General features: G+C 49.8%; 3 protein-coding genes across 5 annotated transcripts; all 3 read right to left on the reverse strand.

Annotated features, from left to right (window-relative positions):
* Positions 1-698: 698 nt before the first annotated feature.
* Positions 699-16,261, reverse strand: LOC137302465 (paired immunoglobulin-like type 2 receptor beta). Its single transcript, XM_067972152.1, has 7 exons — positions 16,182-16,261; positions 13,167-13,535; positions 11,088-11,261; positions 7,875-7,902; positions 5,717-5,769; positions 4,697-4,740; positions 699-1,657 (listed from the first exon to the last, which is right to left on the reverse strand). The coding sequence occupies exons 1-7, from the start codon at positions 16,222-16,224 to the stop codon at positions 1,526-1,528; spliced, it is 843 nt and encodes a 280-aa protein (XP_067828253.1). The 5' UTR covers positions 16,225-16,261; the 3' UTR covers positions 699-1,525.
* Positions 16,262-17,842: 1,581 nt separating this feature from the next.
* On the reverse strand, positions 17,843-28,242 carry LOC137302467 (paired immunoglobulin-like type 2 receptor beta). 2 transcript variants are annotated; one of them, XM_067972155.1, is made up of 4 exons: positions 27,588-28,242; positions 24,495-24,863; positions 22,664-22,849; positions 17,843-18,936 (listed from the first exon to the last, which is right to left on the reverse strand). In XM_067972155.1, exons 1-4 carry the CDS (start codon positions 27,628-27,630, stop codon positions 18,884-18,886), a joined length of 651 nt encoding a protein of 216 aa, XP_067828256.1. In that variant the 5' UTR covers positions 27,631-28,242; the 3' UTR covers positions 17,843-18,883. The 2 variants fall into 2 exon arrangements, with proteins under 2 accessions (XP_067828256.1, XP_067828257.1); XM_067972156.1 differs by having other exon boundaries at positions 17,844-18,936; positions 22,664-22,825; positions 27,588-28,237.
* Positions 28,243-29,559: 1,317 nt separating this feature from the next.
* Positions 29,560-39,229, reverse strand: LOC137302466 (paired immunoglobulin-like type 2 receptor beta). Of its 2 annotated transcripts, none has more exons than XM_067972153.1 (4): positions 38,553-39,229; positions 35,393-35,761; positions 34,030-34,215; positions 29,560-30,342 (listed from the first exon to the last, which is right to left on the reverse strand). In XM_067972153.1, exons 1-4 carry the CDS (start codon positions 38,593-38,595, stop codon positions 30,290-30,292), a joined length of 651 nt encoding a protein of 216 aa, XP_067828254.1. In that variant the 5' UTR covers positions 38,596-39,229; the 3' UTR covers positions 29,560-30,289. The 2 variants fall into 2 exon arrangements, with proteins under 2 accessions (XP_067828254.1, XP_067828255.1); XM_067972154.1 differs by having other exon boundaries at positions 29,563-30,342; positions 34,030-34,191; positions 38,553-39,197.
* Positions 39,230-52,518: the final 13,289 nt, after the last annotated feature.

Here is a 52,518-nt window from a genome sequence, read left to right on the forward strand (position 1 = left end):
CTTTAAAAGATACAGCCTGCCTCTTTAAGGGGTGCAGCCTGCCTTTAAGAGGTGCAGCCTGCCTTTAAAAGATACAGCCTGCCTCTTTAAGGGGTGCAGCCTGCCTCTTTAAGGGGTGCAGCCTGCCTTTAAGAGGTGCAGCCTGCCTTTAAAAGATACAGCCTGCCTCTTTAAGGGGTGCAGCCTGCCTCTTTAAGGGGTGCAGCCTGCCTCTTTAAGAGGTGCAGCCTGCCTTTACGGGGTGCAGCCTGCCTCTTTAAGAGGTGCGAGCAACTCATCCAAGTTTTGGGCCCTCCCTGCTGGTAAGAAGCGGAGAGAACGGAGAGACGAACGCAGCTCGGGCTCCACGCTGCACCTCAATCAGGTAAATTAAGTTGCAGCACCAATCTAATGCACTGGCTGCGTCGGTCCCACCGGCCGCGGGCTAATCGCGCACCGCGACGCCCGCGCCCGGATTGGGGGGGGAGGTTCACCAATCTAACCCCCAGCGTTTAAAACTAAACCCTTTTCCAAATCCTTCCTGTGCAAAAATGGCCAAAGAATATCAAAAATATGCTTCCAGTGCTCGGACTGATAGACAGCATTGGCTGCAGTTATCACCACACGTCTGGCTGGAATCAAAGGATCAGAAGTGGGGGGACAGAGGCTGCTTTTTTTCCTCTCCCCCCTTCTTAAAATAAGTGGGGGGGGGGGGGGGGGGGGGGAGGGAAATGGAGGCCAAACGTACCATCCTACCGCTGCTCCGGGTGGCACTGGCTTGGCAAGTGAGCCTGGTACTATCTGCTCCCAGTGCCAGGTGATATGTCACCGTACACAAACCATCAGAAGGAGAGATGAGGTTTTAGTCAATGGCGGTGGAGAAATATTTGCGAGCGCGTGGAAATGTTGCAGAGTATTGGAAGGGTGGTAGAAGTTTGGAACTCTCTTCCGCAAACGGCAATTGATACTAGCTCAATTGCTAAATTTAAACCTGAGATAGGTAGCTTTTTGGCAACCAAAGGTACTAAGGGATAGGGGCCAAAGGCAGGTATATGGAGTTAGATCACAGATCTGGCGGAGCAGGCTCGAGGGGCTGAATGGCCTACTCCTGTTCCTATCTTCCTATTTCTTCCTGTCAGTACACGGCACAGAAGGAGGCCATTCGGCCCATTGCGCCTGTGCTGGCTCTTTGGAATTGCTATCCAATTCCCCATAACCCTGTATATTTCTCCCCCCCCCCCCCCCCCTTCAAGTATTTATCCAATTCCCTTTTGAAAGTTACTATTGAATCTGCTTCCACCGCCCTTTCAGGCAGCGCGTTCCAGATCGTAACAACTCGCTGCGTAAATCTTTCCCCCTCGTCTCGCCTCTGGTTCTTTTGCCGATTAAAATCGCGCTCCCATTTCAGGATAGGTGAGATTTATAGGTCTTTATAATCGGCGACAGGTATCAAGTTATTTTCTAAGCGTTAAAAAAAAAAGTCAGATGATTTAGTCTTACGTAGACTAAGTGCCAAAACGTCAGATGTCCACAGAACAAAGGAAATCTAGTTTGTCTCAGCCTGGAATCTAACGGCTGCGTATAAAACATTGTCCTCCGAGGGTGAAGCGCTGCTCTTCGTTGGTGGGCTCTCTTTGACCTGTAAGGTTGCGTAGACAATCCCTGCCGAGTCGTCATCCTGCAAGAGAAATGGTACAGAGTATAGAAGATTAAGGGGGTCATCCAATTGACGTGTTTAAAGGAATTGCTAGGGTGGATAAGAGAGAAACTGGTGGGATGAGTCCAAAACAAGGGGGCGTAACCTTCAAATTAGAGCCAGGCCGTTCAGGGGGCGATGTCAGGAAGCACTTCTTCACACAAAGGGGAATGGGAATCTGGAACTCTCTCCCCCAGAAAAGCTGTTGAGACTGGAGGGTCAGTTGAAAAAATTCAAGGCTGAGATTGATCGATTTTTGTTAGTTAAGCGTATTAAGGGTTAGGGAACTAAGGCGGGGTTAAGACACAGATCAGCCATGATCTCACTGAATGGCGGAACAGGTTCGAGGGGCTGAATGGCCCCCTCCTGTTCCTGTGATCGTATCCCAGCACTCGGGCCGGGACCGCACCGGCCAGCGCTGACTCAGCGGGGAGGGCGCCTAATTTGCATAGGGTGCGCGCTACGGGCATCCGAGCTTCCGGGAAATCCTTACTGCCGGGTTTTGGGGACCCTCGCCGACCCGGAAACTCGGGCCTCCTTTGCAAGACTTCCCCCCCTTCAACTTCCGTGGTGGGGGGGGGGGCGCGGGCCCGCGGTCCCAGCCTGGAGCGCCCCAAGGCCGGCGTGGGGAATCTCCCGCCCCCTCCGACACGGACGGCCTTACTGGCTCCCTTGAAAAGCCCTGACGTGTCCGAGTCACGGCAGAGCTGGCGGCCGTTGCCGCGGTGGGGTGGCTGGGCACACCGGTAGCGGTCAGCCGTGGCTCAGCGGGCAGCCTCTGAGTGGGGCTCGTGGGTCATGGGCTCCAGAGGCTCGAGAGGGGCTGGAGGGAAGGCCCCACCGAGGGACCCGCTGCATTCTGATGCTCGTATTACGGCCCAAAGGCCGATTGCAGCCTGTCTCCCTTTCACTCGTGACCCATAGGAGTCGTTACTGGTCCATGTGCTTCTGGATCGCATCCTGCACCCTGAAGGAATGTTTGCCCAGCTGGGAATCGATGATATGCCATTGCCTTACCTTGCTGTCCAGCAAAAGGGAGAGAGGGGATTGCTTTCTGGAAACCTTCAATACAATCCCCATTAAAATAGAATGAAATAGAAATTTAACTGGACCAGCCATATAAATACTGTGGCTACAAGAGCAGGTCAGAGGCTGGGTATTCTGCGGCGAGTGGCTCACCTCCTGACTCCCCAAAGCCTTTCCACCATCTACAAGGCACAAGTCAGGAGTGTGATGGAATACTCTCCACTTGCTTGGATGAGTGCAGCTCCAACAACACTCAAGAAGCTCGACACCAACCAGGACAAAGCAGCCTGCTTGATTGGCACCCCATCCACCACCCTAAACATTCACTCCCTTCACCACCGGCACACAGTGGCTGCAGTGTGTACCATCCACAGGATGCACTGCAGCAACTCGCCAAGGCTTCTTCGACAGCACCTCCCAAACCCGCGACCTCTACCACCTAGAGGGACAAGAGCAGCAGGTACATGGGAACAACACCACCTGCACGTTCCCCCTCCGAGTCACACACCATCCCGACTTGGAAATATATCGGCCGTTCCTTCATCGTCGCTGGGTCAAAATCCTGGAATTCCCTTCCCAACAGCACTGTGGGAGAACCGTCACCACACGGACTGCAGCGGTTCAAGAAGGCGGCTCACCACCACCTTCTCAAGGGCAATTAGGGATGGGCAATAAATGCTGGACTCGCCAGCGACGCCCACATCCCATGAACGAATAATAAAAAAAGAATTACATCCTGTATTTCCTCTTCCTGAGGTGGCAATCCTGGCCTAAGCTTAATTTTAATGGAAGGAAAATCAGTTTGGGTCTAATGCGATCTTCCCTGTCAGAATTTTCTTTCTGCGCTCCACTTAGACGATGTTTAATGCCCAGGCGGTAAAGACAATAATCTACCCCAGAATATTCACTGTATAAACATCCCGAACCCACATCCCACAATACTAATAGTGACAGAATATTCACTGTATAAACATCCCGAACCCACATCCCACAATAATAATAGTGACAGAATGTTCACTGTATAAACATCCTGAACCCACAACAATAGAATAACGGAATGTTCACATTTGTTTATGCTCTGAACATTCTCTCACCCTATTGTTGTGGGATGTGGGTTCGGAATGTTTATACTCTGAACGTTCTCTCACCCTATTGTTGTGGGATGTGGGTTTGGAATGTTTATACTCTGAACGTTCTCTCACCCTATTGTTGTGGGATGTGGGTTTGGAATGTTTATACTCTGAACATTCTCTCACCCTATTGTTGTGGGATGTGGGTTTGGAATGTTTACACTCTGAACGTTCTCTCACCCTATTGTTGTGGGATGTGGGTTTGGAATGTTTATACTCTGAACGTTCTCTCACCCTATTGTTGTGGGATGTGGGTTTGGAATGTTTACACTCTGAACGTTCTCTCACCCTATTGTTGTGGGATGTGGGTTTGGAATGTTTACACTCTGAACATTCTCTCACCCTATTGTCGTGGGATGTGGGTTTGGAATGTTTACACTCTGAACGTTCTCTCACCCTATTGTTGTGGGATGTGGGTTTGGAATGTTTACACTCTGAACATTCTCTCACCCTATTGTCGTGGGATGTGGGTTTGGAATGTTTACACTCTGAACGTTCTCTCACCCTATTGTTGTGGGATGTGGGTTCGGAATGTTTATACTCTGAACATTCTCTCACCCTATTGTTGTGGGATGTGGGTTTGGAATGTTTATACTCTGAACATTCTCTTATCCAATGGCTCTGCGATAAGAACACTCAAAAGTCTGGAATGAGAAATGTCCATTCAGCCCAACAAAACCAGCTTCTACAGTCTATCTTATCGTGGACTCTACCCCAGCCATTTCATCTTCTGAGGGAAAGTTCTGCATAATACACCACGATCTCCACAATCAAGCAAAACTCCAGTGTATTTATTAATTCCCCATCTCTTGATTTGCTGCCCTCTACATCCGCCCCAGGTCTAGTAGCACAGGAATTGGCTTACCTTGGCAACAGCTGCATTAGTAGGATGGGATTGATTGGACGGATCTGAAATATAATAACAGACAGCACCTTAGAGGCCTGCAACATCATCCATCTTCTCGCTGTCTACACTACACTAACACATTTTCTTCCTCCATTTTCTGCCCGTTCGCTCCCCTCTACACTGCCACTACTGCAGATATTGACTTCTTGCTGGCTTGGATGCTCTACACGGCCTTGCCCAAAATGGCTGAGTGGGAGGCTAGACAGCACCTCTCTGTCCCCTGACCGCTCCCGTCGAGAAGGACAAAATCAGCAATGTCGTGGGAACATCGTCACCTCCGAGTTCCTCTCCAACTTACACACCATCCTAACATGGACCTATATCGCTGTTTCTTCGTCGTGGCTGGGTCATTATCCTGGAAATCGCCCCCTTCACCCCCCCCCCCCCCCCGATACCCTTGTGGGAGCACCATCACTGTGAGGACAGCAGCGGCTTAAGGAGTAGACCCACTGCCACCTTCTCAGGCCAACTCGGGATGGGCAATAGATGCCGGCCTTGCCAGTGACGCCCACATCCCGAGAACAAATGTTTTTAAAAATGTCAGAGTGCCAACGGGGTTAGTTGATAACATGAAACATCACGGCCGAGCCTGGATGTAAGGCTCCACACTTTGAGCAGGGATAATTGTGCAGTGTCCAAGTGTGAGAAGCCTGGTTCATTTCTCCTCTCCAACACCCTGGAGCCTCATTGCCACTTGTACTTCTACTGTGGCTCTGCCTAAAGTCAGCAGGGACTGACAGCTTGGCAGCACTGTGAAGGGTTACTTGGAGTTTGGCAAACCAGAGGGAGGAGCGTGGGGTTTGGCCCACTCGGGCATTTCTGGGGTTTGGCAGAACAGGGACATTCCAGTACTGCGCTGGCTGGTCCCCTCACCCACTGAGCCATCCGAGGCAGCATATCAAATGCAATTTTTAATTTGCGAATAAGTTACCTACAGCTCTACCAAGTATTATAACAATTTGCAAGAACTCACTGTACCTTTCTGGTCTCGATCCATGTTCTTGGACTGATAATCGTTTACTATTGGAATACTGTGGCAAAGTAAGAGCAAAGAGTGTATGAGATTATGTACAGGAGACTGTGGCACACGATGAGCTCAATTATAAACACAGGAACGATATACCCAGTAACACACGGTGTGTTATTATATAATATATACAGGAACGATATACCCAGTAACACACGGTGTGTTATTATATAATATATACAGGAGTGTTATACCCAGTAACACACGGTGTGTTATTATATAATATATACAGGAACGATATACCCAGTAACACACGGTGTGTTATTATATAATATATACAGGAGTGTTATACCCAGTAACACACGGTGTGTTATTATATAATATATACAGGAGTGTTATACCCAGTAACACACGGTGTGTTATTATATAATAAATACAGGAGTGTTATACCCAGTAACACACGGTGTGTTATTATATAATATAGACAGGAGTGTTATACCCAGTACCCACGGTGTGTAAATTATATAATATATACAGGAGTGTTATACTCGGTAACACATGGTGTGTAAATTATATAATATATACAGGTGTGTTATACTCGGTAACACACGGTGTGTTATTATATAATATATACAGGAGTGTTATACCCAGTAACACACAGTGTGTTATTATATAATATAGACAGGAGTGTTATACCCAGTACCCACGGTGTGTAAATTATATAATATATACAGGAGTGTTATACTCGGTAACACATGGTGTGTAAATTATATAATATATACAGGAGTGTTATACCCAGTAACACACGGTGTGTTATTATATAATATATACAGGAGTGTTATACCCGGTAACACACGGTGTGTTATTTTATAATATATACAGGAGTGTTATACCCAGTAACAGAAGGTGTGTTATTATATAATATATACACAGGAGTGTTATACCCGGTAACACACGGTGTGTTATTATATAATATATACAGGAACGTTATACCCAGTAACACAGGGTGTGTCATTATATAATATATACAGGAGTGTTATACCCGGTAACACACGGTGTGTTATTATATATTATATACAGGAGTGTTATACCCGGTAACACACGGTGTGTTATTATATAATATATACAGGAGTGTTATACCCAGTAACACACGGTGTGTTATTATATAATATATATACAGGAGTGTTATACTCGGTAACACACGGTGTGTTATTATATAATATATACACAGGAGTGTTATACTCGGTAACACACGGTGTGTTATTATATAATATATACAGGAGTGTTACACCCAGTAACACAAGGTGTGTTATTATATAATATATACAGGAGTGTTACACCCAGTAACACAAGGTGTGTTATTATATAATATATACAGGAGTGTTATACCCAGTAACACAAGGTGTGTTATTATATAATATATACTGGAGTGTTATACCCGGTAACACACGGTGTGTAAATTATATAATATATACAGGAGTGTTATACCCAGTAACACAAGGTGTGTTATTATATAATATACACAGGAGTGTTATACCCGGTAACACACGGTGTGTAAATTATATAATATATAGACAGGAGTGTTATACCCAGTAACACATGGTGTGTAAATTATATAATATATACAGGAGTGTTATACCCAGTAACACACGATGTGTTTTTATATAATATATACAGGAGTGTTATACCCGGTAACACACGGTGTGTTGTTATATAATATATACAGGAGTGTTCTACCCAGTAACAGAAGGTGTGTTATTATATAATGTATATACAGGAGTGTTATACCCAGTGACACACGGTGTGTTATTATATAATATATAAAGGAGTGTTCTACCCAGTAACAGAAGGTGTGTTATTATATAATGTATATACAGGAGTGTTATACCCAGTGACACACGGTGTGTTATTATATAATATATACAGGAGTGTTATACCCAGTAACACACGGTGTGTTATTATATAGTATATACAGACGTGTTATACCCAGTAACACACGGTGTGTTATTATATAATATATACAGGAGTGTTATACCCAGTAACACACGGTGTGTTATTATATAATAAATACAGGAGTGTTATACCCAGTAACACACGGTGTGTTATTATATAATATATACAGACGTGTTATACCCAGTAATACAGGGTGGATTATTAATCTGTACTTACTGTTGCACTTCCTCTTGCCTGATGTTTTCTGTGGATGAGAGACAGAGTCAGACAGTGTAAGTACAGAGACAGAGACAGAGTCAGACAGTGTAAGTACAGAGACAGAGACAGAGTTAGACAGTGTCGGTACAGAGACAGAGACAGAGTTAGACAGTGTAGGTACAGAGACAGAGACAGAGTTAGACAGTGTAGGTACAGAGACAGAGACCGAGTTAGACAGACGGTATAAGTTCAGAGACAGAGACGACAGTGCAGACCGCTGCCTGGGTTTGGAGTTCGGCTGTGGAAATTTGCAATCCCTCCTGAGTGGGGAAGGCCACTTTTGGCTTCTGTACCTGTCCTATGGGTTTTGTTGATTGCGGGGCTGACCTCACAGGACCTGATTTCTCGGCACTGGAAGCCTGTTAAGGATGGTGGGGGGAGCCAACGTCACAATATTTAACAAGGGCCAGCCCTTCTCACTGCCAGCGTGGCTGTGCCTACGAGCGGTTAGGCTGCTGTGGATCCGACACTGACAAGACTGTAATTTCAGGGGCTATATTGTCCAATGACGGATTATTGTGGCTTGAAATTACAGCTTCCAAGGATTAGCGATGACTTTGTTACGTGTTTAAATTAAAGGGTTAATACCTCTGGTAAAATGGCAGGAATGGAAATTGCCTCCCTTTGCGTTAAGTATTTACTTGCATCGTATTGGGCACATGGTAATTTCAGGTCTCAAAACCACTGGTTACTGAAGTTTCTGATAGTTTTTCATTACGAAACAAAAAAAAACTTGCATTTTTATAGCGCCTTTCATGACCTCAGGACATCCCAAAGCGCTTTACAGCCAATGAAGTAATTTTTGAAGTGCAGTCACTGTTGTAATGTAGGAAACACGGCAGCCAATTTGCGCACAGCAAGATCCCACAAACAGCAATGTGATAATGATCAGATAATCTGTTTTTAGTGATGTTAGTTGAGGGGTTAATATTGACCCAGGACACCGGGGAGAACTCCCCCTGCTCTTCTTCGAAATAGTGGGCATGGGTTCTTTTACATCCAACTGAGAGGGCAGACAGGCCCTCGGTTTAACGTCTCATCTTGAAAGACGGCACCTGCGACAGTGCAGCACTCCACTGGGAGCGTCAGCCGAGATTATGAGTTCGAGGTCTCTGGAGTGGGGCTCGAACCCGCGACTTTGTGACTCTAGAGCGCTACCCACTGAGCCGCGGCTGACATCCTGGGTCGCACTGAGGCGAGATGGGTGGGGTCTGCCCCCCCCCGCCGTGCTTCCAGCTCTGCGGCCTCTGGGGTACACCTGCAGCCTGAGGCCTAGGATGGTTTACTCACTCCCAGGGTGACTGCCTCCCGCAGGAAGTTTTCGGCTGTTTAAATATTAGCAGAGAGGCGGCCTTTCCTCTCAGCTCTGCGGCGATGTTAAAATGGCCGCGTGGGACATCACTCTACATCAGCGCAGGGAGCTGGCCCTTAGCCCGCCTCAGGCACCGGTTGCTATGGACATGAGGCGGCCCTCGGTAACTGGGGTCGCCAACCCTCCAGGACCGTCCTGGAGCCTGCAGGAATTGAAGATTAATCTCCCGGTCACTGCTTCCAGCAACACTGGGGGGAAATTATTGGGGCATTCGAAAAGAATGTGTTTGTTTTTTCATTTTCTTTGTACGCTGTCGTTTATTAATTATTAAAATATTGGAGATGGGGTGGGTTGTTTGACTGACAGTCGAGAATCATCCAACGGGGTAAAAGTGTCTGTTCGCTCTCCGGTTGGCCACGGGGAGGCAATGCCTCGCGAGGAGGGGCGTGTCGGGCGACCAATGGCGGGAGCTTTGGGGGGGCGGGGCAGTTGGAAGCGGGAGGGTCATATGACGATAGCTCCAGGAATATGTTCAACGGGCAGGAAAACATGTCAATTCAGACTGGGCAATGAATGGGCACAGAGGGACAGGATGACAGAAGGACGCTAAATAAGGGTGAGTGAGGGAAAGAATCTGGGTGGAAGCATTGGCTAAACATTGAAAAGATCCCAGTGAAATTAATTATAATGTCACAATACCGATCAAGAAACCGCCTCACTCGGTAACATGTTGAGATGGGTGCACGTTGTGGGGGTGGGGGTTTGGGTGGAGAAGTCACTGGTGATCAGGAGCAGGGGACCCTGCCGAATTTTAACCCTCCCGATCCCTGAGATCTCCTCGACGGCTGCCCAAGCTGAGATCGGCTAACTCCACGGACAGACCTGGCTCAGCGTTGTTGAGAATCAGAGGATCACGGGCTGCAGAAGGTGGCGGGGGGGGGGGGCGGGGGTGCACTCAGCCCATCATTGCTATTAGTGGCCGGGGAGCGTTTGGAGGCTGATATCATGGGGCTGAGTAAGTTACGAGGCCAGGTAGCATGACCATGGGCTGGATTCCCTTGAGTTTAGAAGATTAAGGGGTGATCTAATTGAGGTGATTAAAGGATTCGATAGGATAGCTAGAGAGAGAAACTATTCCCTCTGGTGGGGGGCTTCCAGAACAAAGGGGGCATAACCTTAAAATTAGAACCAGGCCGTTCAGGAGTGAATTGAGGATGGACTTTTTCACACAAAGGGCAGTAGAAATCTGGAACTCTCTCCACAAAAGGCCATGGATGCTGGGGGTCAATTGGAACTTTCAAGACTGAGATGGATAGATTTTTGTTGGGTGATTGGATCAAGGGACAGGGAGCAAAGACGGGTCAGTGGAGTTGAGGTACAGATCAGCCATGATCTGATTGAATGGCGGAGCGGGTCCAATGGTACGGCCCAGGGGAGGCCTCCGGCCCTGCTCCCCCCCCCCCTCCCTGTCCAGACTCAGGCCGACTGCTGCCGCAGCAACCCGAATTCCAGTCAGTTCCTGTTAACTGCGGTCAGCAAGTCTGAAACTGCACAACATCCTTTACCAACAGCTTTTGGATTCTATTGTGCAACAACTGGTGACTTCAGCAACATGATGTTAATTTGGAAAGACGCGGCAGACAGTGCTGGAAAGACACAGCATCTGGAAAGAGAGAGGGGGTGGAATTCGACTTTGACGGGCGGCGCGAAGTTCCTCTGGGGGTGAATAACGGGCGGCCGATCCGTTTGCGCCGCCTGCTGTAGTTGAATAGCAGCCCCTCTTTTCCAGAGAGAGAAAGAGACGGAGCGAGCAGAGAAAGACAGGCAGAGAGGCGGGGCAGGGGGAAGGAGTTACTCACCCCTCTTCTTCTTCCGGATGTAAACCCCAGCAATCGCCCCGAGGCCGATAACCAACGCGGCCAGCACGCAGCAGCCGATCAAGGCGAGCATCCAGCTGGCAACTTTGGCCGGTGGGGGGTGGTCCACGGTCTTGTCCCGGGCATTGGTGGGCCAGGCAGTGGGTGACGTGCGGCCTTCCAAAGTACAGAAAGAGATGGTCACTTTACTGTAATTATCCGCCCGTCCAAGTATTTATTCCCGCGATGTGTGTAATAAGTTGGATAGCCCGGTGGTGAAGGATAGAATACTAGAGCCTGGTCTTCAGTTGCTTCCAAGCCTCTATTCACAGAGCTCCCCATTAATGGGGAGCTCTGTGAATAGAGGCTTGGAAGCAACTGAAGACCAGGCTCTAGTATTCGATCATATAAATGGATACAAGAGAGTCCCCAGTTGCTACCCACCACCTGAATCCAATTAACACTCATTGATAGAAATCACATGGATACAATTAGCATGTGGGCATTGCTGGCAAGGTTGGCATTGATTGCCCATCCCTCGTCGCCCAGAGGTGGTGGTGGTGGTGGGCTGTCTCCTTGAACAACTGGTGGCAGTTTTGATGCAACAGAGTGGCCACTTCGGAGGGCAGTGACGAGTCACCCGTTTTGGGCGAGGGACTGGAGTCACATATGGGTCCAAACCGGGTGAGGGTGGCAGGTTTCCTTCCTGACAGGGACATTGGTGAACCGGTTGGGTTTTTTTAAATGACAGCCTGGCAGTCTCATGGTCACTTTTTATTGATACCAGCTTTTAAATTCAGAATTTTTAAACTGAATTCCAATTCTCAAATGGTCACAGTGGGATTTGAACTCATGTTCTCTGGATTGCTAGATCCAGTAACATAACCACTACAGTACCGTAAACCCCCCCCACCTACTATTCACCACCCTCTGCGGGGTGAAATTGGCCTTCGTTGATCAGGCGGGGACAGGTTGCGAAGACCAGGCTTGTATTCCCTCAAGTATATTAGATTACGGGGTGGTTGCATTGAGGTGTTTCAGATGATTGAAGGATTTGATGGGATAGATAGAGAGAAATCTATTTCCTCTGGTGGGGGAGTCCAGAACAAGGGGGCATAACCTTAAAATTAGAGCCAGGCTGTTCAGGGGTGATGTCAGGAAGCACTTCTTCACACAAAGGGGAGTGGAAATCTGGAACTCTCAAAGCTATTGAGGCTGGGGGTCAATTGAAAATTTCAAAACTGAAATGGTTAGATTTTTGTTAGGATAGGGTATTAAGGGTTACAGAATCAAGGCGGGTAGACGGAGTTAAGATACAGATCAGCCATGATCCAAATGAATGGCGGAACAGGCTTGAGGGGCTGAATGGCCTACTCCTGTTCCCAAGTTTCCATGTGTAACACGGACTGCTGATTTGCCAGCAGCCCGTGGGACCACCTTCAGCACCTCTGTGCCCCGTGCTCCCTGATCATAAATGATAGCCCCGATAGTGATTCAGTGTCACTGAGTCCCGAGTGCCTGAGAAATATATTCCCACCGCTCTCTTGTTCTCCCTGTGCTGCTTACATCTGAGACTGTTGTCAGTTTGCCCACATGTAGTCTTTCGTGGAGAAACGTAATATTTTTATTCAACTGCATTCATTAAGCAATATTAGGGAAAGGTTAAATGTCATGGGGTCGGGGGTCAAAGGTTATGTGGGGCAGGGCATCAGTGCACCCCTTTTAACGAAATACAACTTCAAACTCAGAGGTGAAGGATAAAGAGTAAAGATTCTGTTCTGCCCCTATTCTCTCCTTCCCCCACTATTCTACAAATCACTTTCCATTCTGTATCAGACCTCCAGAGTCTCTATTTCACTCCCCTGATTATTGGTAGCAGCCATTTTCGATCTTGGCCGAACCGCTTTCAAATTTGGAACCTGATGAGCTGAAAACGGACTTGAAGGTTTTATCTTTAAAATTATCGGCAAATTATATTAAGGTTCGGCCCGGTTACAACGTTAGAACTCAATCAAAGTGGGGGGGGGGGGGCTTAATTAAAAACTGAGAGAAAGAAACACGGGGGTCCCAAGGGGGGCTTACCTCGTACAGCGAGGGCAGTCCCTGGGATATTTTGCCACTGCTCGCTTTTACCCCCCAAAGTCTCCACACGACAGAAATACTTCCTCGAGTCACTTTGTTTCAGCTGCTTTATGCGGATGGAGCCAGTATTCTCTGTATATGGGTGGCCCAGGAATTCGACCCGGCCTCGGTAATCAGGGTGAACGAAGCCGTCTCTGGTGTTGATTATAAATTCTCCATGAAACTTATTTCTTCTCCAACGTATGGAAATCGCCGTGGGTCTGTACCTTTCCGGGTAAGTGAAGGAGCAGGGGATTGTGATCGATTCTCCTTCCTCAGCCTCCAGGTGATCAAGCTGCTTCACATGGAATTCAGCTCCATTTATCAGCACTGAGGGACAGTAAAACAACAAATAGTTATTTAGGAATACTCCACTCCCCCCTCGCCACCCCCCATCCTCTCCACTCACCCTGACCACAACCCCATTCCCCTTTTCCCCCCTCTCCCTATCTCTCCATCCTCCACTCTTATCTCTCCCTCTTCTTCCTCCTCCTCCTATCTGCCTCCTCTCCCAGTTATCAATTATCTCCCCACCTTTTCCCCTCGCTTGACCTGGGCAATGTCCTTGGTTTTGACTTTCTCTCCACTCCGTCACGGGAGACCGACTGGTTTCAACATGGTAAGGTATCTGTAGGTGGTTCTGGGAGCATAACGTGATGTGACGTAATGTTATGTGACAGAATGCGATGTGCGGTAACGTGACATGGCATAATGTGATGTGACAGCCTGGAGCTCACTCCCAGATATCTGTTATTATATATATAAACCCCCCCCCGAACACATCGATTGGATTCCAGCCTGTAACTCACTCCCGGGTATCTGTTATTCTATATATAAACCCCCCGAACCCCTCGATTAGATTCCAGCCTGTAACTCACTCCCGGGTATCTGTTATTCTATATATAAACCCCCCGAACCCCTCGATTAGATTCCAGCCTGTAACTCACTCCCGGGTATCTGTTATTCTATATATAAACCCCCCGAACCCCTCGATTAGATTCCAGCCTGTAACTCACTCCCTGGTATCAGTTATTCGATATATAAACCCCCCGAATCCCTCGATTAGATTCCAGCCTGTATCTCACTCCCGGGTATCTGTTATTCTATATATAAACCGCCCGAACCCCTCGATTAGATTCCAGCCTGTAACTCACTCCCAGGTATCTGTTATTCTATATGTAAACCCCCCGAACCCCTCGATTAGATTCCAGCCTGTAACTCACTCCCGGGTATCTTATTCTATATATAAACCCCCCGAACCCCTCGATTAGATTCCAGCCTGTAACTCACTCCCTGGTATCTTATTCTATATATAAACCCCCCGAATCCCTCGATTAGATTCCAGCCTGTATCTCACTCCCGGGTATCTGTTATTCTATATATAAACCGCCCGAACCCCTCGATTAGATTCCAGCCTGTAACTCACTCCCAGGTATCTGTTATTCTATATGTAAACCCCCCCGAACCCCTCGATTAGATTCCAGCCTGTAACTCACTCCCGGGTATCTGTTATTCTATATATAAACCCCCCGAACCCCTCGATTAGATTCCAGCCTGCAACTCACTCCCGGGTATCTGTTATTCTATATATAAACCCCCCGAACCCCTCGATTAGATTCCAGCCTGTAACTCACTCCCAGGTATCTGTTATTCTATATGTAAACCCCCCGAACCCCTCGATTGGATTCCAGCCTGTAACTCACTCCCGGGTATCTGTTATTCTATATATAAACCCCCCGAACCCCTTGATTAGATTCCAGTCTGTAACTCACTCCCGGGTATCTGTTATTCTATATATAAACCCCCCGAACCCCTTGATTGGATTCCAGCCTGTAACTCACTCCCGGGTATCTGTTATTCTATATATAAACCCCCCGAACCCCTCGATTAGATTCCAGCCTGTAACTCTGCTCTTTCTCTTCTGTCCCACCGTTTCATGGGTTGGTGGGAGACCCTTTGGCCGATCCTTGTGCCTTCCATAATGTTGCTTTGCAACAGATGGTTGGGGATGGGGAGAGTGACCGGGGGCCGGCCTTGGACTGGAACCTGGTCAAACCTCTCTCTGTACCCAAAAGGAAACCCCTCCCACCTCTCATCCATCGACAACAGGGACACACACAAGGTCACCGTGGGGTTAAACTGAGATGTCGAGCTCCGTGACTGTAGTGTACAGCCCTGCCCCCAGTCTTTATTTCTCCCACAGTCTTATAGCTTTAAGAACCACTGCTTGGCGTCACCTGACCACGATTTCCTGATCTACCCCATCTATCTTTCCTGGCCAACCTCCCAAAGTCCACCCTCCTTAAATTCCAGCTCATCCAAAACTCTGCTATCCCCCTCCAAGTCCCACTTACCCCTCACCCCTTCGCTTGGCGCCTGGTCCAACAACACGTCCAATTTAAAATTTTCATCCTGGTATTGAAATCCTTCCATGGCCTCGCCCCTCCCTTCCTCTCTACCCTCCTTCAGCCCTACAACCCTCCGTCATCTCTCCATTCCGCCAATTCTGGCCTCTTGTGCATCCCCCACACCCTTTGCCGAAACATTGGCAGACGTGCCGTTATCCATCTGGGCCCTAAGCTCGAGAATTCCCTCCCTAAACCGCTCCACCTCTCCACCTTTCTCTCCTTCTTCAAGACCCTCTTTCAACCCACCTCATTGACCCAGTTTTTGGTTGCTCCTTCTAATATCTCCTGCTTTGGCTTTGTTACCTGTTTACCCGTACGCCTCTGTGAAGCGCCTTGGGACGTTTATCTGGTGCTTTTCCTGCCGGCGTTGTTGCTGTTATTGTCCCTCCTTCTCTCTTCAACCTTGGTGGGCATCATATCGGTGCCAATTGCTTTGACAATCCTTCTACGAATTGGGAAGCCAGCAGCAGCTGTGGGACCTCCCGTCAGGCTCAGTGCCCTTAGGAGTGGCTGAGGTGGGGGGGGGGAAGGAAAGTGGAGTGAGGGAAACAAAATTGGGTTTACTCACCAATGGAGAGTTGCAGGAGGATCAGGCGGAGAGCAGAGCCCATCGCGGCTCCTCACTTCACTCTGTTGGAGGCTTCACTGCACTGAGGCTCATGAGACGGGGTGATGACACATTTATTAAACCGCTACAATTAGTAGTTCTGCTTTTCTCCTTCTATCAGTGATCTCACATCCGTCTCTAGTTAGGGAGCTTGTCTCTCCTGGAAAACCACACCCTCAACTCCGGGATCATTTTCCCTGACTTCCCGCCTGATTTCGGCCCAGGCAACAGCTTCGACTGGGCGCGGCCAAGTCAAAGTAGTGTAAACGATGGCGGGATTTCAGGCGTAAATGAGTTACGCCCATAACTGCATTACGCCCAAGTGTCCGCCATCTTTTAGGTCCGTCCATTAAACCCTTCCCCCGAACCAGTCCCCACCTACAATGCCCCCAGGACCGAAAGGCAGGTTTCTGCCAATTGTGTTAGTTCGGGGTGGTGGGGGGAGTTTCATTACGTTGCGCCGAGATTCTCAGGCACGCAGGCTCTCGTGGTCACATGAATCAAGGGCAAATCAGCTGACCAGCAGTGAATTAAAGCCTCAGCCCTGCTCTGCTGCTACAGGAATTATACGACTTTTAGAAAAAACAAACTTTAAAGGTTTTAATAATTACTGTAAAAGTTTGCAGGACACAGAGATAAGTACTGCCTTCCTGCATTACAACAGTGATTACAATTCAAAAAATATTTCATCAGCTCTAGAGTGCTCTGGGACGTCCTGTGACACTCCAGCGCAGTACTGAGGGAGCGCTGCATTGTTGGAGGTGCCGTCTTTCAGATGAGACATTAAACCGAGGCCCCGTCTGCCCTCTCACGTCAAAGATCCCATGATACTATTTCGAAGAAGAGCAGAGGAGTGATCCCTGGAGTCCTGGCCGATATTTATCCCTCCACCAACATAACTTAAAGCGGATTATCTGATCATTTATCTCATTACTGTTTGTGGGATCTTGCTGTGCGCAAATCGGCTGCCGCGTTTCCTACATTACAACAGTGACTACACTTCAAAAAGTACTTCATTGGCTGTAAAGCGCTTTGGGACGTCCTGAGGTCGTGGAAAGCATTTTCTCTCTGCAAGTCTTTCTTTCTTTATAAATGAAAGTCTTTACTTTTTTTACTCTCCAGCCCCTCTCCGACGGTGAAATTTATTCCCCCTCACCTTTTATACCACCTCACCCTCTTACCTTGAGGCTTCTTTGACTCTGTTCCAGCTGATTCCCGGCAGATTTCACCTTCGGGTTTACGTTAATAAGCTTGCGCGGAAACCTGGCCGCAATTTCACCGTGGCCAGACGGGCGCAATTTGCCGATTGCGCCCTCGGATGAAACTCCGAAATCCGTGAGCCCACGAGCCCAGTATCCGTGTCCCGATCCCAAGGGAATCTCGTTGGCTGATGGACAATCGCCTCTCTCTCTCTCCTCTGACCAGCTTCTCCCTTCTCAACCTTTTCTGTCTCTATTTTATTGACACTACAATGGTCACTGCCCCTCTGAGCTTTCCTGTCTCGTTCGTCCCAAACTCCAAATTCCCCGTCCTACCCACTCTCCCTCCTTCCTGCAGCCTCATTAACAGAGCTTGGCCGGGACTCCGCAAAGACCCAGTGGAGAACGGCCTGCGATTTAGTGCCCTCCCGCCATTGAACACCGTGGAGCAGGAACCAGCGGGAAGCCTCCTCAGGCTGAATATTTACTCGCAGATGTTTTTGAGGGGATCAAAACCCCAGCAAACCACACACCTCGATATAACTTTCCACTGAAATAGAACAGCATGCATTAAAAAATCAGACTGCAATCACCAAACACTGTGAACCGAATGTAGCCCATGAGAAGCACAATAATAATATTGTGGACACTCCTTGAATCCATGCTCCCCAGAGAGCCAGGAACTGTACTGTATGTTTCTTCATTTCGATCGTGTTTGTAGATATTTTTGCACCGTTTATTGAATAAAGTTTATTTTTGAAATTTAAAAAGAACAGTTCTGTACTTTAACATGACTGCACAGCATTGATAAACAATGAGAACAATTAACGTGATGAGATTATACCGTGTAATTAGAAACTGGATCATTGTCTTGATTTGCGGAGATAACCCGAGGATATTATACAAAGACTGATTGTACTAGTCTCTCTTGGAGAGGGAGTGGGATAACAGAGTGTCACAGTGAGGAGTGTGTTATACAGGGGCTGTTTATATGGTTCACTATTAGACGGAGTGGGATATTACAGAGTGTCACAGTGAGGAGTGTGTTATACAGGGGTTGTTTCTATAGGTCTATATTGGAGAGGGTGGGATATTACAGTGTGTAACAGTAAGGAAAGTGTGGTGTATCAGAGAGCGTTACAGTGAGGAGTGTGCTATAAAATGGCTCTTTATGTGTGACTCTATTAGAGGGGGCCCCGAGTTTAACCCAATCTGCCTGTTGGGGATGCAGTGGGATCGGGTTCAGGTCCGGGTCGGTCACATAGTTTACACCCTGCCTGATTTCACTCTCCATTCCCCCGGGTGGGTTATGTTAAAATCGGGTCTGAAAAGTGATGTCTGTGCTCTTTCGAGGATGTGACCCTGCAGTGCGACTGTGAGCGGTCCTGTGTTTTTGGAGGGCCCAGTGCACCAGTAAAAATGGCAGAGTCCTTCAGTCTCAGATTCCTTCGGGAGTTTTCACTCTCATATCCTCGTCTCTTGTTTGCTGTCTTCCCTCAACCTTCGATCAGGAGAACCTGAAATTGATGACATGGTTTGTAGAAGGAAACTATCATGTGAAAAGAACAAGAGTCAATAAAGAGTGAGGACAATGAGCGAGGACAATGAGCGAGGACAATGAGCGAAGACATTGAGCGAGGACAATGAGTGAGGACATTGAGTGAGGACAATGAGCGAGGACATTGAGTGAGGAAAATGTGCGAGAACAATGTGCGAGGACAATGTGCGAGGACATTGAGTGAGGACATTGAGTGAGGACAATGAGCGAGGACATTGAGTGAGGTCATTGAGTGAGGACAATGTGCGAGAACAATGTGCGAGGACAATGAGCGAGGACATTGAGTGAGGACAATGAGCGAGGACAATGTGCGAGAACAATGTGCGAGAACAATGTGCGAGGACAATGAGCGAGGACATTGAGCGAGGACATTGAGTGAGGAAAATGAGCGAGGACATTGAGTGAGGACAATGAGCGAGGACATTGAGTGAGGAAAATGTGCGAGAACAATGTTCGAGGACAATGAGTGAGGACAATGAGTGACGACAATGTGCGAGAACAATGAGTGAGGACAATGAGCGAGGACAATGTGCGAGGACGTTGAGTGAGGACAATGAGTGAGGACAATGAGTGAGGACAATGAGCGAGGACATTGAGCGAGGACATTGAGCGAGGACAATGAGTGAGGACAATGAGCGAGGACATTGAGCGAGGACGTTGAGTGAGGACAATGAGTGTGGACAATAAGTGAGGACAATGAGTGAGGACAATGTGCAAGGACATTGAGTGAGGACGTTGAGTGAGGACAATGAGTGAGGACAATGAGTGAGGACAATGTGCAAGAACAATGAGTGAGGACAACGTGCAAGGACATTGAGTGAGGACATTGAGTGAGGACATTGAGTGAGGACAATGTGCAAGGACGTTGAGTGAGGACAATGATGAGGTCAATGAGTGAGGTCAATGAGTGAGGACAATGAGTGAGGACAATGAGTGAGGACAATGAGTGAGGACAATGTCCAAGGATAATGAATGAGGACATTGAGTGAGGACAATGTGCGAGGATAATGGGCGAGGACATTGAGTGAGGACATTGAGTGAGGACAATGTGCAAGGACGTTGAGTGAGGACAATGATGAGGTCAATGAGTGAGGACAATGAGTGAGGACAATGAGTGAGGACAATGTCCAAGGATAATGAGTGAGGACATTGAGTGAGGACATTGAGTGAGGACAATGTGCGAGGATAATGGGCGAGGACAATGAGTGAGGACAATGAGCGAGGACAATGAGCGAGGACAATGAGCGAGGACAATGCGTGAGGACAATGAGCGAGGACAATGAGCGAGGACATTGTGCGAGGACAATGAGCGAGGACATTGAGCGAGGACAATGCGTGAGGACAATGAGCGAGGACAATGAGCGAGGACAATGAGTGAGGACAATGTGCGTGGACAATGTGCGAGGATAATGAGCGAGGATAATGAGCGAGGACATTGAGCGAGGACAATGAGTGAGGACATTGAGCGAGGACAATGTGCGAGGACAATGAGCGTGGACAATGAGTGAGGACATTGAGCGAGGGCTACAAGTGAGGACAATGCACGAGGACATTGAGTGAGGACAATGTGCGAGGATAATGAGCGAGGACACTGAGTGAGGACAATGAGCGAGGACAGTGAGTGAGGACAATGAGTGAGGATAATGAGCAAGGACAATGAGTGAGGACAATGAGCTAGGACAATGAGCTAGGACAATGAGTGAGGACAATGTGCGAGGACAATGAGCGAGGACAATGAGTGAGGACATTGAGCAAGGACAACAAGTGAGGACAATGCATGAGGACATTGAGTGAGGACAATGTGCGAGGATAATGAGCGAAGACACTGCGTGAGGACAATGAGTGAGGACATTGAGTGAGGACAATGAGTGAGGATAATGTGCAAGAACAATGAGTGAGGACAACGTGCAAGGACATTGAGTGAGGACATTGAGTGAGGACATTGAGTGAGGACAATGTGCAAGGACGTTGAGTGAGGACAATGATGAGGTCAATGAGTGAGGTCAATGAGTGAGGACAATGAGTGAGGACAATGTCCAAGGATAATGAATGAGGACATTGAGTGAGGACAATGTGCGAGGATAATGGGCGAGGACATTGAGTGAGGACATTGAGTGAGGACAATGTGCAAGGACGTTGAGTGAGGACAATGATGAGGTCAATGAGTGAGGACAATGAGTGAGGACAATGAGTGAGGACAATGAGTGAGGACAATGTCCAAGGATAATGAGTGAGGACATTGAGTGAGGACAATGTGCGAGGATAATGGGCGAGGACAATGAGTGAGGACAATGAGTGAGGACAATGAGCGAGGACAATGAGCGAGGACAATGCGTGAGGACAATGAGCGAGGACAATGAGCGAGGACAATGAGCGAGGACATTGTGCGAGGACAATGAGCGAGGACATTGAGCGAGGACAATGCGTGAGGACAATGAGCGAGGACAATGAGCGAGGACAATGAGTGAGGAAAATGTGCGTGGACAATGTGCGAGGATAATGAGCGAGGATAATGAGCGAGGACATTGAGCGAGGACAATGAGTGAGGACATTGAGCGAGGACAATGTGCGAGGACAATGAGCGTGGACAATGAGTGAGGACATTGAGCGAGGGCTACAAGTGAGGACAATGCACGAGGACATTGAGTGAGGACAATGTGCGAGGATAATGAGCGAGGACACTGAGTGAGGACAATGAGCGAGTACAGTGAGTGAGGACAATGAGTGAGGATAATGAGCAAGGACAATGAGTGAGGACAATGAGTGAGGACAATGAGCTAGGACAATGAGTGAGGACAATGTGCGAGGACAATGAGCGAGGACAATGAGTGAGGACATTGAGCAAGGACAACAAGTGAGGACAATGCATGAGGACATTGAGTGAGGACAATGTGCGAGGATAATGAGCGAAGACACTGCGTGAGGACAATGAGCGAGGACATTGAGTGAGGACAATGAGTGAGGATAATGAGCAAGGACAATGAGTGAGGACAATGAGTGAGGACAATGAGCTAGGACAATGAGCTAGGACAATGAGCTAGGACAATGAGTGAGGACAATGAGTGAGGACACTGAGTGAGGACGATGAGTGAGGACAATGAGCGAGGACAATGAGTGAGGACAATGAGTGAGGACAATGAGTTTGGACACTGAGTGAGGACAATGAGTGAGGACAATGAGCGAGGACAATGAGTGTGGACACTGACCGAGGACAATGAATGAGGATAATGTGCGAGGACAATGAGTGAGGACAATGCACAAGGACATTGAGTGAGGACATGGAGCGAGGACAATGAGTGAGGATAATGTGCGAGGACATTGAGTGAGGATAATGAGTGAGGACATTGAGCGAGGACAATGAGTGAGGATAATGAGCGAGGACAATGAGTGAGGACAATGAGTGAGGACATTGACCGAGGACAATGAATGAGGATAATGTGCGAGGACATTGAGTGAGGATCATGAGTGAGGACATTGAGCGAGGACAATGAGTGAGGACATTGAGCAAGGACACTGAGTGAAGACAATGAGTGAGGGCATTGAGTGAGGACAATGAGTGAGGACAATGAGCGAGGACAATGAGTGAGGACAATGAGTGAGGACAATGAGCGAGGACAATGAATGAGGACAATGAGTGAGGACATGGAGCGAGGACGATGATGTCAGAGAACTCAGATTACTTGTACCTTCACTCCTTTTCAGCCAATAAATTCCAATCAGCCAAGCAATTGCCAGCATGCCGAGATACAGCACGGATCTGATGATCAGGATAATGCCGTGGCCCAGTTTGTGACTGTTTCTATCAGCAGCGTCTGTTGATGGCGCAGTCACTGAGGAGATTAACAGACCTGTCGTGGGGTGAAATATCCTTTCTGTGAAATACAGGAATTAACAACAACAATGTGACAGCGAAAGCCACAAATCAAATCGAGGGAAGTGACGGACCTCCTTCACACTCGAGAAACACGAGTAACACAGTTAGTGTCAGAGACCCTGGGGAGAGGGGTGTCAGTGTCACAGATCCTGGGGAGAGGGGTGTCAGAGACCCTGGGGAGAGGAGTGTCAGTGTCACAGATCCTGGGGAGAGGGGTGTCAGAGACCCTGGGGAGAGGGGTGTCAGAGACCCTGGGGAGAGGGGTGTCAGTGTCACAGATCCTGGGGAGAGGGGTGTCAGAGACCCTGGGGAGAGGGGTGTCAGTGTCACAGATCCTGGGGAGAGGGGTGTCAGAGACCCTGGGGAGAGGGGTGTCAGAGACCCTGGGGAGAGGAGTGTCAGTGTCAGAGACCCTGGGGAGAGGAGTGTCAGTGTCACAGACCCTGGGGAGAGGGGTGTCAGTGTCACAGACCCTGGGGAGAGGGGTGTCAGAGACCCTGGGGAGAGGAGTGTCAGTGTCACAGACCCTGGGGAGAGGGGTGTCAGTGTCACAGATCCTGGGGAGAGGGGTGTCAGAGACCCTGGGGAGAGGGGTGTCAGAGACCCTGGGGAGAGGGGTGTCAGTGTCACAGACCCTGGGGAGAGGAGTGTCAGTGTCAGAGACCCTGGGGAGAGGGGTGTCAGTGTCACAGACCCTGGGGAGAGGGGTGTCAGTGTCAGAGACCCTGGGGAGAGGAGTGTCAGTGTCAGAGACCCTGGGGAGAGGAGTGTCAGTGTCAGTGACCCTGGGGAGAGGAGTGTCAGTGTCAGAGACCCTGGGGAGAGGGGTGTCAGTGTCACAGACCCTGGGGAGAGGGGTGTCAGTGGCACAGACCCTGGGGAGAGGAGTGTCAGTGTCACAGACCCTGGGGAGAGGGGTGTCAGTGTCAGAGACCCTGGGGAGAGGAGTGTCAGTGTCACAGACCCTGGGGAGAGGAGTGTCAGTGTCAGAGACCCTGGGGAGAGGGGTGTCAGTGTCACAGACCCTGGGGAGAGGGGTGTCAGTGTCAGAGACCCTGGGGAGAGGGGTGTCAGTGTCTGAGACCCTGGGGAGAGGGGTGTCAGTGTCACAGACCCTGGGGAGAGGGGTGTCAGTGTCAGAGACCCTGGGGAGAGGGGTGTCAGTGTCACAGACCCTGGGGAGAGGAGTGTCAGTTTCAGAGGTTTAATAAAAACGTAGAGAGAGAAACAAGTCGATTGAAAAGGGTGTTAACCTCGTACAGTGAGGGTGGTCCAGGGATGATTTACCTCATATCGATTCTACCCCCCAATGTCTCCACACGACAGAAATACTTCCTCGAGTCATTATCTTATTCTCTCTCCTTCCCCCACTATTCTACAAATCACTTTCCATTCTGTATCAGACCTCCAGAGTCTCTGTTTCACTCCCCTGATTATTGGTAGCAGCCATTTTCGATCTTGGCCAAACCTCTTTCAAATTTGGAACCTGATTAGCTGAAAACGGGACTCGAAGGTTTTTTCTCTAAAATTGTCGGCAAATTAAATTAAGGTTCGGCCCGGTTACAACTTTAGAACTCAATCAAAGGAGGGGCTTAATTAAAAACTCAGAGAAAGAAACACGGGGATCCCAAGGGGGGGCTTACCTCGTACGGTGAGGGCAGTCCCTGGGGTAGTTCGTGAAATCCCAATTTTATCCCCCCGTACATCCAATTTACAGAAATACGTCCTCGAGTCACTTTGTTTCAGCTGCTTTATGCGGATGGAGCCAGTATTCTCCACAATTGGGTTGCCCAGGTATTCGATCCGGCCTCGGTAGTCAGGGTGAACGAATTGCGTCCTGGCGTTGAACATAATTTCTCCGTTCGACAAAGCTGTTGTCCAAAGAATGTTCATCACCCTGGGTCTGGACCAATCTTTGTAAGTGAAGGAGCAGGGTATTGTGATCGATTCTCCTTCCTCAGCCTCCAGGTGATCAAGCTGGATCACATGGAATTCAGCTCCATTTATCAGCACTGAGGGACAGTAAAACAACAAATAGTTATTTAGGAATATTCCACTCCCCCCTCGCCACCCCCCATCCTCTCCACTCACCCTGACCACAACCCCATTCCCCTTTTCTCCCCTCTCCCTATCTCTCCATCCTCCCCTCTTATCTCTCCCTCTTCTTCCTCCTCCTCCTATCTGCCTCCTCTCCCAGTTATCAATTATCTCCCCACCTTTTCCCCTCACTTGACCTGGGCAATGTCCTTGGTTTTGACTTTCTCTCCACTCCGTCACGGGAGACCGACTGGTTTCAACATGGTAAGGTATCTGTAGGTGGTTCTGGGAGCATAACGTGATGTGACGTAATGTTATGTGACAGAATGCGATGTGCGGTAACGTGACATGGCATAATGTGATGTGACAGCCTGGAGCTCACTCCCAGATATCTGTTATTATATATATAAACCCCACCCCCCGGAACACATCGATTGGATTCCAGCCTGTAACTCACTCCCGGGTATCTGTTATTCTATATATAAACCCCCCGAACCCCTCGATTAGATTCCAGCCTGTAACTCACTCCCGGGTATCTGTTATTCTATATATGAACCCCCCGAACCCCTCGATTAGATTCCAGCCTGTAACTCACTCCCGGGTATCTGTTATTCTATATATAACCCCCACCCCGAACCCCTCGATTAGATTCCAGTCTGCAACTCACTCCCAGGTATCTGTTATTCTATATATAAACCCCCTGAAGCCCTCGATTATATTCCAGCCTGTTACTCACTCCCAGGTATCTGTTATTCTACATCTAAACCCCCTGAAGCCCTCGATTATATTCCAGCCTGTAACTCACTCCCGGGTATCTGTTATTCTATATATAAACCCCCCAAACCCCTCGATTGGATTCCAGCCTGTAACTCACTCCCGGGTATCTGTTATTCTATATATAAACCCCCCAAACCCCTCGATTGGATTCCAGTCTGTATCTCACTCCCGGGTATCTGTTATTCTATGTATAAACCCCCCGAACCCCTCGATTATATTCCAGCCTGTATCTCACTCCCGGGTATCTGTTATTCTATATATAAACCCCTCGAACCCCTCGATTGGATTCCAGCCTGTAACTCACTCCCGGGTATCTGTAATTCTATATATAAACCCCCCGAACCCCTCGATTAGATTCCAGCCTGTAACTCACTCCCGGGTATCTGTTATTCTATATATAAACCCCCCGAACCCCTCGATTAGATTCCAGCCTGTAACTCACTCCCGGGTATCTGTTATTCTATATATAAACCCCCCGAACCCCTCGATTAGATTCCAGCCTGTAACTCACTCCCGGGTATCTGTTATTCTATATATAAACCCCCCCGAACCCCTCGATTAGATTCCAGTCTGTAACTCACTCCTGGGTATCTGTTATTCTATATATAACCCCCCCCCGAACCCCTCGATTAGATTCCAGCCTGTAACTCACTCCCGGGTATCTGTTATTCTATATATAAACCCCCCGAACCCCTCGATTGGATTCCAGCCTGTAACTCACTCCTGGGTATCTGTTATTCTATATATAAACCCCCCGAACCCCTCGATTAGATTCCAGCCTGTAACTCACTCCCGGGTATCTTATTCCATATACAAACCCCCGAACCCCTCGATTGGATTCCAGCTTGTAACTCTGCTCTTTCTCTTCTGTCCCACCGTTTCATGGGTTGGTGGGAGACCCTTTGGCCGATCCTTGTGCCTTCCATAATGTTGCTTTGCAACAGATGGTTGGGGATGGGGAGAGTGACCGGGGGCCGGCCTTGGACTGGAACCTGGTCAAACCTCTCTCTGTACCCAAAAGGAAACCCCTCCCACCTCTCATCCATCGACAACAGGGACACACACAAGGTCACCGTGGGGTTAAACTGAGATGTCGAGCTCCGTGAATGTAGTGTACAGCCCTGCCCCCAGTCTTTATTTCTCCCACAGTCTTATAGCTTTAAGAACCACTGCTTGGCGTCACCTGACCACGATTTCCTGATCTACCCCATCTATCTTTCCTGGCCAACCTCCCAAAGTCCACCCTCCTTAAATTCCAGCTCATCCAAAACTCTGCTATCCCCCTCCAAGTCCCACTTACCCCTCACCCCTTCGCTTGGCGCCTGGTCCAACAACACGTCCAATTTAAAATTTTCATCCTGGTATTGAAATCCTTCCATGGCCTCGCCCCTCCCTTCCTCTCTACCCTCCTTCAGCCCTACAACCCTCCGTCATCTCTCCATTCCGCCAATTCTGGCCTCTTGTGCATCCCCCACACCCTTTGCCGAAACATTGGCAGACGTGCCGTTATCCATCTGGGCCCTAAGCTCGAGAATTCCCTCCCTAAACCGCTCCACCTCTCCACCTTTCTCTCCTTCTTCAAGACCCTCTTTCAACCCACCTCATTGACCCAGTTTTTGGTTGCTCCTTCTAATATCTCCTGCTTTGGCTTTGTTACCTGTTTACCCGTACGCCTCTGTGAAGCGCCTTGGGACGTTTATCTGGTGCTTTTCCTGCCGGCGTTGTTGCTGTTATTGTCCCTCCTTCTCTCTTCAACCTTGGTGGGCATCATATCGGTGCCAATTGCTTTGACAATCCTTCTACGAATTGGGAAGCCAGCAGCAGCTGTGGGACCTCCCGTCAGGCTCAGTGCCCTTAGGAGTGGCTGAGGTGGGGGGGGGGAAGGAAAGTGGAGTGAGGGAAACAAAATTGGGTTTACTCACCAATGGAGAGTTGCAGGAGGATCAGGCGGAGAGCAGAGCCCATCGCGGCTCCTCACTTCACTCTGTTGGAGGCTTCGCTGCACTGAGGCTCATGAGACGGGGTGATGACACATTTATTAAACCGCTACAATTAGTAGTTCTGCTTTTCTCCTTCTATCAGTGATCTCACATCCGTCTCTCGTGAGGGAGCTTGTCTCTCCTGGAAAACCACACCCTCAACTCCGGGATCATTTTCCCTGACTTCCCGCCTGATTTCGGCCCAGGCAACAGCTTCGACTGGGCGCGGCCAAGTCAAAGTAGTGTAAACGATGGCGGGATTTCAGGCGTAAATGAGTTACGCCCATAACTGCATTACGCCCAAGTGTCCGCCATCTTTTAGGTCCGTCCATTAAACCCTTCCCCCGAACCAGTCCCCACCTACAATGCCCCCAGGACCGAAAGGCAGGTTTCTGCCAATTGTGTTAGTTCGGGGTGGTGGGGGGAGTTTCATTACGTTGCGCCGAGATTCTCAGGCACGCAGGCTCTCGTGGTCACATGAATCAAGGGCAAATCAGCTGACCAGCAGTGAATTAAAGCCTCAGCCCTGCTCTGCTGCTACAGGAATTATACGACTTTTAGAAAAAACAAACTTTAAAGGTTTTAATAATTACTGTAAAAGTTTGCAGGACACAGAGATAAGTACTGCCTTCCTGCATTACAACAGTGATTACAATTCAAAAAATATTTCATCAGCTCTAGAGTGCTCTGGGACGTCCTGTGACACTCCAGCGCAGTACTGAGGGAGCGCTGCATTGTTGGAGGTGCCGTCTTTCAGATGAGACATTAAACCGAGGCCTCGTCTGCCCTCTCACGTCAAAGATCCCATGATACTATTTCGAAGAAGAGCAGAGGAGTGATCCCTGGAGTCCTGGCCGATATTTATCCCTCCACCAACATAACTTAAAGCGGATTATCTGATCATTTATCTCATTACTGTTTGTGGGATCTTGCTGTGCGCAAATCGGCTGCCGCGTTTCCTACATTACAACAGTGACTACACTTCAAAAAGTACTTCATTGGCTGTAAAGCGCTTTGGGACGTCCTGAGGTCGTGGAAAGCATTTTATCTCTGCAAGTCTTTCTTTCTTTATAAATGAAAGTCTTTACTTTTTTTACTCTCCAGCCCCTCTCCGACGGTGAAATTTATTCCCCCTCACCTTTTATACCACCTCACCCTCTTACCTTGAGGCTTCTTTGACTCTGTTCCAGCTGATTCCCGGCAGATTTCACCTTCGGGTTTACGTTAATAAGCTTGCGCGGAAACCTGGCCGCAATTTCACCACGGCCAGACGGGCGCAATTTGCCGATTGCGCCCTCGGATGAAACTCCGAAATCCGTGAGCCCACGAGCCCAGTATCCGTGTCCCGATCCCAAGGGAATCTCGTTGGCTGATGGACGATCGCCTCTCTCTCTCTCCTCTGACCAGCTTCTCCCTTCTCAACCTTTTCTGTCTCTATTTTATTGACACTACAATGGTCACTGCCCCTCTGAGCTTTCCTGTCTCGTTCGTCCCAAACTCCAAATTCCCCGTCCTACCCACTCTCCCTCCTTCCTGCAGCCTCATTAACAGAGCTTGGCCGGGACTCCGCAAAGACCCAGTGGAGAACGGCCTGCGATTTAGTGCCCTCCCGCCATTGAACACCGTGGAGCAGGAACCAGCGTGAAGCCTCCTCAGGCTGAATATTTACTCGCAGATGTTTTTGAGGGGATCAAAACCCCAGCAAACCACACACCTCGATATAACTTTCCACTGAAATAGAACAGCATGCATTAAAAAATCAGACTGCAATCACCAAACACTGTGAACCGAATGTAGCCCATGAGAAGCACAATAATAATATTGTGGACACTCCTTGAATCCATGCTCCCCAGAGAGCCAGGAACTGTACTGTATGTTTCTTCATTTCGATCGTGTTTGTAGATATTTTTGCACCGTTTATTGAATAAAGTTTATTTTTGAAATTTAAAAAGAACAGTTCTGTACTTTAACATGACTGCACAGCATTGATAAACAATGAGAACAATTAAAGTGATGAGATTATACCGTGCAATTAGAAACTGGATCATTGTCTTGATTTGCGGAGATAACCCGAGGATATTATACAAAGACTGATTGTACTAGTCTCTCTTGGAGAGGGAGTGGGATAACAGAGTGTCACAGTGAGGAGTGTGTTATACAGGGGCTGTTTATATGGATCACTATTAGAGGGAGTGGGATATTACAGAGTGTCACAGTGAGGAGTGTGTTATACAGGGGTTGTTTCTATAGGTCTATATTAGAGAGGGTGGGATATTACAGTGTGTAACAGTAAGGAAAGTGTGGTGTATCAGAGAGCGTTACAGTGAGGAGTGTGCTATAAAATGGCTCTTTATGTGTGACTCTATTAGAGGGGGCCCCGAGTTTAACCCAATCTGCCTGTTGGGGATGCAGTGGGATCGGGTTCAGGTCCGGGTCGGTCACATAGTTTACACCCTGCCTGATTTCACTCTCCATTCCCCCGGGTGGGTTATGTTAAAATCGGGTCTGAAAAGTGATGTCTGTGCTCTTTCGAGGATGTGACCCTGCAGTGCGACTGTGAGCGGTCCTGTGTTTTTGGAGGGCCCAGTGCACCAGTAAAAATGGCAGAGTCCTTCAGTCTCAGATTCCTTCGGGAGTTTTCACTCTCATATCCTCGTCTCTTGTTTGCTGTCTTCCCTCAACCTTCGATCAGGAGAACCTGAAATTGATGACATGGTTTGTAGAAGGAAACTATCATGTGAAAAGAACAAGAGTCAATAAAGAGTGAGGACAATGAGCGAGGACAATGAGCGAGGACAATGAGCGAGGACAATGAGCGAAGACATTGAGCGAGGACAATGAGTGAGGACATTGAGTGAGGAAAATGTGCGAGAACAATGTGCGAGGACAATGTGCGAGGACAATAAGCGAGGACATTGAGTGAGGACAATGAGCGAGGACATTGAGTGAGGTCATTGAGTGAGGACAATGTGCGAGAACAATGTGCGAGGACAATGAGCGAGGACATTGAGTGAGGACAATGAGCGAGGACAATGTGCGAGGACAATGTGCGAGGACAATGTGCGAGGACAATGTGCGAGGACAATGAGCGAGGACATTGAGCGAGGACATTGAGTGAGGAAAATGAGCGAGGACATTGAGTGAGGACAATGAGCGAGGACATTGAGTGAGGAAAATGTGCGAGAACAATGTGCGAGGACAATGTGCGAGGACAATGAGTGAGGACAATGAGTGACGACAATGTGCTAGAACAATGAGTGAGGACAATGAGCGAGGACAATGTGCGAGGACGTTGAGTGAGGACAATGAGTGAGGACAATGAGTGAGGACAATGAGCGAGGACATTGAGCGAGGACGTTGAGTGAGGACAATGAGTGAGGACAATGAGTGAGGACAATGAGCGAGGACATTGAGCGAGGACGTTGAGTGAGGACAATGAGTGTGGACAATGAGTGAGGACAATGAGTGAGGACAATGTGCAAGGACATTGAGTGAGGACGTTGAGTGAGGACAATGAGTGAGGACAATGAGTGAGGACAATGTGCAAGAACAATGAGTGAGGACAACGTGCAAGGACATTGAGTGAGGACATTGAGTGAGGACATTGAGTGAGGACAATGTGCAAGGACGTTGAGTGAGGACAATGATGAGGTCAATGAGTGAGGACAATGAGTGAGGACAATGAGTGAGGACAATGTCCAAGGATAATGAATGAGGACATTGAGTGAGGACAATGTGCGAGGATAATGGGCGAGGACATTGAGTGAGGACATTGAGTGAGGACAATGTGCAAGGACGTTGAGTGAGGACAATGATGAGGTCAATGAGTGAGGACAATGAGTGAGGACAATGAGTGAGGACAATGTCCAAGGATAATGAGTGAGGACATTGAGTGAGGACAATGTGCGAGGATAATGGGCGAGGACAATGAGTGAGGACAATGAGCGAGGACAATGAGCGAGGACAATGAGCGAGGACATTGTGCGAGGACAATGAGCGAGGACATTGAGCGAGGACAATGCGTGAGGACAATGAGCGAGGACAATGAGCGAGGACAATGAGCGAGGACAATGAGCGAGGACAATGAGCGAGGACAATGTGCGTGGACAATGTGCGAGGATAATGAGCGAGGATAATGAGCGAGGACATTGAGCGAGGACAATGAGTGAGGACATTGAGCGAGGACAATGTGCGAGGACAATGAGCGTGGACAATGAGTGAGGACATTGAGCGAGGGCTACAAGTGAGGACAATGCACGAGGACATTGAGTGAGGACAATGTGCGAGGATAATGAGCGAGGACACTGAGTGAGGACAATGAGCGAGGACAGTGAGTGAGGACAATGAGTGAGGATAATGAGCAAGGACAATGAGTGAGGACAATGAGTGAGGACAATGAGTGAGGACAATGAGCTAGGACAATGAGTGAGGACAATGTGCGAGGACAATGAGCGAGGACAATGAGTGAGGACATTGAGCAAGGACAACAAGTGAGGACAATGCATGAGGACATTGAGTGAGGACAATGTGCGAGGATAATGAGCGAAGACACTGCGTGAGGACAATGAGCGAGGACATTGAGTGAGGACAATGAGTGAGGATAATGTGCAAGAACAATGAGTGAGGACAACGTGCAAGGACATTGAGTGAGGACATTGAGTGAGGACATTGAGTGAGGACAATGTGCAAGGACGTTGAGTGAGGACAATGATGAGGTCAATGAGTGAGGTCAATGAGTGAGGACAATGAGTGAGGACAATGTCCAAGGATAATGAATGAGGACATTGAGTGAGGACAATGTGCGAGGATAATGGGCGAGGACATTGAGTGAGGACATTGAGTGAGGACAATGTGCAAGGACGTTGAGTGAGGACAATGATGAGGACAATGATGAGGTCAATGAGTGAGGACAATGAGTGAGGACAATGAGTGAGGACAATGTCCAAGGATAATGAGTGAGGACATTGAGTGAGGACAATGTGCGAGGATAATGGGCGAGGACAATGAGTGAGGACAATGAGTGAGGACAATGAGTGAGGACAATGAGCGAGGACAATGCGTGAGGACAATGAGCGAGGACAATGAGCGAGGACAATGAGCGAGGAAATTGTGCGAGGACAATGAGCGAGGACAATGAGCGAGGACAATGCGTGAGGACAATGAGCGAGGACAATGAGCGAGGACAATGAGTGAGGACAATGTGCGTGGACAATGTGCGAGGATAATGAGCGAGGATAATGAGCGAGGACATTGAGCGAGGACAATGAGCGAGGACATTGAGCGAGGACAATGTGCGAGGACAATGAGCGTGGACAATGAGTGAGGACATTGAGCGAGGGCTACAAGTGAGGACAATGCACGAGGACATTGAGTGAGGACAATGTGCGAGGATAATGAGCGAGGACACTGAGTGAGGACAATGAGCGAGTACAGTGAGTGAGGACAATGAGTGAGGATAATGAGCAAGGACAATGAGTGAGGACAATGAGTGAGGACAATGAGTGAGGACAATGAGTGAGGACAATGTGCGAGGACAATGAGCGAGGACAATGAGTGAGGACATTGAGCAAGGACAACAAGTGAGGACAATGCATGAGGACATTGAGTGAGGACAATGTGCGAGGATAATGAGCGAAGACACTGCGTGAGGACAATGAGCGAGGACATTGAGTGAGGACAATGAGTGAGGATAATGAGCAAGGACAATGAGTGAGGACAATGAGTGAGGACAATGAGCTAGGACAATGAGCTAGGACAATGAGCGAGGACAATGAGTGAGGACACTGAGTGAGGACACTGAGTGAGGACACTGAGTGAGGACACTGAGTGAGGACAATGAGTTTGGACACTGAGTGAGGACAATGAGTGAGGACAATGAGCGAGGACAATGAGTGTGGACACTGACCGAGGACAATGAATGAGGATAATGTGCGAGGACAATGAGTGAGGACAATGCACAAGGACATTGGGTGAGGACATGGAGCGAGGACAATGAGTGAGGATAATGTGCGAGGACATTGAGTGAGGATAATGAGTGAGGACATTGAGCGAGGACAATGAGTGAGGATAATGAGCGAGGACAATGAGTGAGGACAATGAGTGAGGACATTGACCGAGGACAATGAATGAGGATAATGTGCGAGGACATTGAGTGAGGATCATGAGTGAGGACATTGAGCGAGGACAATGAGTGAGGACATTGAGCAAGGACACTGAGTGAAGACAATGAGTGAGGGCATTGAGTGAGGACAATGAGCGAGGACAATGAGCGAGGACAATGAGTGAGGACAATGAGTGAGGACAATGAGCGAGGACAATGAATGAGGACAATGAGTGAGGACATGGAGCGAGGACGATGATGTCAGAGAACTCAGATTACTTGTACCTTCACTCCTTTTCAGCCAATAAATTCCAATCAGCCAAGCAATTGCCAGCATGCCGAGATACAGCACGGATCTGATGATCAGGATAATGCCGTGGCCCAGTTTGTGACTGTTTCTATCAGCAGCGTCTGTTGATGGCGCAGTCACTGAGGAGATTAACAGACCTGTCGTGGGGTGAAATATCCTTTCTGTGAAATACAGGAATTAACAACAACAATGTGACAGCGAAAGCCACAAATCAAATCGAGGGAAGTGACGGACCTCCTTCACACTCGAGAAACACGAGTAACACAGTTAGTGTCAGAGACCCTGGGGAGAGGGGTGTCAGTGTCACAGATCCTGGGGAGAGGGGTGTCAGAGACCCTGGGGAGAGGGGTGTCAGAGACCCTGGGGAGAGGGGTGTCAGTGTCACAGACCCTGGGGAGAGGAGTGTCAGTGTCAGAGACCCTGGGGAGAGGGGTGTCAGTGTCACAGACCCTGGGGAGAGGGGTGTCAGTGTCAGAGACCCTGGGGAGAGGAGTGTCAGTGTCAGAGACCCTGGGGAGAGGAGTGTCAGTGTCAGAGACCCTGGGGAGAGGAGTGTCAGTGTCAGAGACCCTGGGGAGAGGGGTGTCAGTGTCACAGACCCTGGGGAGAGGAGTGTCAGTGTCAGAGACCCTGGGGAGAGGAGTGTCAGTGTCAGAGACCCTGGGGAGAGGGGTGTCAGTGTCACAGACCCTGGGGAGAGGGGTGTCAGTGTCAGAGACCCTGGGGAGAGGGGTGTCAGTGTCTGAGACCCTGGGGAGAGGGGTGTCAGTGTCACAGACCCTGGGGAGAGGGGTGTCAGTGTCACAGACCCTGGGGAGAGGGGTGTCAGTGTCAGAGACCCTGGGGAGAGGGGTGTCAGTGTCACAGACCCTGGGGAGAGGAGTGTCAGTTTCAGAGGTTTAATAAAAACGTAGAGAGAGAAACAAGTCGATTGAAAAGGGTGTTAACCTCGTACAGTGAGGGTGGTCCAGGGATGATTTACCTCATATCGATTCTACCCCCCAATGTCTCCACACGACAGAAATACTTCCTCGAGTCATTATCTTATTCTCTCTCCTTCCCCCACTATTCTACAAATCACTTTCCATTCTGTATCAGACCTCCAGAGTCTCTGTTTCACTCCCCTGATTATTGGTAGCAGCCATTTTCGATCTTGGCCAAACCTCTTTCAAATTTGGAACCTGATTAGCTGAAAACGGGACTCGAAGGTTTTTTCTCTAAAATTGTCGGCAAATTAAATTAAGGTTCGGCCCGGTTACAACTTTAGAACTCAATCAAAGGAGGGGCTTAATTAAAAACTCAGAGAAAGAAACACGGGGATCCCAAGGGGGGGCTTACCTCGTACGGTGAGGGCAGTCCCTGGGGTAGTTCGTGAAATCCCAATTTTATCCCCCCGTACATCCAATTTACAGAAATACGTCCTCGAGTCACTTTGTTTCAGCTGCTTTATGCGGATGGAGCCAGTATTCTCCACAATTGGGTTGCCCAGGTATTCGATCCGGCCTCGGTAGTCAGGGTGAACGAATTGCGTCCTGGCGTTGAATATAATTTCTCCGTTCGACAAAGCTGTTGTCCAAAGAATGTTCATCACCCTGGGTCTGGACCAATCTTTGTAAGTGAAGGAGCAGGGGATTGTGATCGATTCTCCTTCCTCAGCCTCCAGGTGATCAAGCTGGATCACATGGAATTCAGCTCCATTTATCAGCACTGAGGGACAGTAAAACAACAAATAGTTATTTAGGAATATTCCACTCCCCCCTCGCCACCCCCCATCCTCTCCACTCACCCTGACCACAACCCCATTCCCCTTTTCTCCCCTCTCCCTATCTCTCCATCCTCCCCTCTTATCTCTCCCTCTTCTTCCTCCTCCTCCTATCTGCCTCCTCTCCCAGTTATCAATTATCTCCCCACCTTTTCCCCTCACTTGACCTGGGCAATGTCCTTGGTTTTGACTTTCTCTCCACTCCGTCACGGGAGACCGACTGGTTTCAACATGGTAAGGTATCTGTAGGTGGTTCTGGGAGCATAACGTGATGTGACGTAATGTTATGTGACAGAATGCGATGTGCGGTAACGTGACATGGCATAATGTGATGTGACAGCCTGGAGCTCACTCCCAGATATCTGTTATTATATATATAAACCCCACCCCCCGGAACACATCGATTGGATTCCAGCCTGTAACTCACTCCCGGGTATCTGTTATTCTATATATAAACCCCCCGAACCCCTCGATTAGATTCCAGCCTGTAACTCACTCCCGGGTATCTGTTATTCTATATATAAACCCCCCGAACCCCTCGATTATATTCCAGCCTGTAACTCACTCCCGGGTATCTGTTATTCTATATATGAACCCCCCGAACCCCTCGATTAGATTCCAGCCTGTAACTCACTCCCGGGTATCTGTTATTCTATATATAACCCCCACCCCGAACCCCTCGATTAGATTCCAGTCTGCAACTCACTCCCAGGTATCTGTTATTCTATATATAAACCCCCTGAAGCCCTCGATTATATTCCAGCCTGTTACTCACTCCCAGGTATCTGTTATTCTACATCTAAACCCCCTGAAGCCCTCGATTATATTCCAGCCTGTAACTCACTCCCGGGTATCTGTTATTCTATATATAAACCCCCCAAACCCCTCGATTGGATTCCAGCCTGTAACTCACTCCCGGGTATCTGTTATTCTATATATAAACCCCCCAAACCCCTCGATTGGATTCCAGTCTGTATCTCACTCCCGGGTATCTGTTATTCTATGTATAAACCCCCCGAACCCCTCGATTATATTCCAGCCTGTATCTCACTCCCGGGTATCTGTTATTCTATATATAAACCCCTCGAACCCCTCGATTGGATTCCAGCCTGTAACTCACTCCCGGGTATCTGTAATTCTATATATAAACCCCCCGAACCCCTCGATTAGATTCCAGCCTGTAACTCACTCCCGGGTATCTGTTATTCTATATATAAACCCCCCGAACCCCTCGATTAGATTCCAGCCTGTAACTCACTCCCGGGTATCTGTTATTCTATATATAAACCCCCCGAACCCCTCGATTAGATTCCAGCCTGTAACTCACTCCCGGGTATCTGTTATTCTATATATAAACCCCCCCGAACCCCTCGATTAGATTCCAGTCTGTAACTCACTCCTGGGTATCTGTTATTCTATATATAACCCCCCCCCGAACCCCTCGATTAGATTCCAGCCTGTAACTCACTCCCGGGTATCTGTTATTCTATATATAAACCCCCCGAACCCCTCGATTGGATTCCAGCCTGTAACTCACTCCTGGGTATCTGTTATTCTATATATAAACCCCCCGAACCCCTCGATTAGATTCCAGCCTGTAACTCACTCCCGGGTATCTTATTCCATATGTAAACCCCCGAACCCCTCGATTGGATTCCAGCTTGTAACTCTGCTCTTTCTCTTCTGTCCCACCGTTTCATGGGTTGGTGGGAGACCCTTTGGCCGATCCTTGTGCCTTCCATAATGTTGCTTTGCAACAGATGGTTGGGGATGGGGAGAGTGACCGGGGGCCGGCCTTGGACTGGAACCTGGTCAAACCTCTCTCTGTACCCAAAAGGAAACCCCTCCCCCCTCTCATCCATCGACAACAGGGACACACACAAGGTCACCGTGGGGTTAAACTGAGATGTCGAGCTCCGTGACTGTAGTGTACAGCCCTGCCCCCAGTCTTTATTTCTCCCACAGTCTTATAGCTTTAAGAACCACTGCTTGGCGTCACCTGACCACGATTTCCTGATCTACCCCATCTATCTTTCCTGGCCAACCTCCCAAAGTCCACCCTCCTTAAATTCCAGCTCATCCAAAACTCTGCTATCCCCCTCCAAGTCCCACTTACCCCTCACCCCTTCGCTTGGCGCCTGGTCCAACAACACGTCCAATTTAAAATTTTCATCCTGGTATTGAAATCCTTCCATGGCCTCGCCCCTCCCTTCCTCTCTACCCTCCTTCAGCCCTACAACCCTCCGTCATCTCTCCATTCCGCCAATTCTGGCCTCTTGTGCATCCCCCACACCCTTTGCCGAAACATTGGCAGACGTGCCGTTATCCATCTGGGCCCTAAGCTCTGGAATTCCCTCCCTAAACCGCTCCACCTCTCCACCTTTCTCTCCTTCTTCAAGACCCTCTTTCAACCCACCTCATTGACCCAGTTTTTGGTTGCTCCTTCTAATATCTCCTGCTTTGGCTTTGTTACCTGTTTACCCGTACGCCTCTGGGAAGCGCCTTGGGACGTTTATCTGGTGCTTTTCCTGCCGGCGTTGTTGCTGTTATTGTCCCTCCTTCTCTCTTCAACCTTGGTGGGCATCATATCGGTGCCAATTGCTTTGACAATCCTTCTACGAATTGGGAAGCCAGCAGCAGCTGTGGGACCTCCCGTCAGGCTCAGTGCCCTTAGGAGTGGCTGAGGTGGGGGGGGAAGGAAAGTGGAGTGAGGGAAACAAAATTGGGTTTACTCACCAATGGAGAGTTGCAGGAGGATCAGGCGGAGAGCAGAGCCCATCGCGGCTCCTCACTTCACTCTGTTGGAGGCTTCGCTGCACTGAGGCTCATGAGACGGGGTGATGACACATTTATTAAACCGCTACAATTAGTAGTTCTGCTTTTCTCCTTCTATCAGTGATCTCACATCCGTCTCTAGTTAGGGAGCTTGTCTCTCCTGGAAAACCACACCCTCAACTCCGGGATCATTTTCCCTGACTTCCCGCCTGATTTCGGCCCAGGCAACAGCTTCGACTGGGCGCGGCCAAGTCAAAGTAGTGTAAACGATGGCGGGATTTCAGGCGTAAATGAGTTACGCCCATAACTGCATTACGCCCAAGTGTCCGCCATCTTTTAGGTCCGTCCATTAAACCCTTCCCCCGAACCAGTCCCCACCTACAATGCCCCCAGGACCGAAAGGCAGGTTTCTGCCAATTGTGTTAGTTCGGGGTGGTGGGGGGAGTTTCATTACGTTGCGCCGAGATTCTCAGGCACGCAGGCTCTCGTGGTCACATGAATCAAGGGCAAATCAGCTGACCAGCGGTGAATTAAAGCCTCAGCCCTGCTCTGCTGCTACAGGAATTATATGACTTTTAGAAAAAACAAACTTTAAAGGTTTTAATAATTATTGTAAAAGTTTGCAGGACACAGAGATAAGTACTGCCTTCCTGCATTACAACAGTGATTACAATTCAAAAAATATTTCATCAGCTCTAGAGTGCTCTGGGACGTCCTGTGACACTCCAGCGCAGTACTGAGGGAGCGCTGCATTGTTGGAGGTGCCGTCTTTCAGATGAGACATTAAACCGAGGCCCCGTCTGCCCTCTCACGTCAAAGATCCCATGATACTATTTCGAAGAAGAGCAGAGGAGTGATCCCTGGAGTCCTGGCCGATATTTATCCCTCCACCAACATAACTTAAAGCGGATTATCTGATCATTTATCTCATTACTGTTTGTGGGATCTTGCTGTGCGCAAATCGGCTGCCGCGTTTCCTACATTACAACAGTGACTACACTTCAAAAAGTACTTCATTGGCTGTAAAGCGCTTTGGGACGTCCTGAGGTCGTGGAAAGCATTTTCTCTCTGCAAGTCTTTCTTTCTTAATAAATGAAAGTCTTTACTTTTTTTTACTCTCCAGCCCCTCTCCGACGGTGAAATTTATTCCCCCTCACCTTTTATACCACCTCACCCTCTTACCTTGAGGCTTCTTTGACTCTGTTCCAGCTGATTCCCGGCAGATTTCACCTTCGGGTTTACGTTAATAAGCTTGCGCGGAAACCTGGCCGCAATTTCACCACGGCCAGACGGGCGCAATTTGCCGATTGCGCCCTCGGATGAAACTCCGAAATCCGTGAGCCCACGAGCCCAGTATCCGTGTCCCGATCCCAAGGGAATCTCGTTGGCTGATGGACGATCGCCTCTCTCTCTCTCCTCTGACCAGCTTCTCCCTTCTCAACCTTTTCTGTCTCTATTTTATTGACACTACAATGGTCACTGCCCCTCTGAGCTTTCCTGTCTCGTTCGTCCCAAACTCCAAATTCCCCGTCCTACCCACTCTTCCTCCTTCCTGCAGCCTCATCAACAGAGCTTGGCCGGGACTCCGCAAAGACCCAGTGGAGAACGACCTGCGATTTCGGGCCCTCCCGCCATTGAACACCGTGGAGCAGGAACCAGCGGGAAGCCTCCTCAGGCTGAATATTTACTCGCAGATGTTTTTGAGGGGATCAAAACCCCAGCAAACCACACACCTCGATATAACTTTCCACTGAAATAGAACAGCATGCATTAAAAAATCAGACTGCAATCACCAAACACTGTGAACCGAATGTAGCCCATGAGAAGCACAATAATAATATTGTGGACACTCCTTGAATCCATGCTCCCCAGAGAGCCAGGAACTGTACTGTATGTTTCTTCATTTCGATCGTGTTTGTAGATATTTTTGCACCGTTTATTGAATAAAGTTTATTTTTGAAATTTAAAAAGAACAGTTCTGTACTTTAACATGACTGCACAGCATTGATAAACAATTAGAACAATTAAAGTGATGAGATTATACCGTGTAATTAGAAACTGGATCATTGTCTTGATTTGCGGAGATAACCTGAGGATATTATACAAAGACTGATTGTACTAGTCTCTCTTGGAGAGGGAGTGGGATAACAGAGTGTCACAGTGAGGAGTGTGTTATACAGGGGCTGTTTATATGGTTCACTATTAGAGGGAGTGGGATATTACAGAGTGTCACAGTGAGGAGTGTGTTATACAGGGGTTGTTTCTATAGGTCTATATTAGAGAGGGTGGGATATTACAGTGTGTAACAGTAAGGAAAGTGTGGTGTATCAGAGAGCGTTACAGTGAGGAGTGTGCTATAAAATGGCTCTTTATGTGTGACTCTATTAGAGGGGGCCCCGAGTTTAACCCAATCTGCCTGTTGGGGATGCAGTGGGATCGGGTTCAGGTCCGGGTCGGTCACATAGTTTACACCCTGCCTGATTTCACTCTCCATTCCCCCGGGTGGGTTATGTTAAAATCGGGTCTGAAAAGTGATGTCTGTGCTCTTTCGAGGATGTGACCCTGCAGTGCGACTGTGAGCGATCCTGTGTTTTTGGAGGGCCCAGTGCACCAGTCTCAGTCTCAGATTCCTTCGGGAGATTTCACTCTCATATCCTCGTCTCTTGTTTGCTGTCTTCCCTCAACCTTCGATCAGGAGAGCCTGAAATTGATGACATGGTTTGTAGAAGGAAACTTTCATGTGAAAAGAACGGATCTGATGATCAGGATAATGCCGTGGCCCAGTTTGTGACTGTTTCTATCAGCAGCTTCTGTCGATGGCGCAGTCACTGAGGAGATTAACAGACCTGTCACGGGTTGTGATTTCCTGTCTGTGAAATACAGGAGTAAACAACATCGATGTGTCAGCACGAATCACAAAACGAACCTGTGATGAGCTTCCTCCGCACTCAACAAACACGAGTAACACAATTAGTGTCAGAGACCACGGGGAGAGAGGAGTGTTAGTGTCAGAGACCCCGGGGAGAGAGGAGTGTCAGTGTCAGAGACCCCGGGGAGAGAGGAGTGTCAGTGTCAGAGACCCCGGGGAGAGAGGTGTGTCAGTGTCAGAGACCGCGGGGAGAGAGGAGTGTCAGTGTCAGAGACCCTGGGGAGAGAGGAGTGTCAGTGTCAGAGACCCCGGGGAGAGAGGAGTGTCAGTGTCAGAGACCCTGGGGAGAGAGGAGTGTCAGTGTCAGAGACCCTGGGGAGAGAGGAGTGTCAGTGTCAGAGACCCTGGGGAGAGAGGAGTGTCAGTGTCAGAGACCGCGGGGAGAGAGGAATGTCAGTGTCAGATACCCCGGGGAGAGAGGAGTGTCAGTGTCAGAGACCCTGGGGAGAGAGGAGTGTCAGTGTCAGAGACCCCGGGGAGAGAGGAGTGTCAGTGTCAGAGACCCCGGGGAGAGAGGAGTGTCAGTGTCAGAGACCCCGGGGAGAGAGGAGTGTCAGTGTCTGAGACCCCGGGGAGAGAGGAGTGTCAGTGTCAGAGACCCTGGGGAGAGAGGAGTGTCAGTGTCAGAGACCCCGGGGAGAGAGGAGTGTCAGTGTCAGAGACCCTGGGGAGAGAGGAGTGTCAGTGTCAGAGACCCTGGGGAGAGAGGAGTGTCAGTGTCAGAGACCGCGGGGAGAGAGGAATGTCAGTGTCAGATACCCCGGGGAGAGAGGAGTGTCAGTGTCAGAGACCCTGGGGAGAGAGGAGTGTCAGTGTCACAGACCCTGGGGAGAGAGGAGTGTCAGTGTCAGATACCCCGGGGAGAGAGGAGTGTCAGTGTCAGAGACCCTGGGGAGAGGAGTGTCAGTGTCAGAGACCCTGGGGAGAGAGGAGTGTCAGTGTCTGAGACCCCGGGGAGAGGAGGGTCAGTGTCAGAGACCCCGGGGAGAGAGGAGTGTCAGTGTCAGAGACCCCGGGGAGAGAGGAGTGTCAGTGTCAGAGACCCCGGGGAGAGAGGAGTGTCAGTGTCTGAGACCCCGGGGAGAGAGGAGTGTCAGTGTCTGAGACCCCGGGGAGAGAGGAGTGTCAGTGTCAGAGACCCCGGGGAGAGAGGAGTGTCAGTGTCTGAGACCCCGGGGACAGAGGAGTGTCAGTGTCAGAGACCCTGGGGAGAGAGGAGTGTCAGTGTCAGATACCCCGGGGAGAGAGGAGTGTCAGTGTCAGAGACCCTGGGGAGAGGAGGGTCAGTGTCAGAGACCCTGGGGAGAGGAGTGTCAGTGTCAGAGACCCCGGGGAGAGAGGAGTGTCAGTGTCTGAGACCCCGGGGAGAGGAGGGTCAGTGTCAGAGACCCTGGGGAGAGAGGAGTGTCAGTGTCAGAGTCCGCGGGGAGAGAGGAATGTCAGTGTCAGATACCCCGGGGAGAGAGGAGTGTCAGTGTCAGAGACCCCGGGGAGAGAGGAGTGTCAGTGTCAGAGACCCTGGGGAGAGAGGAGTGTCAGTGTCAGAGACCCCGGGGAGAGAGGAGTGTCAGTGTCAGAGACCCCGGGGAGAGAGGAGTGTCAGTGTCAGAGACCCCGGGGAGAGAGGAGTGTCAGTGTCTGAGACCCCGGGGAGAGAGGAGTGTCAGTGTCAGAGACCCTGGGGAGAGAGGAGTGTCAGTGTCAGAGACCCCGGGGAGAGAGGAGTGTCAGTGTCAGAGACCCTGGGGAGAGAGGAGTGTCAGTGTCACAGACCCTGGGGAGAGAGGAGTGTCAGTGTCAGAGACCGCGGGGAGAGAGGAGTGTCAGTGTCAGAGACCCTGGGGAGAGGAGTGTCAGTGTCAGAGACCCTGGGGAGAGAGGAGTGTCAGTGTCTGAGACCCCGGGGAGAAGAGGGTCAGTGTCAGAGACCCCGGGGAGAGAGGAGTGTCAGTGTCAGAGACCCCGGGGAGAGAGGAGTGTCAGTGTCAGAGACCCCGGGGAGAGAGGAGTGTCAGTTTCTGAGACCCCGGGGAGAGAGGAGTGTCAGTGTCTGAGACCCCAGGGAGAGAGGAGTGTCAGTGTCAGAGACCCCGGGGAGAGAGGAGTGTCAGTGTCTGAGACCCCGGGGAGAGAGGAGTGTCAGTGTCAGAGACCCTGGGGAGAGAGGAGTGTCAGTGTCAGATACCCCGGGGAGAGAGGAGTGTCAGTGTCAGAGACCCTGGGGAGAGGAGGGTCAGTGTCAGAGACCCTGGGGAGAGGAGTGTCAGTGTCAGAGACCCCGGGGAGAGAGGAGTGTCAGTGTCTGAGACCCCGGGGAGAGGAGGGTCAGTGTCAGAGACCCTGGGGAGAGAGGAGTGTCAGTGTCAGAGACCCTGGGGAGAGAGGAGTGTCAGTGTCAGAGACCGCGGGGAGAGAGGAATGTCAGTGTCTGAGACCCCGGGGAGAGGAGGGTCAGTGTCAGAGACCCCGGGGAGAGAGGAGTGTCAGTGTCAGAGACCCCGGGGAGAGAGGAGTGTCAGTGTCAGAGACCCTGGGGAGAGAGGAGTGTCAGTGTCAGATACCCCGGGGAGAGAGGAGTGTCAGTGTCAGAGACCCTGGGGAGAGGAGGGTCAGTGTCAGAGACCCTGGGGAGAGGAGGGTCAGTGTCAGAGACCCTGGGGAGAGGAGTGTCAGTGTCAGAGACCCCGGGGAGAGAGGAGTGTCAGTGTCTGAGACCCCGGGGAGAGGAGGGTCAGTGTCAGAGACCCCGGGGAGAGAGGAGTGTCAGTGTCAGAGACCCTGGGGAGAGAGGAGTGTCAGTGTCAGAGACCCCGGGGAGAGAGGAGTGTCAGTGTCTGAGATCCCGGGGAGAGAGGAGTGTCAGTGTCAGAGACCCCGGGGAGAGAGGAGTGTCAGTGTCTGAGACCCCGGGGAGAGAGGAGTGTCAGTGTCTGAGACCCCGGGGAGAGAGGAGTGTCAGTGTCAGAGACCCCGGGGAGAGAGGAGTGTCAGTGTCAGAGACCGCGGGGAGAGAGGAATGTCAGTGTCAGATACCCCGGGGAGAGAGGAGTGTCAGTGTCAGAGACCCTGGGGAGAGAGGAGTGTCAGTGTCACAGACCCTGGGGAGAGAGGGGTGTCAGTGTCAGAGACCCTGGGGAGAGAGGAGTGTCAGTGTCAGAGACCCTGGGGAGAGGAGTGTCAGTGTCAGAGACCCTGGGGAGAGAGGAGTGTCAGTGTCAGATACCCCGGGGAGAGAGGAGTGTCAGTGTCAGAGACCCCGGGGAGAGAGGAGTGTCAGTGTCAGAGACCCTGGGGAGAGAGGAGTGTCAGTGTCAGATACCCCGGGGAGAGAGGAGTGTCAGTGTCAGAGACCCCGGGGAGAGAGGAGTGTCAGTGTCAGAGACCCTGGGGAGAGGAGGGTCAGTGTCAGAGACCCTGGGGAGAGGAGGGTCAGTGTCAGAGACCCTGGGGAGAGGAGTGTCAGTGTCAGAGACCCCGGGGAGAGAGGAGTGTCAGTGTCTGAGACCCCGGGGAGAGAGGAGTGTCAGTGTCAGAGACCCCGGGGAGAGAGGAGTGTCAGTGTCAGAGACCCCGGGGAGAGAGGAGTGTCAGTGTCAGAGACCCTGGGGAGAGGAGGGTCAGTGTCAGAGACCCTGGGGAGAGAGGAGTGTCAGTGTCAGAGACCCTGGGGAGAGGAGTGTCAGTGTCAGAGACCCTGGGGAGAGGAGTGTCAGTGTCAGAGACCCTGGGGAGAGAGGAGTGTCAGTGTCAGAGACCCCGAGGAGAGAGGAGGTCAGTGTCAGAGACCCTGGGGAGAGGAGGGTCAGTGTCAGAGACCCTGGGGAGAGGGGTGTCAGTGTCAGAGACCCTGGGGAGAGGGGTGTCAGTGTCAGAGGCCCCGGGGAGAGAGGAGTGTCAATGTCAGAGACCCCGGGGAGAGAGGAGGTCAGTGTCAGAGACACCGGGGTGAGGGGTGTCAGTGTCAGAGACCCCGGGGAGAGGAGTGTCAGTGTCAGAGACCCCGGGGAGAGGAGTGTCAGTGTCAGAGACCCTGGGGAGAGGAGGGTCAGTGTCAGAGACCCTGGGGAGAGAGGAGGTCAGTGTCAGAGACCCCGGGGAGAGGAGTGTCAGTGTCAGAGACCCTGGGGAGAGGAGTGTCAGTGTCTGAGACCCTAGGGAGAGAGGAGTGTCAGTGTCAGAGACCCTGGGGAGAGAGGAGTGTCAGTGTCAGAGACCCTGGGGAGAGGAGTGTCAGTGTCAGAGACCCTGGGAGAGGGGTGTCAGTGTCAGAGACCCTGGGGAGAGGAGTGTCAGTGTCAGAGACCCTGGGGAGAGGAGTGTCAGTGTCACAGACCCTGGGGAGAGGAGTGTCAGTGTCTGAGACCCCGGGGAGAGAGGAGGTCAGTGTCAGAGACCCCGGGGAGAGAGGAGTGTCAGTGTTAGAGACCCTGGGGAGAGGAGTGTCAGTGTCAGAGATCCTGGGGAGAGGAGTGTCAGTGTCAGAGACCCTGGGGAGAGGAGTGTCAGTGTCAGAGATCCTGGGGAGAGGAGTGTCAGTGTCAGAGACCCCGGGGAGAGGAGTGTCAGTGTCAGAGACCCCGGGGAGAGGAGTGTCAGTGTCAGAGACCCCGGGGAGAGGAGTGTCAGTGTCAGAGACCCCGGGGAGAGGAGTGTCAGTGTCAGAGACCCCGGGGAGAGGAGTGTCAGTGTCAGAGACCCCGGGGAGAGGAGTGTCAGTGTCAGAGACCCCGGGGAGAGGAGTGTCAGTGTCAGAGACCCCGGGGAGAGGAGTGTCAGTGTCAGAGACCCCGGGGAGAGGAGTGTCAGTGTCAGAGACCCCGGGGAGAGGAGTGTCAGTGTCAGAGACCCCGGGGAGAGGAGTGTCAGTGTCAGAGACCCTGGGGAGAGGAGTGTCAGTGTCACAGACCCTGGGGAGAGGAGTGTCAGTGTCACAGACCCTGGAGAGAGGAGTGTCAGTGTCAGGGACCCTGGGGAGAGGAGTGTCAGTGTCAGAGATCCTGGGGAGAGGAGTGCCTGTGTCAGGGACCCTGGGGAGAGGAGTGTCAGTGTCAGGGACCCTGGGGAGAGGAGTGCCAGTGTCAGGGACCCTGGGGAGAGGAGTGTCAGTGTCAGAGACCCTGGGGAGAGGGGTGTCAGTGTCAGAGACCCTGGGGAGAGGGGTGTCAGTGTCAGAGACCCTGGGGAGAGGGGTGTCAGTGTCAGAGACCCTGGGGAGAGAGGAGTGTCAGTGTCAGAGACCCTGGGGAGAGGAGTGTCAGTGTCAGAGACCCTGGGGAGAGGGGTGTCAGTGTCAGAAGGTGAAAGCTGTATTTGGCGGATCGTTTAACTGTGTCGGATTCCCAGACCAGTTCCAAGGGTTCTTGGTTCTCCTAGTGAGTGGGTCAGGAGTCACTTGTAGCAGCGAGTAGTCAAAGAGAAGAGAATTGTGAAACGGAATGAGGTGTTTACCTTGTTCTGCGAGGGCTGAGCCTGGGGTATTTTGCCAACTCACTTGTCTACCCCCCAATATCTCCACACGAGAGAAATACTTCCTCGAGTCACTTTGTTTCAGCTGCTTTATGCGGATGGAGCCAGTATTCTCTGTAAATGGGTGGCCCAGGAATTCGACCCGGCCTCGGTCATCAGGGTGAACGAAGCCGTCTCTGGCGTTGATTATAAATTCTCCTCGAAACTCATTTCTTCTCCAACGAATGTTAATCGCCGTGGGTCTGAACCATTCTGGGTAAGTGAAGGAGCAGGGGATTGTGATCGATTCTCCTTCCTCAGCCTCCAGGCGCTCAAGCTGGTTCACACGGAATTCAGCTCCATTTATCAGCACTGAGGGACAGTAAAACAACAAATAGTTATTTAGAAATCCCGAAAAGAATCTCATCCAACCGACCATAAAGACCCTCAGATATTGCAAACCCCATATCCACAGCCTGGAACCCACTCCCGGGTATCTGTTATTCTATATATAAACCCCCCGAACCCCTCGATTAGATTCCAGCCTGTAACTCACTCCCGGGTATATGTTATTCTATATATAAACCCCCCGAACCCCTCGATTAGATTCCAGCCTGTAACCCACTCCCGGGTATCTGTTATTCTATATATAAACCCCCCGAACCCCTCGATTAGATTCCAGCCTGTAACTCACTCCTGGGTATATGTTATTCTATATATAAACCCCCCGAACCCCTCGATTAGATTCCAGCCTGTAACCCACTCCCGGGTATCTTATTCTATATATAAACCCCCTGAACCCCTCGATTAGATTCCAGCCTGTAACCCACTCCCGGGTATCTGTTATTCTATATATAAACCCCCCGAACCCCTCGATTAGATTCCAGCCTGTAACCCACTCCCGGGTATCTGTTATTCTATATATAAACCCCCCGAACCCCTCGATTAGATTCCAGCCTGTAACCCACTCCCGGGTATCTTATTCTATATATAAATCCCTCGACTAGCCTGGGGAGAAGCACATTTGATTCCCTGGAATATTAGAAATCAGCTGCTCTCTGAATGGCAGCAAATTTCTGTCAATGCGTTAATTTTGGAAATGAGGGATCCCCGGGGAGAGGAGATGCAAAAAAGTGTGCCGAGAGAAAATCGACCCTATCCCCTGTCCTGTGATCCCCACCGGAAGGTGCACGCTTTTGCAGGCGCCGGGTGAATCACGATGCCTCCCATAGTCGAACAGCCCCATCCCCACCCCCGACGCTCACAGTCTGGGCTGGTCCTTCGTGGAATAGCAGTAGGCTTTGTGGGGAGGCCTGAAGCGAAACAAAATTGGGTTTACTCGTCGATGGGATGTTGGAGAAGGGGTCAGGTGCAGAACAGGGCCCATTGCGCCTCCTCAAGGCACTCTGATGGCTGGTTGGAAGCTTCAAACTTGGAAAGAGGAGGCAGAAACCCTCAATTCATTTAAAAAAACAAGTACCTGGACGTGCACCTGAAAAGCCGTGACCTCCAGGGCTAAGGACCAAGTGCTGGAAAGTGGGATTAGGCTGGGTGGCTCATTTTCGGCCAGGGCGGACACGATGGGCAGAATGGCCTCCTTCTGTGCTGTAAATTTTCTATGATTCACTGATCTGAGGCTGCGTCTCACTGGTATTGAATGAACAAAGTTACTCCGGATATCCTAGTATCTCCCAACACTTTAAGCTGGCCCTGCTTTTCTCCTTTCTATTTCAATCATCTCACAGCCTCCTCTTGTTGTAAAGTACATTATCGCTTCCTGGGTCACCATTCCCACTATTCCAGCATCTCTGTATTCACACAATTCCTTGATCCCAAGGGATCCTTGTTGGCAGACGGACCATTCCCGTCTCACCTCTAGCCCCCGTCTTCTGCCGTTCACCGTCTTGTCTCTGTCTCACAAGGGGCCTTGGAGAGGGTGCAAGAGGAGATTTACCAGAATGGTACCAGGGACGAGGGACTTCAGTTACGTGGAGAGACTGGAGAAGCTGGGGTCGTCCTCCTTAGAGCAGAGAAGGTTAAGGGGAGATTTAATAGAGATGTTCAAAATCATGAAGGGTTTTGATAGAGTGAATAAGGAGAAACTGTTTCCAGTGGGAGAAGGGTCGGTGACCAGAGGACACGGATTTAGGGTAACTGGCAAAAGAACCAGTCTGGAGATGAGGAGAATGTTTTTTATGCAGCGAGTTGTGATGATCTGGAACGCACTCCCTGAAAGGGCGGTGGAAGCAGATTCGATCGTAACTTTCAAAAGGGAATTGGATAAATACTGGAAGGGGAAAAATTTGCAGGGCTACGGGGAAAGAGCAGGGGGAGTGGGACTAATTGGATAGCTCTTTCAAAGAGCCGGCACAGGCACGATGGGCCGAATGGCCTCCTCCTGTGCTGCGTTATTCCCCAAGTCGCCTCTGGCTCTTTTGCCAATTACTTTAAATCTGCGTCCTCTGGTTACCGACCCTCCTGCCACTGGAAACAGTTTCTCCTTATTTACTCTCAAAACCATTCATGATTTTGAACACCTCTGTCAAATCTCTCCTTAACCTTCTCTGCTCTAAGGAGAACAACCCCAGTTTCTCCAGTCTCTCCACGTTACTGAAGTGTTTCATCCTTGGTACATTCTGGTAAATCTCCTCTGCACCCTCTCTAAGGCCTTGACATCCTTCCTAAAGTGCGGTGCCCAGAACTGACCACGATAGTCCAGCTGGGACCTAACCAGCGTTTTATAAAGGTTGAGCATAACTTCCTTGCTTCTATACTCTATGCCTCTATTTCTAAAGCAAGGATCCAGTATGCCTTTTAAACATCCTTCTCAACTTGTCCTGCCACCTTCAAAGACTTGTGTATGTACAGCCCCAGGTCTCTCTGTTCCTTCATCCCCTTTAAAATGGTACCATTTAGTCCCAAGGCACTTCACAGGAGCATTACCAGACTTCAATTGACACCGAGCCAAAGAAGGAGACATTAGGAGAGGTGGTGGTACCGAGCCAGACTGAGGGAACGGCCCAGGTTTAACACTCAGTCTGTTTACGTGGGTCTCTATTAGAGAGGGAGTGGGATATCAGTGAGTGTTACAGTGAGGGGTGTGTTATACAGGGGGCTGTTTACATGGGTCTATTAGAGGGAGTGGAACAGAAGAGAGTGTTACAGTGAGGTGTGTGTTATACAGGGGTTATTTATATGTGTCGCTATTAGAGGGAGTGGGATATCAGTGAGTGTTACAGTGAGGGGTGTGTTATACAGGGTCTGTTTATATGTGTCTCTATTAGAGAGAGTGGGATATCAGTGAGTGTTACAGTGAGGTGTGTTATACAGGGGGCTGTTTATATGTGTCTCTATTAGAGAGAGTGGGATATCAGTGAGTGTTACAGTGAGGTGTGTTATACAGGGGGCTGTTTATATGTGTCTCTATTAGAGAGAGTGGGATATCAGTGAGTGTTACAGTGAGGTGTGTTATACAGGGGGCTGTTTATATGTGTCTCTATTAGAGAGAGTGGGATATCAGTGAGTGTTACAGTGAGGTGTGTTATACAGGGGGCTGTTTATATGTGTCTATTAGAGAGAGTGGGATATCAGTGAGTGTTACAGTGAGGTGTGTTATACAGGGTCTGTTTATATGTGTCTATTAGAGAGAGTGGGATATCAGTGAGAGTTACAGTGAGGTGTGTTATACAGGGGGCTGTTTATATGTGTCACTATTAGAGAGAGTGGGATATCAGTGAGTGTTACAGTGAGGTGTGTTATACAGGGGGCTGTTTATATGTGTCTCTATTAGAGAGAGTGGGATATCAGTGAGAGTTACAGTGAGGTGTGTTATACAGGGTCTGTTTATATGTGTCTATTAGAGAGAGTGGGATATCAGTGAGAGTTACAGTGAGGTGTGTTATACAGGGGGCTGTTTATATGTGTCACTATTAGAGAGAGTGGGATATCAGTGAGTGTTACAGTGAGGTGTGTTATACAGGGGCTGTTTATATGGGTCTATTAGAGAGAGTGGGATATCAGTGAGTGTTACAGTGAGGTGTGTTATACAGGGGGCTGTTTATATGTGTCTCTATTAGAGAGAGTGGGATATCAGTGAGAGTTACAGTGAGGTGTGTTATACAGGGGCTGTTTATATGGGTCTATTAGAGAGAGTGGGATATCAGTGAGAGTTACAGTGAGGTGTGTGTTATACAGGGGGCTGTTTATATGTGTCACTATTAGAGAGAGTGGGATATCAGTGAGAGTTACAGTGAGGTGTGTGTTATACAGGGGGCTGTTTATATGTGTCACTATTAGAGAGAGTGGGATATCAGTGAGAGTTACAGTGAGGTGTGTTATACAGGGGCTGTTTATATGGGTCTATTAGAGAGAGTGGGATATCAGTGAGAGTTACAGTGAGGTGTGTGTTATACAGGGGGCTGTTTATATGGGTCTATTAGAGAGAGTGGGATATCAGTGAGAGTTACAGTGAGGTGTGTGTTATACAGAAGCTGTTTATATGGGTCTATTAGAGAGAGTGGGATATCAGTGAGTGTTACAGTGAGGTGTGTGTTATACAGGGGCTGTTTATATGGGTCTATTAGAGAGAGGTGTAATAGACAATGCAAAATGATGTAACTGCATGCAGCATGGTCATTTACTGACACCTGGCGTGCCGTACAGTTTGGCTCACGTCTGTCAGTATCCTTCAACTTTCGGAACATCAAGAGCATTTTTCTTCTTGTACAAGATGGCACCGAATGGATGGGCACGTAGGTGAACTGGAGAGAGGTCTCCCTGGTGACCCATAAGATGGTAAAGGGACATCTCCGCTTATGTGCCCAGGTCACTCTTGTGAAGGGTCTGTGGAGCGGCCTAATTGGCTCTCGATGATCCTGTTGGGACTCACCTCATGTTGGCGGGGTGGGGCGTGGGTGGAGAACTCTGCAGCCCCTCGTCCTCAAGCTCCCCGAGGAGAGGAGCAAATTCCAAAGGGAACGTCTAATCCCTTCTGCAAATCAGAGTGAGACTCCCCTGACTGGGAAGTGGGGAAAACAGGAAAATGAAAGTGCAAATTGAAGAGAAAATGTTAAAAAAATAAATAAGTAACGCTCATAAATAAACTCAACAAATTCAAACCAAAAATACAAAAAATTGCAACGACAACAATAAAAATTGTCTCATGCACCAAGGCACGCAGCGTTAAGATCAGAATGCTCCTTCCCACCAGCTCAGTGGGCAGCGCTCTCACCTCTAAGTCAGAAGGTCGTGGGTTCAAGTCCCACTCCAGAGGCTTGAGCGCAAAATCCAGGCCGACGCTCCCAGTGCAGTACTGAGGGAGTGCTGCACTGTCGGAGGTGCCGTCTTTCAGATGAGGCCCCTTCTGCTGCCTGAGGTGGATGTAAAAGATCCCACGGCCACTATTTTAAAGAAGAGCAGGGGGAGTTCTCCCCCGGTGTCCTTGGCAACATTCATCCCTCAACCAACATCACTTAACAAAACGGATGATCTGGCCGTTATCACATTGCTGTTTGTGGGTTCTTGCTGTGCGCAAACTGACTGCCGCGTTTCCTA

Source organism: Heptranchias perlo, chromosome 35 (assembly GCF_035084215.1).
Source record: "Heptranchias perlo isolate sHepPer1 chromosome 35, sHepPer1.hap1, whole genome shotgun sequence".
NCBI classification, from domain to species: Eukaryota; Metazoa; Chordata; class Chondrichthyes; order Hexanchiformes; family Hexanchidae; genus Heptranchias; species Heptranchias perlo.

Coding starts and splice junctions, on each gene's coding strand:
- LOC137302465 (XM_067972152.1), bottom strand. CDS start 16,224: ATGGGCTCTGCTCTCCGCCTGATCCTCCTGCAACTCTCCATTG. Junction 13,536..16,181: donor CCTCCTGCAACTCTCCATTG/GTGAGTAAACCC, acceptor ACTGTCCCTCAG/TGCTGATAAATGGAGCTGAA. Junction 7,903..11,087: donor CATCCGGAAGAAGAAGAGGG/GTGAGTAACTCC, acceptor TCTCATCCACAG/AAAACATCAGGCAAGAGGAA.
- LOC137302467 (XM_067972155.1), bottom strand. CDS start 27,630: ATGGGCTCTGCTCTCCGCCTGATCCTCCTGCAACTCTCCATTG. Junction 24,864..27,587: donor CCTCCTGCAACTCTCCATTG/GTGAGTAAACCC, acceptor ACTGTCCCTCAG/TGCTGATAAATGGAGCTGAA. Junction 22,850..24,494: donor GACTGCCCTCACCGTACGAG/GTAAGCCCCCCC, acceptor TGTATTTCACAG/AAAGGATATTTCACCCCACG.
- LOC137302466 (XM_067972153.1), bottom strand. CDS start 38,595: ATGGGCTCTGCTCTCCGCCTGATCCTCCTGCAACTCTCCATTG. Junction 35,762..38,552: donor CCTCCTGCAACTCTCCATTG/GTGAGTAAACCC, acceptor ACTGTCCCTCAG/TGCTGATAAATGGAGCTGAA. Junction 30,343..34,029: donor TTGGCTGAAAAGGAGTGAAG/GTACAAGTAATC, acceptor CATCAATTTCAG/GTTCTCCTGATCGAAGGTTG.